A 72,089-nucleotide genomic window follows, 5' to 3' on the forward strand; every position below is an offset into this window, starting at 1 on the left:
TCACTTAGCATAACACTCTCTAGTTCCATCCACATTGCTACAAAAGTCCATATTTCATTCTTTCTCATTGCCGCGTAGTATTCCATTATGTATATAAACCATAATTTCTTTATCCATTCATCAGTTGATGGACATTTAGGCTCTTTCCATAATTTGTCTAGGGCCTTAGTTCTTAACCCTAGTTGTGTATTAGAATCACCTGAAGACCTTTTTCAATATCCCCCTACTTGGGTCCCAGACCTAGTGCTTCTGATTTAATTGGTGGCAGGAGGAGGACTGGGTAGACATCAGAACAGAATGTCCTACAGTGATTCTAACCAGTGTTCTAGCTAGTATAGCCTACAGCTGGTGATCATAAGTCTCTTTTCATGAAAAATATTAAGGTCAACATTGGTTCTTTGCCATTGAAGGGGTTCAGAACAAGCCTCCTCAAAATGTGCGCCTTTGACATATGGATTATTTTGAGTTGAAATCAGTCAAGACCTAAAAGTCTCAGGAAGAGCTTTTACCTCCCCTTTAACCCTTAACCACATAAAAGAATTTAGGTAGAGGGCCTGGTCCAGGAAAAAGAGCTGTCACCAGAGATCACTACAGGCGTGGTAAGCTGGGGAAATGCTCAGCAGGATCTGGGTATCAAATTCCTCTCTGCGTCCCATTGTCTCTGTATGGTGTAGCAAACATTTGTTACCAAACATTTGTTCTCCCATCTTCCTGTGAATTGTCTTCGTCTCTTTTGAAGTCTCAGATCCCTTCTTAGCTCAGGATGGCATATAAGTCTCAACTGCCTGACTGCCTGTGGGTCTCATATTCTTATGGGGCTGCCATACATACATAATTAAATTAGTTTCTCCTGTTAATCTGTCTTACACTAATTTAATTAACAGACCAGCCAAAAGAACCTAGAAGGGTAGAAAAAAATTTTTTTTTCTTCCTCTGTGCCATCCTGAGTAAGGGCACTTTCTATACCTGAAACCCCTCCCTGTCTCCCGAAAGCTAAATAGAGTCTATCATTGTAATTGCAGACTAGTAAAAAAAAAAATGCCCATATTCAAATCAGAAAGAGAAAGATTCCCAGACCTATTCGCGCAGATCTTGCTTTTGGATTCATTATCCTTCGCCACTGTTCCTTGTCTTCACAGGATTGTTACTGTATTTCATTTTGGGGAAATGGAGCATATTCCAAGCAGAGGAAATGGTGCAATAAGTGTAGTCTTCAGCAAAATGTCATAAGTGACTTCTTTTAATTCATGAAGCAGGTCATGAATAATAGTAGGAAGATGTGAGAATCTGATTCTATTTCTCTCTAGGTAATTTTAGTAATCATATCATGTAGCTTCTTTGTCAAAAGAAAACAGGCAGAATTATCATTATAACTAGAACAGGTACATTTTGATGGATAGCTATCATAGTAAAAAAAACCCCCACACACAGTGTTTAAATCACAAAGGTTATAAATAAAGTAAGGGCTATACTGGAGGTTGACATAAAAAGGAACTCTAGTTTATCCTTTTGTAAAGTAAAAAAGGAAATTGGCTCCTATTTTTTCAAATATACATTTTAGTAGATTGTTGGTCTACAAAGAAAGATATTCGTTTACTTAGCCTCAATAATTTCACATAACGTTTTAAGCAAAAGAGCACTTAGAAATACAATAGCACTCACTTATTTGTTTATATGTGAGAAGACAAATGCCATGAGAGATTCCATTACCTTTTTCACACTGTAGTTAGAGGCAAGTGCAGAATAGGAATTGAAAGTGTCCTAACTTCTAGCCAGTGTTCTTCCCTCTCCTCCACCCCACTTAGTCTTTGAAAGGATAAAAGGACTTAAGTGTAAGAATTTGAACATTTAGATTCATACCATGAAAGCACGTTTTTTAAAGGTATGATTGATTTTTCAGGTGCAAAAGATCACTAATGCATGAGCATTTAAATATCAAAATTGGATGTAATAATACTTTTCATTGAAGACTTAAAATGGCCTGTGCTTTTAATGTTAATACTTTTCAAATATCTACTAATAGGTAAGCCAATTAATGCAGAATGAATACTTAGCACCATCATTTAAATAATGTACATGTTGGATGCACTTATTATCAGTCTTTTCCCCTTCATTCTCAAACTGCCTAAGAGGTTTGCATCTGGTAATTTGTCCTAGTCACATGTTGCTTTTATAATGCAGTGTATAAACAGAGCAGTAGGATTTAAAGCCAAGTTCATCTCAAAAAGTAAATTCTAGGGGCGCCTGGGTGGCTTAGTTGGTTAAGTGGCTGACTTCACTCAGGTCATGATCTCATAGTTTGTGAGTTCGAGCCCTACATTGGGCTCTATGCTGACAGCTCAGAGCCTGGAGCCTGCTTCAGATTCTGTATCTCCCTCTCTCTTTGCCCCTCCCGCCCCCCTCTCATTCTCTTTCTGTCTCTGTCTCTCTCTCTCTCTAAAAAATAAATACCCATTAAAAAAGTTTTGTTTTTTTTTTAAAGAAAATCTATGGTCAAAAGAAACTGTAAGTTTGTTTTTTTTTGTTTTTTTTTTTTGTTTTTTTATTTTTATTTTTATTTTTTTTATTTTTTAATATATGAAATTTACTGTCAAATTGGTTTCCATACAACACCCAGTGCTCATCCCAAAAAGTGCCCTCCTCAATACCCATCACCCACCCTGCCCTCCCTCCCACCCCCCATCAACCCTCAGTTTGTTCTCAGTTTTTAACAGTCTCTAATGCTTTGGCTCTCTCCCACTCTAACCTCTTTTTTTTTTTTTTTTTTCCTTCCCCTCCCCCATGGGTTTCTGTTATGTTTCTCAGGATCCACATAAGAGTGAAACCATATGGTATCTGTCTTTCTCTGTATGGCTTATTTCACTTAGCATCACACTCTCCAGTTCCATCCATGTTGCTACAAAAGGCCATATTTCATTTTTTCTCATTGCCACGTAGTATTCCATTGTGTATATAAACCACAATTTCTTTATCCATTCATCAGTTGATGGACATTTAGGCTCTTTCCATAATTTGGCTATTGTTGAGAGTGCCGCTATAAACATTGGGGTACAGGTGCCCCTATGCATCAGTACTCCTGTATCCCTTGGATAAATTCCTAGCAGTGCTATTGCTGGGTCATAGGGTAGGTCTATTTTTAATTTTCTGAGGAACCTCCACACTGCTTTCCAGAGCGGCTGCACCAATTTGCATTCCCACCAACAGTGCAAGAGGGTTCCTGTTTCTCCACATCCTCTCCAGCATCTATAGTCTCCTGATTTCTTCATTTTGGCCACTCTGACTGGCGTGAGGTGGTATCTGAGTGTGGTTTTGATTTGTATTTCCCTGATAAGGAGCGACGTTGAACATCTTTTCATGTGCCTGTTGGCCATCCGGATGTCTTCTTTAGAGAAGTGTCTATTCATGTTTTCTGCCCATTTCTTCACTGGGTTATTTGTTTTTCCGGTGTGGAGTTTGATGAGCTCTTTATAGATTTTGGATACTAGCCCTTTGTCCGATGTATCATTTGCAAATATCTTTTCCCATTCCGTTGCTTGCCTTTTAGTTTTGTTGGTTGAAGAAACTGTAAGTTTGATGAAGACAAACAGAGGCTTGGCAAATTACCTAAGCTCTCTTCTCATATACTAATTTATAAAATATGACTTACAGTAACTACTTCATTGGGTGTATTGTTCGGATTTTATTAGGTACTTCTTAAAAGCCCAGAATGTGGTACACAAGAGGCTATATTCTTATGACATATTAGATTTCTCCTCTTTCTCATTCCCTTTTTAAAAGATAATTTGGGTAAAGGTTCAATATTTACATTTTAAAGATCCTTTCAAATTATCAAGGGAAAATTTTGTAGGTAATTGCTTTTGATATGTTTTTTGGAGAAAAAGAAACATAGTATCTTGACTAGTCTGGTAGAATAGGATTAAAAAATTATTGATGCAAATAATTATATTACAGTAAGTGTTTTAAATTCTACATGAAGTTTTATCAATAATCACTTAATCCTGACATTCTACATTTATATAAGTAAAACCTTGTTTGAAATAAAACCTGTCAAGGAAAAGTAAAGTGCTTTCTCATAGAAGTTGGACATTTGTGATAAATTGGATAAGAAAATTGAGTCTGATTCAGAATACTAGTTGTGAGAAGTTGGGAGACATTATGGATTCCTGAGGACCAAATGTTGTCACAAAAACAGGCCAAGACTCAAAAAGAAGGCAATGTACCCAGAAATATATTTAGTCTTTAGACAATTAATTATCCAATAAAAAGATAGAAAAATAATCACCTCGCTGGTCTTACTAGACTAATTTTTTGACCTTTGCACACTTGCAGATTTAACATTTCCCCCCATTATTTGTGACAAGCACATTTAGCTAGTGAGTAAACCTAACTACCTGCCCAGCAACTGAAATCCCACATAGCTTTTTGGTTCTGTATGCATAATTTTATTGCTATCATGCTTATGTTGTGATTGTAAAACAAACTTAAAAATTCATTTTTAAAAAACTACACTCAAAAGAAATACAACTGACATTGATGTTAGGAGTAAAAATAAAACGAAGAGTGCTAACAAACCGCTAGCCACACAATATGCCTAATAGCAAATATTCACTAATACAGAGATTTGCAAAGATATCCCTTGTTTATATATATATTCTGGGGTGGGCACTCCCCCCATCCATGCTTTGAATCCTCCATGGAGTAGAAGGAGACCTAGTCTCCTCCCTACTCAAAGTTCTTAAGGAGGGTGTCCATGGGGAGAAAAATCTTTTAGTTATCATCCAACATCTCTAAACAAGTAGAGCAAGCAAATGTAGGCAGATTGGTGGGAACAAAATAAAGAGCCAGCCAGAGTCTTAGAAACAAACCCCCACCCCTGGGCCACAACCCAGGTGCAAGAGATTCTGCATGGATGGGAAGGAGGCCACAGCCCCCAAGAATGTCAGCCAGAGGACAATGGATGATGTCTGCATCTTTGTTGGGGCTTGCTGGGCTGTGGAGAATATGTACTGGTATGGGTGGGGGCACATGTCCCTAGGGCAGAGCTGGGATACTTGCCCCAGATGGTTCTGATCTCTCCCTGAATAGGAGGGGATGGATGGGGCAGCACCTTCCCCAGTGCCTCTCCCCACCCCAAATTTCCTCTCCTTAAAAACTATGTGGGGAGATAGAGGGACAGTTGTGTGTGCTTCCCCCCACCCCACACACACACCCTTTTTGCCTTCAACACTGGCATATTACTGACACAAAGACTTTTTTCTTTCATTTGAAAATTTTTCCTGCAAGCTTCACAAAAAGCACTTCTTGGCTCTGCTCTCTCTGGAAAGCCTTGAGCCACCCAGGGACACTCAGTCCTTGTGGGGCTGAAAGGATCCAACAGTGTGGGCAGGCACTATTCCCTTAGGATCTAACCCCTTCCCTCTTCAGAGAAGAGGGGATCCACAGGGAGACCTTGCCCCCATAAAGTGATGAAGGAACACTTACTGACTACTATGGGGCCTGCACTCAAGATCTGGGCCCAGATGAATGCCAGCTAGATGTAGTGGTTTTCAGACAATGGAAGGGGCAGCACTGAACCTCTTTGTGGCTTCAGGTCATCAGTGGGGCAGACCCTCACCCAGGCCCATCTCTCCACAGGTGGCCAAGAACCTGAGTCATGTCTCTACACAGCCAGCTTCCCAGTGTCTTTGCCACTGAAGCCACCAATGCCACAGACCCCAGAGCAGGAGCTTATCTTGGGGAAACAACCCCTGTCTCCAGCAACAGCCATTTCCATTTATGGTGGGGGGCACTCCCTACTGGCTGAGCCTCCCCCAAGAAAGAGAATGGGTCCATATCTGTGCTTCTAGGTACAGTAGACCCCTCCCAGCCTCTGCTGAGCTGGTGGGTGGGAGGCTCAGATCCCAAACCTCTTCAGTGCTAGCCACTCAGATGCAAAGACCCCTCCTTTCCTTTTGGTTTTGGATGCAAAAAGGATATTTTGAAAAGAAAAAAAAAAAAAAACCACGTAATTTAAGAGGAAAGGGACAAGTTTCCAAAGATTTTCTGGGGGTCACTGTAGGCAAAGAGATGGGAGGAAGAACCAAGCTGTCTTTGGCCATGACCAGTGTCTCCTTCTGAAAAGGGGGCTGCTCTTTGTGAGGTTTTCAGCATCCTGATACCAGGCAAGGAGTCAGGGTAGAGCCCCACTCTGGGTCAGATTCCCCCCACAAGGCTGATGTATTTAATCCAACACTATGGGATGCAGTGGTAGGCAGGCTTCATGATTATGGTTTGCATCCCCAAGGCAGCTGCTCCAGGGATTGGCAAAGCTCTTAGTACTTTCTGGTCTTTTATGCTATAAAAATAAAGCCCTGCCCACCATCTACTGCCCTTTCCCTACTTCATCAGTGTTGACTTCAGGGTCTCTGGGCTCAGGGCAAGCCAGGAAGCTGCATGCCTGGCTGCCTGTGGGGTGGAAACACTGCAGAGCAGCCCCTGCAGGCCCCAGGCAGGAAGCTTTCAGTCCTCTGAGAGATGTAGATCCGCCAACTTGTCTTTGGGCCCCTGGGCCAGATACCATAGCTCTCTGGGGTCCAGTCACACCTCTGTATCTGGGCTTCCATCCTCTGAGAAGCTGACTTCTCAGCAGCTACTGCTGCCATCCTCCTGCTACCTCCTCCACCACTCCTGCTGAGCTCTCAGAAACCCAGCTGTCCCTCCCTCTCTGGAAAGTCCCTGGTATTGTCCTCTTTGCCACTTTCCAGGTCAAAGAGTTCCTCGAATTCCCCCCTGTCCTCCACCTTCTTCTGTTTATTTCTGGGAAGTTCAAGTCTTCCAGCCGCTATTTGTCATCCTCTTGAGCAGCATGTGGCACTGCTTGCAGGGGTTTGGGCGGGGGTGGGGGGAAGGTCAGATAGTAGAGCATTGAGCTGCTGACATGCTGGAAGACAACGGCTGCTACCGTCGCCTTTGCCACACAGGCCACCAGCTGTATGACTGAGCGCTGGTAAGCCCTTGCTGTCCAGTTGAAGCTTTCCCCCAGGGAGGCGGGACAGCTGCGGCACCCTGCCACTGTCCTTTGGAGCCCTTCAAAACAGTAGCTTCTGGGGGCACCCAAATTCTCTGATGTAGGAGGTGATCAGAGCATTGAACACGGCACTGTCGGGGACCAGGAATTTCCTGGCCTGAGCACCTTACTGGTCTCTTTGGGTGCTCAGAACGTCTGCATAACTTCGTGGAACAGCTTTGGAGTAAGGTGTAGCTTTGCCAACTGCTGCCATCTCTCGAACATGGCGTGGGTCACCGAGGGCAGAACCAGTCATCTTCCCCTTCTGTCCTCTGGGGACTCTGTCCTTGTCCTCCTCATCCTTCTCCTCAGTGACTTCTCCCAGCCTGTTTGGCAGGGAATGAAACTACTCCTCATCATCCTCAGAGCTGCCCAGGTGGCTGAGGTGAAACCGGCTGTGGTCATTCTCCTGCAGGAACTTGTAGAACTCAGGATCTTTGCCCTTCAGCCAAGACACCTGGTACTTGAGCTCAGAGGCACTTTTTTATATTTATTTTCTTATGTTTATTTATTTTTGAGAGAGACTAAGCCTGAGTGGAGAAGGGACAGAGAGAGGAGACACACAATCCGGAGCAGGCTCCAGGTTCTAAGCTGTCAGCACAGAGCCCAATGTGGGGCTTAAACTCACGAACTGTGAGATTATGACCTGAGCCGAAGTCTGTCCTTTAACCGACTGAGCCACCCAGGTGCCCCTCAGAGGCTACCGTGCTCCGAACAGTTCAGTGCCGCCTGGATCTGCCCTGTAGGGGCTCATTTCTCTCCCCACTTGGCTGGGGCGTTCTGGCATCCTGGGTCCTCCCACAGCCCCGCCCACCGCCTTCTGCGACTGCGCTGAGCCGATGGGCCCCGCCTGCCTGCAGCGCGCGCCGCACTTCCGGCGGGTCCGCCCACTTCCCGTGCAGAAGGAAGGGTGAGGGAGCCAGGGTGGTAGAGAATGTCGTGAGATACAGACTCTAGAGCAAAGTTATTCAAGGTCGTGGGCTGGAGGAGGCCTTTTGGCTCGGACCTGAGCAGAAGCTTTGTAGGTTTGTAAGACTCTAATTCTTAGATACATACAAGCAACTAGTTCCTAGGTAATTTTGGTTAGGTTACAAATCAGTTGTAGTCTCCTCCGTTTTGAAATGCAGTTTCTGCTTTGCCTTGAGAAACAGGACATTTGGTGTCTTGACAAACATTCAGAGACCTTACTTTCTTATTACCAAATTTTAGGAATTATTTGCACATATCTTGTCCTTTATATTTACTACAAATAAAATGTTTATACATTTTCTCTTTGCCTATTGCTTATTTGAAAAAAAAAAAATTCCAGTTATAGCAGAGGCTTACCCTGTCTCACAAGTGTCAGGCACTGAATCATTAATTTAAAATAACTATTTTGAAAGCAGAACAAAGTAGTTACCCATCTTTTTCTCCCTCCTGAACTCTGGTTGGCCAGGGCTTTTTCTGTCTCTGTTTTTATTATCTGTTTCTTTCTTATTTATTATTAATGATTAAATAATAAAGGCTTTTGGGACAATTTGTTTCATTTTTTATGTTGTTGTTGGAAGTAAAGAATGTAAAAAATCAAAATTACATAAGCCTCAGTTTTACCTCAATTCCTAATGTAGTTTTTATAGTAAAGGGAATATAATCATGTATATTTTAAACATAGTTTTCATAGTTCATGGCATATGATCAGGTATATTTTTATGAATGCTATGTGGGGTTTTAAATGTACCTACTCATAGATATTTTATAATATTTTTATCATTTCAGCAGAGCAATATGCTGCTATTCTACAGAACACTATGCCAGTTTCCTTCACTGAAGGGGTTTTCTGGAAATTAAGGTAGACTGACTTTGTTTTGTCTACTGTGTTATATCCCATTGCTAATAAAATATCCAAATTATCAGAGGTAAGAGTTATGGATGCTACTTTTAGTCAGGTGATTACAGAAATTAAGAAAATACAAGAAAGTCAGGAATAAAAGAAACAAGAAAGATCTATTAGCAACCTCTTTTGATATCTTACTTTAATTCTTTTTATTCTTTTTTTAAAAATGGTATACCTAATCATTCTCTTTTTGGACAAAATGGTTGTTTATAGTTTTCAGATGTTGGAGTATAATATTTAAAAATTAAAAGTATTTTGAAGGAATATCTTCTAAATCTATCATAACCCCCTTTGCCCTCTTGTACAGAAAATAGAAAGCACTGTTTTACCTTTTGTTGCTAAGTCTGTATCATCACCTAAAATGAATTACTATCTGCAGCAATGCCCTCAGTAGTCATTGAGATATGTAGACTTGCTTAACTTTTGCACAAAGGGGCAATCCTGTTTCTGAGTATGTTTACGTGGATGTGTTTGAGTTTTAACGTAGAAATATTGTATGTGTATTCCATAGATTTCTCCTGAAATATACCATTTGGTCCCTCCAACATACATCAAAATATTAATTTCTGGTCCTTCAGCTAGTAGGGATATGGGGTTATTATCCATAAATTGATATTTTCAATCTCTAAAATCTTTTTATACATGAAAAAATAGTTTTTTATCTAGAACTGTTTTGCCTAATAAGTACATAATTGGTAGTGTTTTCTGTCTGTGCACAAATGTATCACTCATGTCTTCAGATAATGCAGGTCATTATTCTTCTTGGTGCCAAACTTAATCAGATAACCTGAGCTTTGTTTTTTAGAGATAAAATATTACATTAGCTATAGGACGTTAACAAGAAAAACAATGCAGCTGTAGACTGGAATGCCTCTGATAACTCAGTTTTTGAATGTATTATGCTAATACTGCCAAGCAGATGTTACAGCTTTGTGGCCGTTTTATATGAGCTGCTGGAGGAAACACTGAGGATGGTTTTTAAATCAATAAAGCATATGATAGTAATGATGAGGAGAGAATATCCATTCCATTCTGGTAACTTTTAAATGATATTCCCACTGGCAATGGCTGGGGGTATCTGTTAGGAAGGTATTTTTACTTTTAAGTTAACCAACAAAGATTCTTTCTGATCCAACAAGGAGCTGGGTATGATATTTTATTCTTTGAAAAACTCCAGGGGCACTGATATGGAGGTTTGAGCATTTCACAAATTATTACACACGTTTGGTAAAACCAATTCTCACTTAGTTTAGTGTTAAGAAGGAAAGTATTGCTCTGGGCACATCTAATGACCTTCCCACTGTAGACAAGGCTGGCTACTCTGTGCACAGGATATAATTGGATAAAAGGATTCAGACTCTTGAACCCCCTCATTATAACCTTGTTTTATAGATCCTAAGACTCTAGCCGCTTCAACAAAGTGTCAGGTTTTCTCAGTTAGGTGACTGATAGTGTAAAATCACTCCATACATTTCATGGGTTTTTTTGGTTTGTTTGTTTCTTATTGTTGTAGTTATTTGCCCTGTGATTTCACAAAAGACATTTAAATTTTTCCATGTGACATTGATTTCATAGTAATGGTAGTGACTTAGCTGTCTTTATGTGCTATACATTTCTCAAGCAGTTACTGTGTGACTAGATAGTATGATAATTGATGAGAGAGTGAGAAATTGAAGACAGTTTTCAAATTTCTTGCATTGTCATCTTGAAATGCTGCATATGGTAAAATATCAATTTAGGCAGGAGGAAACATGAAATTAAAAAATTACCATTTGGCACCACAATAATAATTGTTTAGACAAGAGTTATCAATAGCTACTCAATTGACAGGATGGAAGGTTTATAAGAAACAGAGTATCTTCAATACTTTCCCACACGATACACCTTAATTGCAAACACAAAAACTGTCTCATGGGGAAACCGACCAGCTACCAATGTAACCAGGTGATCAAAATTACCTATACCAATAATAGGATAAATAGGTATCATGTGCCTCCTGAACCAAAAGCATGTCTACTCTGGTGTCCTGGCCAAAAATGTATAACTTGAATTATGCGATGACATCAGAGAAACTTTAATTTATTCTGTAAATAAAGTACCTGCACTCTTCAAAAATGTCAAAAGACATGATAAAAAAAAAAAAAAGAAAGACCAATGAACTGTTTTAAAGACCAATGAGGAATGACGACTAAATGCAGCATGTGACCCTGTCTCGGATCCTGGATCAGAAATTTGTTTCTTTTGCTGTAAGGAACATTAGTAGGACCATTGAAATCTGAATAAGGAATGTAAATTAGATAGTAGTGCTGTTTTAATGTCAGTTTCCTGAATTGAATCATTGTATTGTGGTTATGTATGAGAATTTTGTGACTTCTGGGAATACTGAATACACTGAAGTATTTAAGGGGTAAAAGAGTATCATGTCTACAACTTATTTTTCCAGTGATTCAGATGATATGTGTGTATGTATGCACAAAGAAATAGGGGGCATGATGATACAAATGTCGACATTTTCATAGCTGTTATCTTTGTCCTTGCAACTCAAAGTGTGCGCCGTGGACCAGCAATATTGATACTATCTGGGCAGTAGTCAGACATGCAGAAGTTTTGCCCCTACTCAAGTCCTACTGTTTGAAAATCTGCATTTTAATAAGATCATCAGGTGATTGGTATATCACGAACTTTTGAGAAGCACTACTCTATATCATCTTCGTTATATGTATAATAAAGCTTGAGTCACAGAAGTGAGGTAGAACAGGAGTCTTAATATGCTTGGATATACCATCCTTGGAATATGTTTAAATGAGGGGTTTTACTATTATTATTATCCACTCATACAATATGTTAAAAATCGAAGGACCAAAAAACCCTTTAGAATCAGTATTTTTATCCTTTCCTTATCTCAAACTAGAATTCTCTACTGAAATCTGTAAGTCGGTTGTATAATCAGTGTAGAAAGTTATGATCAGTATTATTTTAAGTGAAATATGAAATGGAATAGAAAATAGGAAAGTTCATCACACAAGTTAGATAAATGTTGTGGTTACGTTGAAGAGGTAGAATGGCTCTCAAATTTGGTTCAGATGTGGACACACGATGCCACACATGCACCAAGAAAGTGAAAAACTTACTACGTGACAGGCTTTCTGTGGAGAGCAGAGCAGCTCCCATGCAGGTAAAAAATGACTTGAGAAGCTCACAAAAGGAGAATGTTTTTTAATTTTTTATTTAATTTTTTATTTTAGAGAGAGAGCATGTGAGCAGGAGAGAGGGGTGGAGGGGGTGGGGGAGAGAGAGAGAGGGAGAATCTCAAGCAGGCTCCATGCCCAGTGCAGATCCCCACATGGGGCTTGATCCCACTACCCTGGGATGATGACCTGAGCCAAAATCAAAAGTTGGATGCTCAACCAACTGAGCTGCCCAGGCTCTCGCCCCATGTTTGAGGTTTTATGGTGGTTAGGGTGTGGAGATGTGGAAAAGATTCCCACAAGTAGCCAGAGCCTTGAGTGGTTTGGAAATTCCATACCTCTCTCTACCTCTCTTGGCTCTAAAGGAGGGAGCTTTCTTGTTTGCCCAGGTTTGAGGTAAGAGATAAAGGGGGAATGATGAGATATGAAAGCTGCCAGCTGTCAAGCATCAAAACTAGAATCACTCTCTTATTACAGTAAGCAGTACTTAATGAAACCTTTTTTTCAGTGTTAGGTGTGCAAGAATGCATGGACTATATTCTGCAAAAAATATTATTTTCTGGTCAAAAAAGTTTGAAAGTTGGAAAGCCAGAAACCTAAAAGTTACTGAACAGGTTACATTAAATTGTAGATCAACTAAAGAATGTACGTTCATAGATTCTCTCCCACCCCCAAGCTCATCACCAAGTTAAGTGCAGAAATGAATTTTAACTGTCTTACCCAGGCTCTTACTGTTTCCATATTCTTTTATTTCAGGGAATTTAAGAACTGGGATATTTAAAGCCCATTTTTTAAACACTCTTACTGCCTGCTAAGCCATTTGCTTCACCTGGACTACATTACTGAAGTTATTTCTTTTAATTTAACTTTGACATTTAGACCTTGTGCTCTAATCCCATCGTAGTTTGGCTTTCCAAACTATCTTATGGTGTAAAAACTTGAATCTCTCAGTCGTTCTGTTAATCTTTTGCATAGCATCTTACTTGGATACTTTATTCTTTTCTATTGTTCTGCATATTTTGGGGGTAGATTTTTTGAACTTTCAAAATCCACAAAAATAGGAATTCAAAATAACTTTATTTGTTTAACCAGCTGAAGTACTCCTATTTAGTTTACCCTGGTAGTGGTAAAATTTCCATAAAATACTTTATTGTCAAACAGAGTTTAATAAAAAAATATTTTATTTTGGTTAGCCTACAAATATATTTAGAATTTGTTTTACCCCATGACTCCTCCTGCTGACCCCTCTTCCCACCTCTTACTCAGATTATAGCATTACATGATGTTCTATGCATTAGGGTGCACTGGCTTTTACCTGATTATCTCCTTTAACCCAGAGTAACAGCTATGAGTTATGGTCACATGGCTACGATTTCCAGAGATATTCTAATATTCTGACATAAGAATTATTTAAATTAATTAATGTCTATTCTTGAGCTAAGTATACTTTTGAAATGTGTACAATTTTCGCTTTTTCTTTTTTTTTTTTGCCATTTAAGTAATGCAATGAGATTATGCCAACCGTACAAACATATATATATATATATATATATATGTATTTATATAGACACACACACAGCCATATCCTTTTGATAGATAGATGGAAAATGTTGACTAAAATGATATCACTTTTCACTGTTAATTGAACTGTGATCTCACTGTATAATAAGCTTCCATTTTCAAAAAGTATGCAGTGTGAGGTGGTTTTGGACACTGCATTTTAGATTAGAATGTGACTGAATATATAGTCTGTTGCCTTAAAAAGCACAATTACCACCCTTTAAAAGAACAACATAAGTTGCTGCATAATCTAACACATGAGTGTCTTGTGAAGAAACAGTGTCTCAGGTGCATGATTTGGGTGTGATATTAAGAGACAGGGAGAGCAAAGACACATTTCTGTTTTGTTCCCCCACCCTTGGTTCTTCTAAAGTTTTTTATTAATAAATGGAGCATTTTCCTTTTCATGCTCTCTTTTCTATGCTTTTTCTCTTATTGTCACTTTTGCCTGTTAAATTTATTTTTATATTTTCTCTTTCTCTTGCTTCTTTTCCCTATCATTCTTTAATTGCTATAAAATCAAAAGATAATGCATGGTCTTGTGCAATAATGTTAATTAGATAGGGAAAATAAGGGTGGCCCTTTTTTTTTCACCTGAAAATCTCAATGTAAAGCAGTATTTTCTCAATTTTCAAAAATGTCTAAGATTTGTCTGAACTTATAAATGGAGTTAAAGAAAGTTCTTAGTTTTGCTCATAGCAGAGCAATAAAAATAAATTAACTAGCTTTGGTAGTCTGTATGCCATATAGTCTTCAGTTTACTAGAATAAGATCACCTTTGAAAAAACACCTTACTGACAAAAGGGAAAAGTTTCGTCTATTACTATTGGTTTATCCTTCACAATTTCTGTCACATGGCATTCCAGTGTACCATGTGCCTTAAATTCCAGAAGGAACATGTTTCATTAAAATACATGGTTCATTTTCAAGGTTTCATTTTTATTAATCTTGATTACCACACACCAGACATTTAGACTTGTTGCTGCATAATTGGCTAAACCTTTGATTTCCAAAATGTTTGAGAAATACAGGCTATTAATATGGACTAATCAAATAATGTATGTGAAACTAATCAGTATACAATTGCTGTTTAAGGTAATTTGCTGTCTTAAATTGTAAGTCGAAGATCAAGGACAAAACAACAAATGATGAAAAATTGATTTTAATTGGTAGTTTAGTTGTGAAGCAAGTTACATTTTATATGAAAGAAAATATATTAACATATTAATGTGGTGTTTGCACATTTCGTTTTTTATGTAAGTCATCAATTAAAATGTTGACTAGGAAAGAGTATTAAAGTATTCCATGGATGACTTTCTTCTATACTCACATAATTAATAACTAACGTTTTTTATTAATACTATTCAATTAAATATCTCCTACCACTGTTTTTCAGCTCATAAATCAAGCCTAATCTGAAAATTTATGATACCAATGAAATTACCAAATGCCTGCTAATCTTATGATATAACTATAACTGTTTTTATTTGCAAATATTTGTGTTTAGATCAGTATGTATGAACACATTTGTTTTTGTGAGAGTAAACCACTTTGGTCCTTTATTCTCATTATTTTATTGCCTAAATATTAATCAAAATATTTGCCCAGAGGTTCATTTTTTTTTAATCATGATATTTACTAATCTTAATTCTTTTGGCCACTTTCCATTCACCATCATGTTTCAATGACCATCCAGCCCAGCACTGTGAGATTGCCTCAACATGTCTCTCTTCAGCCCTCTGGGATAATTTTTAACAGAACAGTAAGTTGAAAGAGACCAGGTATCAGTTTAGAGTACTTCCAACATGGAAGTTTTCAAAATAAATAATTGAACTGTATTATGCAACCCTGAAATTATTTTTATGTTACTGAAATGAAGAAGGGTGGGGTTAGAAAGAAGATTATTACTTTGGAGACAACTATACTCTGAGACCTATAGGGTAAAGGTAGGAATAATCAAGCCTGGTGAATAGACCTTTAACAAAACTATTGAGAAAGTTTAATAATGTAATCTACAGTATTGAATAGTGGGTATCTGTCTGGCTTCCTCCTGAAAAGTAGAAGGATTATACATGATTTAGGCAGTGGCTGGTAGATGAGTTGAACAAAAGGTGTATGTACTTCTAGAGTTCATTGGAACAAAAGATATATGAGTACCAGAATGAGTGGTGGGCTACAAGGAGGTGAGGGTTGGCCTGGTAGCATTTTAATCTGAAGGGGTCTGTAGAGGAAAGAGTGGACTAGCAAAAAACAAGATGAAGTGAGGAATGGAAGTGAGAGGAAATGCATCTGAGTATTTCATGGGTAGTGCAGTAGACATTCTCAGTGAGACCTCCAAAAAGCCCATAAAACATGCCTTATAAGAGCAAGTTTTAAACACCAGCAATGCCTAGGGACTGCAAAGCTATCTAAATACAGCACCAGTCTAATAAGAATTTTCCTGTTCCCTCTTACTGTCTTTCGTCTCTAAACTCAAACCTGAGGGAGATCAGAATCCTCTTTTGCAAGTGGACACATGAATAAAAAAAGAAAAAAACCGTAATACCACCGTGCCTACCCTACCTTTGCTGGCCTCTTGCTTGCAGGATGTCATAGCTAGGGAGATTTAATTTTATAATATAAGCGTTTTTTCATTATATGGGTCTTAGAATTATAATTTCTGAATTGAGTTAGTATATTTATTGACTTAAAGTGACCATTTAGTTTTCATTACCTATAAGTAGTCAGAAAAGTCAGTGAACTGAGTTTTTGTGTATATGCAAGGAAATATTTAGGCCACTGAATTGATTTTTAAACTTTTTATGGAAAATTTCAAATATATAATAGTGCAATGAACTATCATACACCTGTCATCAATTAAAATAGTTATCAACTCATGACCAGCTTGTTGCATTTATGCTGCCACCTTTCAATTTATTGAAGCACATCTCAGATATCCTGTTACTCACTAGTTCATTTTAAAGAGAAAAAGGGGAGACAAAGTTACTTTAAGATTACACTTCAAGTGGGGCGCCTGGGTGGCTCAGTTGGTTAAGCATCCGACTTCAGCTCAGGTCATGATCTCACAGTTCATGAGTTACAGCCCCGCATCGGGCTCTGTGCTGACAGCTCAGAGCCTGGAGCCTGCTTCAGATTCTGTGTCTCCCTCTCTCTCTGCCCCTTCCCCGCTCATGCTCTGTCTCTCTCTGTCTCAAAAATGAATAAAAACATTAAAAAAAATTTAAAAAAAAGATTACACTTCAAGAGTCTTTTGTGAAACAAAAGATATATGAGTGTTTCTGTGTGCCATGTCAGGGACAGGGCTGGCCTGGGTTTTAAATCATGCCCAGAGAAGGCTAGATTTATCAGACCCAAGAATGTTGAATTAATTTAAAGTGATTTGAGACTTTTGTCTCCTAACCCATTTTGGGCTTCTGGGCAGTAATTCATTCTTTCTCTTAGAATTTATTGTGAAATATTTTATTCATAAATGGGAATGTTTTAATATCTTTATGAGGTATAGATAATAATACAGTCTAAGTAATTGAATTATCAATACTAGGGAAACTCTCTGTATACTCCTCCCTGACTCTGGTCCTTTGCTTCTCCTCTGTGGTAATCATAATCCCCACTTTTGTATTTATCATGCAATTGTTCTTTTAAAGAATTGGTTCTTGTGTGTCTGTGTGGATCCTTAAAATATGCATTACTTAGTTTTGCCTGATTTTTAACTTTCGTATGAAAAGTATTGTTGATGATGGACATTTGGAATATTCCTAGTTTTCCAGACATTATAAACAATGATGGTATGAGCATTCTTTTATATGACTCCTTGGGCATCTGGGCAAGAATTTCTCTAGGGTATATACGTAGGAATGAACTTGCTGGGCCATTAGGCTCATATCATCAACTTCACTGGGTGAATTTAAATGTATCTATAAAGTGGTTTCCCAATTTACATTCTTGCTAGCTCTGTGTAATAGTTGCCAGTGCACCACATCCAAAAGCAACCCATGAAATATACAAAACGTTTAAAGGTTTGTCATTCTGATTAATCTGAAATGGGAATTTGATATTGTTTTGATTTGCATTACCCATAGCCAAATAAGTTTGAGCATTTGTTCATATTTTTATATGTCATGTGTGCCTCTCTCATCTGAAATGCATGGTCTTGTTTTTTGCCTAATTTTTAATTTGATTGAATTTTCCCCCTCATTTGTAAGAATGATTAATTTAATCTGTATATAACCCACTTGCCAGTCTTATATGTTAACAATTTGTGGCTTTTAATTATATTTTTAAATTGGTGCCTTTAATGAATACAAGGCTTTACATGTATACATTTTTTCTTTATAAGCTATACTTTTTTGTATCTTATTTAGTAAGTTCTTTTCTACCTTAATGTCATGACATCTTCTCCCTATTTACTTCCTGAAGCTTTTAAGTTTTGTTTTCACATTTTCAGATTTTTGTCATCTGGACTTGATTTTTGCATAGTGTGCAGTAGTATCCAAAATTACCTTTTGTCAAATAGATACCCTGTTGTCCAACCATTCTTCATTGTTGAACAGTCCATTCTTTCCCCAGTTGATCTTCAGAGGCAATTTGGATTTATACTAAGATAGCAAAAACAAACAAACAGAACAAAACTGGGGAGTCTGTTTCTGGACTCTTAATATTGTTCCAGTAGCTATTTTCCTATCCATGCACAATGCTACTCTTTAGTTATTATTTGATTTTATAATTTTTGGTAGGGTAAAGGTAATATCCTTTTACATTCTTGTTATGAAAAATACTCTCTTTTTGAGACTTTAGAATTACCTTGTGTTGGATTTTGATTGGAACAGAAAGGAGTATATAAATTAATATTGAGAGAAGGGTCAAATTCATAACATTATTTGTTCTTCATGGGTATATTTAGTTGAACCATGTGAAATTGCTTGTATTTGACCATTTTTGATTGACCAAAATAGCAGTTTCATCTAGTTGAATGTAATAGTTCATCTCTCAGTTTATTTGTGCTTCTTTAATTTCATTCATTAAAATTTTATTTTCTTTATGAATTCACATACATTATTAAATTTAACCCTAGGTACATATTTTTATTTTAATCTATTGTGAAATACATCCCTTTTTAATATTACATTTGTTTTCCTAGTATAAAGAAGTGCAGATAATTTACTTAAATTCATTTTTTATCTATTAACTTTAATTTCCTTAACTAGATCCTTCAATATGATATTTGTATGAGCAGTGATTGGCAATATCTTTGTCTCTTTCAGTTCTTGATTTTAAAGATTTTGAACATTTCACTATTAAAGTATGTTTGCTTGAGGCCTTTGGTCAATAAATTTAAAAGGTTTACGAATGATCTTTTTAAATTCTGATTCACAAATACAATTTAATTTATCACAAATGAAGGTTGAATATTGTCAACATATTTTTCTGCATTTATTGATAGGAACTTGTGGATTTTCTCCATTTAACTAACGGGTTATAGTACAATATATTGGTAGGCTTTTGTGGAGAAATATATGTATATATTTTTCTAGTATTTTTTATTTTTTATATTTAAAAAAATTATATACATGCCAAATAAAAGAGAATAAATATGTAAGTATGGTACACAATAATAGCTATAAAACTAACACCTATTTGCTTTATCCAGATCAAGCAGTAGAAAACTATTAATAGCTCAAAGGCTAACCAAAAATGAATACTACCCAAGATTTTGTGTTAAAAAAAAATTTACTTGTATCATTCTTCTGGCAAGCAGTTGTGCCATTGTGCCATCTACTCTGGAGAGAGGCACTATCTCTGTATTCCCAACTCGTTTGCTGAACTAACATTGTGGATGATTTGGAACAAAAGCTCAAGCAAGATGTGCAGCAGCATAAAGACTCATAGAGAATTGTCTCTCTGTAACCCTGGACTTGAAACTGGTGTGGTGACTTCGTGGGATTTGGAGTTGGCTATGTTAGGGAGAGCTGATGTGCCTTCTCTGCAAAAGAAGGGAGTTAACCGATATTTGGAGACCAGAGAGGCAGAGTGTAACAGAGACCATAGATGCTCAGTAATACCCGTTCTTTCTCTTCATCCTTTCTTTACCACTGAACCACATTTTGGAGACGCCTGGCAACTATGTGGAGCTGTGTGATTAATTCTCATCAATGGACTGTGGGCTGAAATAATGTGTGTCGAAACTTGCTAATGTTTTTAAGAAGGGATATATACCTTTCACATTTTTTTTTCTTTTGTGTGACAGCTAGATGCAAAGAATCCAGTACCTTAGAAAATGACAGAGTTGTACAATGAATAGAGTCTAGGTTCCTGAGTGACTGAACAGAGCAGAGTCTCCCTTCTGACTTTCATTAGGCTGTCCATAAATCATAATTTTTTTTCTTGTGAAACCTCTGAAATGTTGAAGTTGTTTGTTACAGCAGTTGGCCTTCCTGACTGATACAAACATCATAATAATTTATAGCTACATTTTATTGGGTACTTATCATGTGATAGATACCATATATTACTGGATTTAACTCTTTCACAAGCTCGTGATACAGATTTATTAATCCCCTCTGAGAGATTAATTTCCTTCTTCAAAGTTGTCACATAGAAACTAAGTTGGGGAGTTAGGGTTTCACGCTAGTTAGTACTGGACCCACAATTCTGTTCTTAACCTGTTCTCTATTATGCCTGCAGTTAATTCCTTGGTGAAAAAAAAAAAAAAAAAAAAAAAAAAAAAGAAAGGCAGCTATCTGTAGTCTTGGATAAATCCATCAACCCAAACTATGAATATCTCAAATTGTACCTCTCATTTTTGGTTAGTAGAGTAATAGTTCATAATTACAACACAGCTGAAAGGAAATATGAAACATCTGCATAAACTAACAGTTTTATGAATGATGCATGTGACATCGTGGCTAACTCAATATTGTTCTAAGTTTATAGAGATATGAAGCCCTAACCATTTGCATGGAAAACCACTTCCAACATTTTAACTTTTAATGTTTCTATACATAATATATGAATGTGCTTATATGTGTATATTTTACCTGTGCTGTTAACAATTATTTGAAATTACATTTTTCAGTTTTTGAAACAATTTCAATGTTATACAAATTAGTATTTTTAAATATTTTAAATGTATTTTTAAAAAGTGCTTTGTTGATCTGAGACCCTATCAAGTCCTAATTTCTTATGTACTTCCTACTAACCATAAATGCATTGTGACCATCCCTTTTTCTTTTTCTCTTCTAAGCACACTTACATGCACACACCGCACATACACACACACAATTATTTCTTTGGCTGTGTACATCTATATATTGAAAACCTCAAGTCCTATCAGTATCTTCAGTTCGAATCTTAACACCACATAGTTTATTCTGCTTTTCTCCCTTTCCAAATTTGCTAGTTACTTTTTTTTTTTTTTTTTTTTAGTGAAAAACAAAGCTTTCATGTCCTTCTCAGATACACTTATTGTTGTGTCCCATCTTCTTCTTCTGCATGGATGCTTTGCTCACCCTGCTCAGGCTCGAGCGCCTGGTGTTCTGACAACCTGTACCAGGACATCCCTTTGTGTGAGTTCTCTTCTCATTCCACTTCAGCTCTGATACCTCACACATGACCACCCCTACTCAATGCATGGATGTTTTCCTTACCCTGTTCTAGTTGTAACATCCTACCCCAGGCTGTCCCTTATTGGGGACATCCTCTTTGCCCACTAGGGCATATGCAGTTCTCCCTATGAGACACGTTTTAAAGCATACAAAGTATACCTGTGAAAGATATTGGAGGTTGGTTATATAAATATCACCTCTTTTTTAAACATTCATCTATCAATGGAAACTTGTATTGCTTCCATATTTTGGCTACTATAAATATTGCTGCAGTAAACATAGGGGTACATGTATCTTTTCCAAATTGTGTTTTCATATTCTTTGAGTACATACCTAGGAGTGCAATTACTGGATCCTATGGTAGTTCTATTTTTAATTTATTAAGGAACCTGTTTTCCACAGTGGTGTACCAACTTGCATTCCCACTAACAGTGTACTAGGGCTCTTTTTTTTCCTGCAGTCTCACCAATGCTTGTTGTTTTTTGTGTTTTTGATCTTACCTGTTCTGACAGTTGTGAGGTGATAATCTCATTATGGTTTGATTTGCATTTCCCTGATGATGAATGATGTTGAGCATCTTTTCATGTGTCTGTTGGCCATCTGTATGTCTTTGGACAAATGTCTGTTCATGTCTTTCACCTGTTTTTTAATTGGATTATTTGTTTTTTGGGTGTTGAATTCTGTAAATTCTCCATATATTTTTGGATATTAACCCCTAATTGGATATATCATTTGCAAATATCTTCTCCTGTTCCGTAGGTTGTCTTTTAGTTTTGTGGATTGTTGGCCATGCAGAAGGCTTTTATTTTGATGTAGTCCCAATAGTTTAATTTTGCTTTTGTTCCCCTTGACTCAGGAGATAAATCTAGAAAAATGTTGCTATGGCCGAAATCAGAGAAATTATTGCCTATGCTCTCTTCTAGGATTTTATGGATTCAGGTCTCACATTTAGGTTCTTAATCCATTTTGAGTTTTGGGGGGTTTGTGGTCCAGTTTCATTTCTTCATATATAGCTGTCCAGTTTTCCCAACACCTTTCACTGAAGTGATTGTCTTTTTTCCATTGCATATTCATCCTCCTTTGTCAAAGATTAATTGACCAGGTAACTGTGGGTTTATTTCTGAGCTCTCCAGTATATTCCATTGATCTATGCGTGGTGGTTTTGTGTGTGTGTGTGTGCCAGTTGCATACTATTCTGATTACTACAACTTTGTAATATATCCTGAAATCAGGGATTGTGATAACTTTAGTTATGTTCTTTTTTAAGATTGATTTGGCTACTCAGGATCTTTTGTGGTTCCACAGAAATTTTAGGATTATTCTAGTTTTGTGAAAAATGCTATTAGTATTTAGATAGAGGTTGCATTAAAACTATAGATTGCTTTGGGTAGTATGGACATTTAACAGTATTTGTTCTTCCAGTCTGTGAGCATGGAATATCTTACCATTTGTGTCATCTTCAATTTCTTTCATCAGTGTTTTATTGTTTTAAGAGTAAAGGTGTTTCACCTCCTTGGTTAAGTTTATTCCTAGGTATTTTATTATTTTTGGTACAATTGTAAGTGGAATTGTATTCTTAATTTCTCTTTCTGCTACTTCATTATTAGTGTCTAGAAATACAATGGTTTTGTCTGTATTGATTTTTGTATCCTGCACTGAATTCATTTATCAGTTATAATAGTTTTTTGGTGGAGTCTTTAGGATTTTCTATGTATAGCATCATGCATCTGCAAATAGTGAAAGTTTTACTTCTTCCTTATCACCTTGGATGGCTTTTATTCCTTTTTCTTGTTTGATCGCTGTGGATAGCACTTCAGTACAGTATTGGGTAAAAGGAGTAAGAGTGGATGTCCTTGTCTCGTTCCTTATCTTAGGGGAAAAGCTCTCAGTTTTTCCCCATTGAGGATGATGTTAGCTCTGGGTTTTTCATAGATGGTCTTCGTCATGTTGAGGTACCCTCTAAACCTACTTTGTTGAGGGTTTTATCATGAGTGGATGTTGTACATTATCAAATGCTTTTTCTACATCTGTTTTTTTAACGTTTATTTTTTTGAGAGAGAGCACATGTACGTGTGTGTGTGAGGGCCAGAGAGAGAAAGGGAGAGGGAATCCCCAGAAAATGTGGGGCTCAGTCTCACGAACCTTGAGATGATCATCTGAGCTGAAATCAAGAGTTGGACGCTCAACTGACTGAGCCACCTAGGCACCTCTCTACATCTATTGAAATGATCATATGATTTTTATCCTTTCTCTTGTTGATGTGATAAATCATGTTGATGTATTTGTGAATATTGAAGCACCCTTGCATCCAGGAATAAATCCCACTTGATCATGGCAAATAGTTTTTTTAATGTATTATAAGATTCAGTTTGCTAACATTTCTTGAGGATTTTTACATCCATGTTCATCAGAGATATTGGCCTATAGTTTTTGTTTGTTTGTTTTTTGAGGTCTTTATTTGGTTTTGGTATCAGGGTAAATCTGGCCTCACAGAATGAATTTGGAAGTTTTATTTCCTCTTCTATGTTTTGGAATAGTTTAAGAACAATAGGTATTAACTCTTTTTAAAATGTTTTTAGAATTCAGCTGTGAAACTATCTGGTCCTGCTTTTGTTTGTTGAGAGACTTTTGGTTAATGATTTAGTGTCATTGCTGGTAATCAGTCTGTTCAAATTTTCTCTTTCTTCCTGATTCAGTTTTTGGAGGTTATATATTTCTAGGAATTTATCCATTCATTCTAAGTTGTCCAATTTTTTTGGCATCTTATTTTTCATAATATTCTCTTATAATTCTTGTATTTCTGTGGTATTGATTATTATTTGTCCTCTTTCACTTTTTGTTTTGTTTGAGTCCTTTCTCCCCTCTCTCTCCCTCTCTCTCTCTCTCTCTCTCTCTCTCTCTCTTTTATGAGTCTGTCTAAAGGATTATCACTTTCATTCACTTTTCAAAGGAAGAGCTCCTAGTTTTGTTATCTTTTCTATTGATTTTTTAGGTACTGTTTTGTTTATTTCTGCTCTAATCTTTATTATTTCTTTCCTTTTACTGGCTTAGGGTTTTGTTTGTTCTTCTTTTTCCAGTTCCTTTAGGTATAAGGCTAGATTGTTTATTTGAGGTTGTTCTTGCTTCTTGAGTAGGCTTGTATTGCTGTGAACTTCCCTCTTACAACAGCTTTTGTTGCACCCAAATGATTTTGGACTTTTGCGTTTTCATTTTCATTTATCTCATTTTTTTTAAATTTCTTCTTCAATTTCTTGGTTGAGCCATTCATTGTTTAGTAATATGTTACTTAAATGCTATGCATTTGTGTTTCCTTCAGATATTTTCTTGGGGTTGCTTTCTAGTTTCATAGCATTGTGGTTGGAAAAGATACATGGTATGACTTCAGTCAGTGTGAATTTGTTGAGACTTGTTTTGTGGTCTCATGTGATATATTCTGGAAAATGTTCCATGTACACTCAAAAAGAATGTATATACTGCTGTTTTAGGATGGGATGTACTGAATATATCTGTTAGATCCTTTTGATCAGTTGTGTTGTTCAAAACCACTGTTTCCTTATTGAAATTCTGTTTGGATGATCAGTCTCTTGATGTAAGTTGGGTGCTAAAGTCTCCCACTATTATTGTATTACTATCAATTACTTCCTTTATGTTTGTTATTAGCTGCTTTACGTATTTGGATGTTTCCACGTTGGGTGCATAAATATTTAGAATTGTCATATCTTCTTGGATTGTTCCCTTTATGATTATGTAGTGTCCTTCTTTGTCTCTTGTTCCAGTCTTTGTTTTAAAGTCTTTTTTGTGTGATGTAAATATTGCTACCCTGGCTTTCTTTTCACTTCCATTTACATGATACATGCTTTTCTATCCCTTCACTTTTAGTCTGCATGTGTCTTTAGGTCTGAAATGAATTGTGTATAGTCAGGATATAGATGAGTGTTGCTTTTTGTACCCATTCTGTCACCCTATCTCTTTTAATTGGAGCATGTAGAGCATTTATATTCAAAGTAGTTATTGATGGGTGTGTATTTATTGCCATTTTGTAATTTGTATTATGTTTGTTTTTGTAGTTCTTCTCTATTCCTTTTTTCTCTTGCTCTCTTCTCTCATGGTTTGCTGGATTTAATGATATACTTAGTTTCCTTTCTCTTGATTTTTTGCGTATCTATTACCAGTTTTTAGTTTGTGATTACCATTAGGTTGTATATAACATCTTCTGCATAGAGCAGTCTATATAAATAGATGGTAACTTAAGTTTGAACCCATTCTTTACTCCTCTCCCTAGTCTATATTTTAGGTATATGTTGTCATACTTTACATCCTTTTATTTTGTGAATCCCTTGACCAATTTTTATAGATATTCTTAATTTAATTGATTTGTGCTGCCTCCTTTTCTTCTACTTATGGTCTTCCTTTCTACTCCAAGAGTCCCCTTTAGCATTTCTTGTAGGGCTGGTTTAGTGGACATGAGTTCCTTTGACATTTTTGGCTGGGAAACGGTATTTCTCCTTCTATTCTGAGTGATAGCCTTGCTGGATAGAGTAGTCTTGGCTGCAGGTATTTTTCTTTTTTCTTTCTTTTTTTTTAACGTTTGTTTATTTTGAGAGAGAGAGAGAGAGAGAGAGAGAGAGTGCACGACTGTAGGGGAGGAGCAGAGAGAGAGAGAGAGAGAGAGAGAGAGAGAGAGAATCCCAAGAGAATTAGGCTCAGCATGGAGCCTAATCCAGAGCTCAGTCTCATGACTGTGAGGCCATGGCTTGAGCTGAAATCAAGAATCAGAAGCTTAACTCAGCCACCCAGGAGGCTTAGTTGCAGGTTTTTTCTGTCTTTGAATCACTTTGAATATATTATGCCGCTCCCTTCCAGCCTTCAAAGTTTCAGCTGAAAAATCAACTGATGGTTTTATGGGGTTTCTTGTGTATGTAACTGTTTTCTTTTCACTTGCTGCTTGTAAAATTCTCTTTTTCACTACTTTTTTCCATTTAATTACTATGTGTCTCAATGTGGACCTGCTTGGGTTGATTTTGTTGAGGGCTCTCTGTGCCTTCTGGATATGTATTTCTGTTTCCTTCTCCAAATTTGGGAAGTTTTCAGCTATTATTTTTAAAGTAAGTTTTCTACTCCCTTTTCTCTCTCTTCTTCTGGGATCCCTATAGTATGGATAACTTACTCATAATGGTGTTACTGATTTCTCTGTCTATTTTCATTTTATGTATTTTTTTTTTCCTTTCACTGTTCAGCTTGATTGTTTTCCATCACTCTGTTCTCTAGGTTGTTCTTCTGCTTGCTCTAGACTACTATTTATTTCATCTAGTATGTTTTAAGTTTCAGTTACTGAGTTCTTAATCTCTGATTGGTTCTTTTTGATGTTTTCTATGTCTTTTTCAACGTTGTTTTTTTTTTTTTTTTTTTTTTTTTTTTATTTATTTTTGGGACAGAGAGAGACAGAGCATGAACGGGGGAGGGGCAGAGAGAGAGGGAGACACAGAATCGGAAACAGGCTCCAGGCTCCGAGCCATCAGCCCAGAGCCTGATGCGGGGCTCAAACTCACGGACCGCGAGATCGTGACCTGGCTGAAGTCGGACGCTTAACCGACTGCGCCACCCAGGCGCCCCTCTATGTCTTTTTTAAGACATAGATCTCACTGAAATTCTCCACTCTTTTCTCAAGTCTGATGACTATTTTTATGACCATTACTTTAAATTCACTATTAGGCATATTACTTATCTCCTTTTTATTTAGTTCTCTTGCTGTGATTTTGTTCTTTTCTTTCATTTGGGGCATATTTCTCTCTCTCATCGTTTTGTCTAACTCTCTGTTTATGTTTCTGTGTGTAAGGAATGTCAGCTACACCTTCTGTTCTTGCAAGTAGTAGCCTTATGAAGAAGAGGTCCCATAATGTCTTGCACTGCAGTGTCCCCTGTTTGCCAGAACTTGGTGCTTCAAGGGTGTCTCCTAGTGTGTTGCATGCTCCATACTGTTGTGGATAAACCATATTTTCCTTCATTTCAGTCATCTGTAGAGGCTCCCTGTGTATTATAGGCAGGATTTTGTCCCTCTGTTGTTAGTGGGCCAGTCTGGGGCCACCTTTGGCTTGAGTTTAGTTAGACCAGGTATTTGCAAGAGATGTTGTAGTACAAAACAACAGGGCCCACTCCTTGTGTTGTTCACTGAGAAGCTTTTCTTGGTGGACAGCCTAGAATCAGAACAGATGTCTGTCCCCAGCCCACTGCTAGGGCCAGAGTCAGACAGATGTGTATGGTTATCTTCCCCTCGCCCCAGGACAGGAGTCACTTTGTATTGGTGTCAGGCTGGTGCCACCGCTTTGGATGGGTTCTGTACAAGGGTGTATTGGAAGGAACAGGCTTACAGGAGAATGTAGGGGTATGGCACATGGTGTTTGCAAGGTTATGTACATCTACTGGGAGAGGGGACCTGGAGCTAAGACTGGAGGGGGCAGATCTGCAGAAGTGTAAAGGGTCCAGATGTGGTCTTAGCATGCTAGATAGAGAGTGTTGCACTGCACTGGTTCCTGAACGTGTCTGAGTCTAGGCTGGGAGGCAGAGGAGGGCAATGGTGCCCACCAGCTCTTTTGTTTGGGGAAGTCTCCCAAGGTTCTCAGCCCCTCTAACACACATTCTCAGATTAGTAAACAAATCTATATATACTCCAGTCAGTTTTCAAACTGCTGCTGTATCTCATTGGGGCTGTTTTTTGTGTTGTCTCTTGAAGGATGTGGACACATTTTCCTGTCACTCTTCTGGCTCTCCCAGAGCTGAGCCTACTACTGATTTTTAAAGTTCCAGGTATTAAGCCCCGCTAATTGTAAGAACTCATGAAATTATATCCCTCTGGTTTTCAAAGACAGATATTATGGGGATTCCTTTTCCCCATGTGTTCCCTATGCCTGGGTTCTTGGTGTGAGAGTCTGGTCCTCTCCCCTCTCTATGGCCCTAGTGTCCCTCCTTGTTGTGGACATTTTTGTGGGTCTCTTTAGCTCCTGTGTCTCTGCCCTTGCTACCCTCTTCAGTGTGAGGTATTCTCTACATGTACCTGTAGAGAATCTGTTCTGCCAGTCTTCAGGTCATTTTCTGGACTATTTACACTGATGTGAGTGTTTTCTACTTGTATCCATGGAGCAGGATGAGCTTAGGATCCTTCTACTTCTCCATCTTCTCTGGAAGTCCCCAAATTACAATTTTTGGAGTCTGCATTCAATTCTGTGCTTGTGTCATGAATTTTAAATAGAAATTTTTAGTCTTGGATGTCTTAACATTCTTAATTTTTTTTACTTGATACTATAATAATTTTTGTGACCTCAGCTTATTTTCTTAAAGAAAATCGCTACAAGTAAAATTACTAGATTGCAGCATGTAAAATTCTTGAACCTTTATAATGTGACAAGAAAAAAAGCTCTTTCGTTGTTCTAATCCCCATTTCCTTAATTACCAACAATTTTGCATGTTTTATTATTTCCCATTTTTCCCTGTGAATTGTTTTTTCATGTTAACTGACACCGTTTTTTTATAGTGCTTTCCTGATTATTTTTAAAAAGTTGTTTATATTAAGCAGTGTAATACTTTGTCATTCTTATTGCAAATATGGTTAGTAGTTTTTCATTTAGGTTTTATGGTATATTCTTAATGTACCATAATTTAAAAAACTTTTAATATTATTGAATAGTTGCTGTGGTATACTTAGAAAATTATATCTCAGTGATAATTTAATTGTTTATAGTTTTCTTCTATGACTATTATTGTTTCACCCTTCATATTTAACTCTTTAATATATTCATCAAAGATTTATTTTGTGTGGTTTGTGGTGAAGATTTTAATTATTTCTCTTCTAAATGTAGCATAATTTTTCTAACATATAAGTTGAATAATTTCCTTTTATGTAAGTATTAACATATATTAATATCCATTTCAGGACATTTTATTTCATTCTGTCTGCTTCTCAGATCTTAGACCAGTACCACAGTGTTAAACTGTTTGTATGTTTAAATAGTCAGTAGACCAAAAAAAATTCCTTTTATGCCTTATCCTATTCAACACTGTCCAAGTTATTTTTGAGTGTTTTTGCAGATGGTCTTAGAATCATCTTTCTCGTTTTTCCCTGAGACTTTAAAGTGTGCTTAACCTATTATAATTTATCACTCATCCAAATCTATGATGTATCTCTCCTTTTATTAAGTCCTGTCTCTTGACAAACTTTTCATCTTTCCTTTTTATACTTGTTCCTAGATGTTGTACATATTTTGTTGTCATTATTTATGGGTTCCCTTTTTTTTCTTATAATTTCTACTGTCTTTGTATTATTTAGGGAAATTACTGATTTTTATGCATTTATCTTATGTCAAGCTATTTTACTGCAGTTGTTTACACTGTAAATATTATGTCATATTTTTCTTGGCATAAAAAAAACCTCCTATGTATCTTCACTCAGATAAACTGTATTCAAATAAATTTATCAGTAAATTATGAAAGCTAAACTTTCATAACACACTGTCCTCTGGGGTGACAGATTTACTTAGCAATATTTTGTTAGAAAACATAACCTCTATCTGGGTTTTGGGAAATTAGACTTACTCCAAAAACCCATGTGCACAAGAGGAGATATAAGTGGCTATTTAAATATATATATTTTTACTAATATATAGCCAGAATATGACATAATTTATTTTAATTATATGTATAGTTTTAATATGTTTTCTAACTATATTTTTTCTTACTTTTGATTTGTATGCAGATCATTGCTGAGTCCTGTTTCTAATAGTAATGAATGGTATTTCAAAGTCATTCTGTATTATACTGATACACAACCATTATGAATTATTAAGTGCTTTAGGAAACCCCAGTCCTTAACTCCAGGAAAAGTTCATACAGATGTAACAGGAATCCCTATAGTACATCTTTAACAAGGAATTTTATAAAGATGTTTAATGTCTGAACCTAGAATGAAAAAAAATATTTTTGTAGACATTAATTTGAAAATCAGTCAATATAGTTGGAAGCTCTGTTTGCCATTCAGCGAGATTCACTAAAGATGAATCCATCCTGTTGTGTTCTCATTTCTACTGACTTTCTTGTTTGCTTCACCACTCTTTCCCAGTCCAAAAATAGCAAGCGGTGAAGCATTACCAAGAATTATTTAGTTTTTTTTGTGATTTCAAGGGAAAATAAGTCATGTTGTTTTTTTTTTTCTTTTAAAATAATTGCTGTCATAGGGAGTGATTTTGTTTGGGCCTTGTCTAAATATTCCAAGCCTCATAACCTGGTAGGTCTATTAATTCCATGGGTACTAACCATTTCTTGAGTATTTATGCCACCTCAGGATAGGAAATCCTAATGGTTCCACTGGCATTTTCATGAAGAGAAACGTCTGTATCTATATACTTTGATTATATCTGTTCAGTAAACTTTTCATTAGTCCATATTTTGCTTCCTTAGATGTGTAAAGAAGGTCACTAATTATCTTGGAACATTAGGCTGGGTAGAAAACCTGGTGAAAATTTCTGTGGGAAGTATCATTTTTCAGAATGTTTCCAAGGATGTGGGAAGGGCTGGGATTGTAATTTACCTGTTTAATAGCTACCTGGAGTAAGCTGATATGCAGTACTCATTCCCCAGATATTCTTCTATTCACCTTCAGCAAGATGTTAAATGCTTTTAAATAGCTATTCTGTACTGTTTTATTGGTGTTAACAGAACTGTTATGGCTGTTACTGGCCATCTTTATAGCCCTTTGCTGCTTCACTTCCACAGCATGCATGTCTGGCTACCAAAAATGTCATTGATCATTGTTTTAAGCATCATCCTTAGATGATAAAATTGGTGATACCATTGAATGACAGATTCAAAAGTATCATAAAAAGTCTCTCCAACAGATGGCAAATATACCACTGTTTACATTTTTTAAATGAATGCTACAGATGGTAAGAAATTATTCCTCCATGTTTAATAGGAAAATTCCGCAGCATTTCTACAAAGGCACTTTTCTTTTTACTGCAAGGAAATATATTCAGTAATTTAGCTACCAACCACTCTTTTGACTTCCAAATTGTATATTGGAAGCATATGGAAAAGATGTCTAAAGAGCCAGTATTCATTTTTCTTTATGTGTCTTTAAATTTATTGAGTTGTAAAAATAAATGGGAATGAGAAAGGTGTGTGGATGTGTTCATTTTTAGGGAAAAGAATCATAATTCCTAAATGCATTTTTAGGTAATTTACTCATTCAATTACGACATGTTTCATGATTAAAATGTCTTGGCTATAAAGGAGACTTCTAAATGTCACATTTTAACAATTTTAAAGAATATCATTTTTTAATGTACTGATAATCTATATTGTATACTAATTTTCTGCTTATATTGTGAAATGATACAACAATGTTTTGAGTGACAGGAATAATTTAATAAGCGTTAGACAATAAGAATTTAAGTTTTCTATTTGATTATAAATATGATCATAGTTTTAGTAGCAGAGTAGTAGAGATTACTACACATTAAACAGTTGTTCACACCTTAAAGTATTTTGTTCTTTTCTCTTAGTAGTGTATACATACTCTGTAGTACTGATGAGGAAATCAGCCCCTTCATAATTAAACTATTTTATGCCACATATTTTAAAAAACAAAAATTTAATTCTGACATCAGAATCCCTTTGTAGAATGTTAGTATCATTCTCACCTTTTTTCTTTTGAACAGTTATTATGACTGTCTTGTTTTGCTTTTTTTTTTTTTAATGTTTATTTATTTTTGAAGGAGTGAGAGACCGAGCACGAGTAGGGGAGGGGCAGAGAGGGAGAGGGAGACACAGAATCTGAAGCAGGCTCCAGGCTCTGAGCTGTCAGCATAGAGCCTAATGCGGGGCTATAACTCATGAACCGTGAGATCATGACCTGAGCTGAAGTTGGAGGGTTAACCTACTGAGCTACCAGGCGCCCCATTTTATTTTTCAAATGTACATTTAACTTAAAAAAATTTTTTTTGGTTTGAAAACATACATGATCAGATTTTCTACTTCAGATAGCCTCTTGAAATATTTCCCACTTGTGAGTATAAGGTTTGTCCCTGAAGGGCTGATAGTAGAGGTAGTCTCTGGTTGTGTCACATATAAAAGATATCTTATTATATTTATGTGTTAAGAGTCGAGGTACCATCCTCCTTGCCTTCTGGTTGTTGTTTGTTCCCATCATTTCTTTTTTATATAGACCTTTAATAAACATAAAAGGCGTTGTTAAAATCAAATTCTGTAATTTTTTAAAAAATCCAAATAATATTGAAATGAATGAGAGATGGACTCAAAAACTAATGTTTATAAGGTCAACATTTAACATTTCATGGCACATGTGTTTTGGGACAAGATAGTGTCCAGTGGCCTTCCAAAAAGGCAGGATATAGACATTGCCTCAGTGTATCAAAGCCAAGGCCATTTAAGACATAACTGTTAAAAATTCTTTTGTAGTTTTGATTTCTGTTTTTTAAACAGTGGTTCTCAAACATTATATCATAATCACTTGGAAGGGTGGGTAAAACAGATTACCAAGTCCCAGACCCAGAGTTTCAGAGCCAACAAGTCTGGGGTGGGGCCATACAATTTGCATTTCTAACAAATTCCTAGTTGATTTTGATACTGCTGGTCTGGAGACCGTACTTTGAGAAATACTACTTTAGCATTAAGACAAAGGGAAAAAGTTCTAACATTCTAAATTCTGTTTTGCTATTACCTGTGTAATCTTGGAAATGGCATTTACTGTTGCAGGTTTACTGGTTTATTGTTCTTCAAATGAGAGCTTTCATTTAGGTGATCACTCATTTTCTTGCCTTTCACCCCAAAATCTGTGAATACAAATCAAGAGCCACAAAAGAGCATTTAGTGCCTTTATAGTTAGGGTGGTTCAAAGGTCTTACAAAAGACAGAGCTCTGAGAGAAAATACGTTTTAAGTTACACTGGAATCTGCGCTTCATCCTGCTTCCTCTGAAAAGGTGACTACAATTAAGGATAACTGAACTTATCGTGGGTATCATTTTGTTATGTATAAAAATATCGTATCACTGTGATATTCACCTGAACCTGATAGGATATTGTATGTCAGTTACACTCTGCACTTGAAATATACACACAACAAAGAGAACTAAAAATGTTTTCTAATGTGTGTGTGTTTCTAAGTTTAATCTTGTCTTTATCGTATTACAGAATTATTGTGGAGGTCTCCACAACAATGTTGTCAGAGATTTCTTGGTCTCAGTGTGCTTTTTGGGCTCAATGTCATAGAGAAGTCAGTTCCTTAGTACTGTATATTGATTTAAAACTCAGAGGCTTCTAGAACATCTTCCGAAGCCCCCATGTGGTAAATTTTTCAATAATTACTATTTTCTGTTAATTGTAATGGTGGCTTTTCCCATCCCTCTGTTTCAGAGACTTATAAACCTCTGAATTAGAATGGCTGGGGCTTGGAAATATACCAGTGTTCTCTCCATGATTAATGTGACTGGGTTCTACTTAGGGTGAACTTACCTAGGTCTACTTAACCTTTCTTGAATTACATTACTGTATTTCAGTTACTGCTGAGACCATTGATGAAAACAGACTGGAAAGATTATTGACTATTCAGAATCTGTGTAGGGCATGAGGGCTTTCTTGTTTTGACAGAGCAACTGAGTGTTAGGAAAATGGTTTTCAAATTTGTACCATTGGCAGTCTCCAAAATTTTACCAAAAGGGCTATTAAAGTATTAATAGGTTTAAAGAAATCAGATATCATATTCTTAAAATTTATTTGTAGTCTGTTCTTTTATAAAATTGGTCTGCCTGAAAACTTGTCTAGCCTACAGGTTCTCCTTTCCCATCTCCCCCTTTAATAGTGATCCTTAAAAAAAGGATCATCAAAAAAGGCTCAAAACTCACATCAGTGCCTAGCCTGATGTGTACATATGTCCAGAATGGCAAATAAAGGAATGTTTCCACAATTGCTTCAAGCACGTCATCCACAATCATATATTTTGCTATTTTACATAAAGTGCTAATAATACTTGTGATGAAGAGTTAATCTAAAAGATACATAGAACCTTGTGGTTATAGGAACTCAAATTTTAAAAATAAATATCTGAGGAGGAGAATGATAGGATGGGTAATATAAACCTTAAAGTATAAATAATTATTACATTAGGATAAATCAGTATTGCAGAACTGGAATGAGAATGAAAGTTCAGAGACAAAATTAATGGTATAAAATGTCCTACTATTAAAAAAATATAGCTTGCATGTTTCTGAAGGAATGGCATTTATACCAGTTTATTATGGTATTTATGTTTCATAGGTATCAGTGCTTAAATAATGCTGTAGTTTCACCTATCTGTACTTAAAATTTAAATTTTAGACACCACTTTAAAATTTGTGACTAGAATATTTTTAACAATTCTTTTTAACAATAATGTCTGCACACCTGTGTTTTATTATTGAATAAAGTATAAAATTGACAACTCTAATAATAATAGTAATAATTCAGATACTGATAACCTAGTCTAGAAAGAATTTCTTAAATAAATTGAACTGAAATTGTCATATAATGAAGTAGGTTTTTTTTTTTAATCTCCTCTTTAGAGATGAGGAAACTGACCTTTGGGGTAACATAGGCAAAAGTGACTTGGTCAAAGTGAAAATAGTGTGAAAGGTGCAGCCAGGAAAGGATTTGATCCAGTGATTTCAATATCTTTCTACCTAATTTCTACCTGCATGTAAAAAGTGAATGTAGACAATAACATACCAAGTTCATTTTGTTTGTACATTATCGTTGGGTCTGAAAAACTTTGTAGAAGAATTTGTTCAGTTCTCACCAAAATAGTCCCAATTTATAATTCTTTAACAATATATCAATTGTAATATCATGTGTTTTCTTCTAGAACCTTAATATCTTTCTATTCTGAACTGTTCTTCTTTTGTAATTAGTGTAGGTCACTCTCCCAGCTTTAGTTAAAATATTAGTGAAGCACCAGTGGATTCAATGTCATCAAATCCAGTGGAGTTAAATTACCACTTCTGAGTGATAATTGTCAAGAGCAAATTATCTCTGAATTCATTAGGGAGATTAACATTTGTAATTACCTTTATTTAAAAAAAAAGGAGTCTAAATTAATTCAACCAAGAAACTTGATAAAATATTTTTATTTGACAAAAATGTTGCTAATGGCTGTAATTAAGAAAATGAGTGCCTGAACTGCCAAGAATATTATTTTGCACCTATCTTACATGAACATTTCATTTCTTTCTGTTAAAAGGTGTTAGACTCAGCCTTTATTTTGATAATCATATATTTTCAAGTCTAAGATCAACTTTGGCAACCAAAAACTTTGCCAGTCATTTCGACTTGAAAATAAAATCTTGAGCATTCCAAGTGCTAACTACCATCCTACGTTTTTCCCTCAAATATTTATTATAGTATATTATCAACTGTTAATCTAATATTTGTTGGAGAAAGGAATATAACCTACCCTGAGTTTCATTATACGAACTCACTCACTGGTTTAATGTAATCTAACTCATTAGTTTCAGTACTTCAAATATATACCCCTTCTGAGTACCTAAAAATGTATTTGGGTCCCAAGGTGGTTAGAGTTAAGTCCTTAAGGGGGAAAACAGTTCTTTAGTTCCCATATATGTGGCACACAATGTGAAGTTCTCTTATAATTGGAAAATGTCTCAAGAAGCCTTCCTCTATCTCACCAAAAACACATGTTTAAAATTTGCTATGTATCTACTGGTGAGGGAACAGAATTTTCAAAACATCATTATTAATTTCCCCATGCTATCTAATCTGTGGTGAGCAACCTTGACTCAAACTGAAGTACAGCATTATAATGAGGCTTAAGTTTAACTATGTCATGTACAACTGATTAGTGATGGAAGCTTGCATTTTTGAAAGATACATTTTTATTTGGGTCCTCTTTTAAATACAGAACAGTGTATTAGTTGTAGAAACTGAAGAATATCTATTTTTAAAGTTACTTAGCTGTTTTAAGCCAGTTACATGTTATCTCTAAAAGGTTGGGATAGTGGTAATGATAGCACATGTTCATAAAAAAGAAATGATAAAAATTGAAGAAAGGTTTAACTTATGTGAAAGCTTAGGTTAACGCTTGTCGTTTCTGAGTGAACCTGATGACAGACATGGATTACAAGAATGAGTGAAGGGAAACTTTCTCCAGAATGTGTATAGGGAATTATTCTCTACTTATTAATCAGAGTAATGTTCATTACATTTCTAAGCCTTGGAAGAGTAGGAATTCATAATAGATCCAGTCACACTTTTACATAATTATGAAGTCAGAGGGTGCCAAAATGAAGGCATTTTTTAAAAGTTCATAATGGAATAAAATCCACTTTCTAAATATTGGATAACCCTATTTGAATATCGAAATAGTCTTTTCTAAGTTATTAGAATAAAAGTATTTCTTAATCAAACTTTACTTGGTAAAATGTTTTTATAAGACAGGTTCTTATGTTTTATACAAATACACTTCATCTAAAGCTCATAGCATTGCTAGTAAAGTCAATTACTTTTTTCTCGGTCACACTTTATTTGGCAGGAAGTCTATTGTTGCTGCAACATTTAGGTTTTACAAGCAGTTGTGTTTTATAGGAAGCAGTAGTAGTATTTTTTAAAGAGAAGCTATATAATGCATTTTACAGTCTCTGAGGTGAAGATTTATTATATTCAGTGGTGCCAAGAATAGATAGCATGGACTGGCAATATACAAACATGTCCATGGTCATGATACAGCAGTCCAGCACTGACATACAAAATGTCTCCTATTTCAGCCCCTGACATCTCAATGGAGATTGGCAGCTCAATCTTGTGCTAACTTGTCCAAACATGCGGCAGAATTCTAAAATATGAATCTCTGTGTGCAAGTAAAAACTCTAAATATGTTTAGTAATTTATGACTTTTCCCCCATAGAAATTACCTAATATTTTAAGTTTAAATATATAAATAAAGTTTATTCTCAAAATGATTTTAATTTTCAGACTTTTTTTAAACCAGCTGGGTACCATGTGTAAAATATTTATTTGAATGTTATTTAAAATCATTTTAGAATTTGTTATCTAAATTTGATCAGCTTACAGGAAAACTTTGAGCTTTAAGAGTAACTCACCTCTCTTGTTAGAAGTAATTTTGTCAAAGGGCAAAACATGGTTAAGTTTCCAGACAGAGATATTAATGTTTGCAATGAACACACATTTGAGAATCATGAAGAATAATTTTAAGTATTTTAATAAGTAATTTGTTTGCTTAATTGTAGAGTAAAACAGCTTTAGTAGTAATCAGACATATTAAACAGAGCAGATTGACTTGTTTCTTATTGTCTTTGCTTAGAGAAATGAATGTAATTATTTGTGATTTTAATAAAGTTTTTGGTTTAGAGTATGTCAGTTCTACCCCACTGTATTACAATGTAATATGAACATGAAGATATAAAGTCACTCATTTGATCATAATTGATACTATAAATTATTGGTTGTACTAGTGACCCCATTAATCAAAGAAAACGTAGTAAAAATGTAGAAGAGTACCCCATGAGTCTTTAACAAATAATGTCATAGGATCCTATGAAAACATATATTCCAGGATATTGTCCATTATTCTGCTTAAATGAGTTATGCTACTTTTATAGAAGGGATAATGAATGGATGAATAAATGAATAAATTGAATGGAATAAAAATAAACTAGCAGATAAGCTTACAACTTGATTAAGCTACAGCATTTTGAACTTCTATTATAGCTTTCATGTTTTCTTTTCCCTTAGACACTTAGTGATTCCCAGCATAGATTCCTAATATCCACATCAAAAATAGCGTCATTCCACATAGCTAACACCTATAATCTAATTTCATATGAAAGTTTGCTTCAAATAAATGAACTTTTGAATTAATAACATTCTGGCATATTAACTGCTGAGTTGTGCATTTAAGGTACATTTTTAATGCAACTTTTATTGACTAACCTATCACAATATACCGTTTTATTTACATTTCAGAATTATAAACTATATTGACTAAAAAACAATGAAAGGTGAAGTAATGTATTAGGTTTTACTGTTTCCTAGGAACAATAACAAATGACTATTATTAATCCTAGAAATCTGTCGTTTTGAATTTCTAATTTCTCTTCTCCCTTCCATTGCTTTTTAGGTTCCTATTAAATATCTAGCACAGACACAACATACCCATTACTGTCACCTTCAATGGAAATTTTTTTTTTCTCAAAAAGAACATATGTAATCCTATATCACATTATGTTGTATTTTGTTACTCAGAATAGTGTTACATGCAGAGCATTTGCCTGCCTAGCAATATGTCAGATTTTTTAAGTGTGATATGACAAATCTTTCAAAGCTTTACCAGTTCTGGGTACTGTAAGGATAGTGTAGCATTGTTTGTAGATAAACCATGTGAAAGGAAATGACACACTTTAGAATTTTTTTAAACGAGGTCATGCCTATAAACTCTTTAGTTTCACATCAGGAATGAGGAAAATGGTTAAAATATTCTAATATTAAAAAAAATAACAGGTGCCCAATGATTCTCATATTAACTAAATTGAAATAGCTTAAAAGAGATGAAGACTTTTTCAAAGCTTTAAGATTTCAGAGCAAATTTAATGAACAATATTTTATAAATGAACTACAAATAATAATGGTAGGAAATTTGAAAGAAAATGTGAGAATAGAGAGATTTGACAAAATACTAGAGGCAGTTAAGGAAGCCTATTAACATAGGGAAAGCAGTACCAAACTACTTTCTTTTTTTTTTTTTTTTTTTTTTTTTTATTATTTATTTTTGGGACAGAGAGAGACAGAGCATGAACGGGGGAGGGGCAGAGAGAGAAGGAGACACAGAATCGGAAAGAGGCTCCAGGCTCCGAGCTGTCAGCCCAGAGCCTGACGCGGGGCTCGAACTCACGGACCGCGAGATCGTGACCTGGCTGAAGTCGGACGCTTAACCGACTGCGCCACCCAGGCGCCCCCCAAACTACTTTCTTGACATCATATTAAAAACAAAAGAGGAAAGAAAAGGAGGCAATTTTTTTTTTTTTTGGAATTAGTCAATTTTGAGTGAAAACAGCTAAGGTAAATAGAAGAGTCAGTAGAGGCCTTTGATATAAAATTGAAGTATATTGATGGTAGAAAGTGAAAGAGAAGACAGATTTCAAATAGAATCAAATAAATCAAATAGAACGTGAAGAGTGAAATACATTTATGTATGTGTTTAATTGGTAATAGAAATTCAGTGAATAGTTTTACTCAGTATATTAAACTCAAGTGAAGAAAGTATAAATTCATTCAAAGACAAATACAAATAATTAATCAGCATGCAGGCAGTTATGCACACAAGGAATCATTAATTTACATAGAAGGATAAGTTTCAACATAGATATGATTGGAGTTTCAGAAAGATTTGATTTTTATATTGAATTTCATATATTGTTGGTGAATCTGAAAATTGATAACCATATTGGAAACAATTTGTCATTCATTATAAATTTAAACATGAGTATCATTGGTTTCCAGCAATCCAACTCTTAGGTGTATAACCTACAGGAATCATTTCACATGCATTAGGGGACCTACAGAAACATATTCATTACAAAAGCAATAGCAAAAAACAACCCAAATCTTCATCAGTATTATAAATAATAAATGATATGTTTAAGCAATAAAATATTATATAGTATTGGAAATGAATGACTATAGCTAAATAAGATAAAAAGAATGAATTTCAAAAACACGTTAAGCAAAAAGGAAAGCCTTGGAAAAACACATTATTCCATTCATAGAAATTAGGTATAGGCAGCATTAAATAATATATTATTTCTACATATTTATGTAACAAATCTATAGAAAGCAAGGAAATTACCATAACATTTAAGATAGGAATAATATTTAGAAGAGAAGAGATGTCATGAAGTGGAGGGAGCATCCAGTGGCTTGGGATTTGGATGATACAGTGTCTAAGGAAAATGAATGTAGACACAAACTTCTAATCAGAATAGTAGGAAATGGAATGTGGGATCATATGAAAAGATTCATGACCAAGTAGATTTTATACCAGGAATTCAAGGTTGATTTAACATCTGAAACTCAATATAATTTATCACATTAACAGGATAGGGAGAAAATAGTACATAGTCACCTTAAGAAGTAGAGATGATTTTCCCCCAAAGGCAAAGATACCTGCTCACATCATACTATTCAACCTTGTATTAGATGTCCTAGGTAGTTCAATAAGGCTGGATAAGTACTATGTATTATAAATTATGGGTATTTCACTTTTGGTAATGGAGCATCTGATTAATTGACCTTGATAAACACTGTCAAAAAATATGAACAGCCACTTAAACACATATCTTAAGGAATGAAAGTGAATTTCAAACAGTATGGTGATGTGAGATTTACATAATACTTCAGTTGAACATTTTAAAGACTGGCACCTTACCTTCCATTTGTTTCAGTGTTTATTGTTGGATCCATTGGAAATAATACATATTTCCTGCTGGTTCTCTTCAACCAGAGAAATAGAACCACTAGGAAATATGTATTAAGAGATATATTTTAAAGCATAGCTTCATGTTGTTGTAGGGACTGGCTAGGCAAATATTAAATCCAAGTCACAGGCCATGAGAAAGATCAGACTGAAACTCTGGCACAAAATGAAGCATCCAGTCCAGGCAGAATTTCTCCTTTCTAGGGAAACCTCAGTTCTTAAGAACATTCCACTAATTTAATCGAGCCCATCCAGATATCTAGGATAATCTCCCTTACTTCAAGCTGGAGTTTAACCACATCTATGTAATACCTTCACAGAAACAATGAGGTTGATGTGTGATTAAATGACTGGATACTGTGGCCTAACCAAGTAGAAACACAAAATTGACATTCATGATCTAACCCTGGTCAATTTGGCACCCGTACAAAAATCTCCTTAAAATATATTAATCTCTAAATAAAGATAATGATACCATACTTCTGCCTTAGATGATATGGCTGTCTCGCATACAACTAAAGACATGCTAATCCTTTCTCCATAGGAGGATAATGTTCAGTCTTCTTCTTTGGTATTCAGGAACTTCAGTTCTATGGTATAAAATTAGCTGCTATTCATGTATCTTATGTTAAATAATAAGGGAAAAAGGGAAGAAAATAAAATACTGTGTTAATATATATAACTAGATGTATTCATAACAAAAGAAGGAATAAATATTCAAAATGTATTAGGGTTCTCCAGACAAGAGAGCGGGAGGGTTGGTGGAGCAGAGAGGGAAAGACTGGGAGAGGGAAAGAGAGATTGGGATTTATTTTAGGAATTGGCTCACATGATTGTGGTGGCTTGGTGAGTCCCAAATCTGATGCAGTGGGCTGGCAGATGAGAGATTCAGGAAAGAGTTGAAGTTCTACTTCAAAAGTAGTCTGCTGGCTGCATTACTTGCTTGGGGAAGGTCATTTTTTGTTCTGTTAAGGCCTTCAACTGATTGGATGAGGCTGATCCATGTTGCAGAGTTTATCTGCTTTATTCAGAATCCACCAATTTAAATATTAATCTCATCCAAAAATCATCTGCACAGAAATATCTAAAATAATGCCTGATGAAATATCTGGGCCTCAACTGGCTCAGCCAAGTTGACATATGAAATTAACCATTTCACATAGCTCTTCTCAGTTTTGCAGCTGGTCATTTGATATAGCTGGTATTTTATAGCCACCTTCTTCTACCCCTGACTCCATATCCCCTTTACCCTGAGCAGCAACCTCAGCTGGTTGTAGTTCTTTGCCTGGTAGGTGACTCACATCTAATGGTCTTGAAGGTTCTGGACCATTAGAAGTCTAGCCTGAATTGTGGTGGTGTAGTTTTTCATTGATTTTAATCATAGGACATGGTACCACTTTAAGTCACCTTATGGGATATCTTGTATTCCTGACATACTCTTCCTTACTTCCACTGTATGAGAGCAACACATTTTCCCCTTGGTAGTATCAATTGTCCCAGCCAATTTAGTAATTTAACACTCTTCTTTGCCTGTTGATTCAGAGGCATGCAGAAGCCCAAAGTGGCTGAATGACAGTCTCAACTTCCAATTTAGTGGTCATGGTTGTGTTTCCTGATGATAGCAATACTTGCTTTGGAACTAAGACCTCTAGACCATCAGGTCCTAAATTGGTAGGAAAGGAAAAGAAAATTTTGGTAGTAGATCACTTGGGCTAAAAAAAATCTATGGAGCCACTCCCATTTCCACCACTTCAAAGGGAAGAAAGGCAGTTCATAGGAGGATGAGAAAGAGTAAATATCTGATACACAAATATTTGCTGGCCCACACAGAAACAATATGACATTGAGAGGAATTTTAACAAACAGACTGCTAAATTCCTCCCTGTCTACCACCCCTATTTCATTTTATAATGTGGTTATCTTTGGTGACAGTTCCATTTCTGGAGCAGGTCCTTTATCTAAATTGTTTTAGGCAGTTAGAGAGAAGGTCAAAGTTTCTTCCTGAGTCTTTTGGGCCTTGATTGTTTTCAGCTCAAAATATTCACATGCCAAAGTGGTACATCTTGGGGGAATTTGTTTTGAACCCCCCCCCCCCCCCCACACACACACACACACATTATTGAAACTTAAATCCTTTTTAATGACTGAAGTTTTTATGTTCTTGGCTCTGATGACTGTTTTTTTTGTTTTTTTTTGTTTTTTTTGTTTTTTTTTTTTGCTTATCTCACACAGAGTACAAGAGTTACAGCATGTTACAAAAATGTTCCAACTGACTAGAACCCACTGAAGCCCCATATTATTCCTGCATATGTAAATCGTAGTAAATGTGAGGTGAGACAGTGATGAGACAGACATACAAATACAATTTGCCACTTTTCAAGGAATTTTCAAGAAGACTGGTTCTCAGGAGATTCAAATTCCATGTAAATATTTCAGCCATTTTCTCACATGAACTAACATTTTTATGCCTCTTAGAATTACTTCAGGAAGAGGTAACACCAAAATTGATATTCAGCTTTGTTTTCCTGTATCTCTTTGAAGCTCACTGGATACCTAGAAAGGGGAAAGGAAACAAATGGAACACAAGACTCAGTAATAGATGATCCACAGGTCATACATGCAGACAAGCTTGTGTGACTTCAGGAGGGGCCCTGACATCAAAATATATCTGTGGTGTTGCATTTGCTTTCACCAGTGAGGAGTTTTTAAGGGGACAGGTGGGAAGATGGATATCACTTTCATAGTGATAGTGATATTTTTAAAAAAATCTTTTGGTTTCAACTGAATTTTTTTTTGCTAGTATTTGTTTAAATGATTTTCCTTTGATTGTCCTTGATACTCCCCTATGAAAGTACATAGTGAATAACCTTTTTAAAAAATAATTTATTGATGTCTGTTAATACCAGTCTGTAGCTTTGTGTGACAAGCCCTGTCAAAATGACATAAAGTGGACATAGTGATCCGCCTATGCTGTAGCAACTCATGATAGAGGCTTATTTTGTCATTTGATCTTTATATCTGATGGGTCCCTGCTGAACCTGAATGAGTGACTGAAAGTGACAGTAAGAGCAAGTCAGTGCCTTGCATCTCAATGGTAGGTTGAACAGCACCTCAATTGAGGAGTCTTTGTGCTGGTGTGAATCTTGATGCAGTGTTGGCATAAGCCTGCCACAACATGTGCTTGCCTCTCTTGGATATGGTTTTCAAATTCCTGATTTATCACTTTGACATTTGAGAGAGCAAAGGAAAAAAATAAAAAGCACAATTCAGTGACAACTAACAACTTTCTCTTCCCTCAAAGATTTTCTAGGTTTGCCTGAGGAGAGTTGAATCTCTATTTGATTGTTAATTAGAACTGCTATATGAACACTCCAAAATCAAAACAAGCATAATCTGGTTTGTGTCATATTTGTGACAATAGGGCAAAATCATCAGTTTACTGCAATTAATGAATAACCGCCTCAAGGACTGTGGAAGTGATTGGTCTCAAAGAAGATTTTAAATGTATTATAATGCCAGATTTTTTTTTTTAAATTTCATACTACAGAATAGTAATAAATTTACATATGCAGACAAATAAAACTCAGGCCGCCCTTAACAGCCCTACTTAACTAAAATTGGTTTAGACAAAATGCCACTTATTTAAAGTCAAGTATGGAAATTGTATCTGGTATTTGGTTTGCTGACATTAGATAAATACTTGTGTATTTTGGATGTTAATATGAAGAGCTCGTCACTCTTTTTAAAAAATTTCCTAGGTCTTTTGTTGAATAGACCATTATGGAAATGGTGTGTCTAAATTCACCCTTTAAACACAGACAACCATCAATGATAGTGCCCTATGAGAAGCCCCAAAAACCTCATAGGAGGTGACAAAAGTATATGAGAAGAGAATTAAAAAGTTATTGTATCACACTACTAGAGGCTGACTATACCCTTTAAAGTTGTCAATGATAATTCTGTCTTACCCACTTCTTAGTTTAGGAGTGGATGCATCTAGGTTTCTTCATTAATGGTTCATTAAACAGTAAATTTAATTACATATATTTGCCTTTTTTTCTGTTTTAGTAATTATATGTTTTTTTCATTTCTTATTTATTTTACTTCCTTACTTTCAAATAAATAAATGGTCAAGCATAAAAATGTTACCGTTTTAGTCATTCATTTATTACTAATAATCAGTGTGTATAAGGAAGCTTTATGAAGTTCTGTCCTTTGAGATGTACTATTTGTTAATCTCTCTGACTTACACTGAACTCAGTCACTCATTTTATAATTGCTCAGTATTTTAATTTAACATATATTGTGAATTGTTCTTCAGTGTTTCCATTTTGTTTTTAACTTTGTCCCTTTTATTAAACGTCTCTAATTGAGATAGTTATCATTTACTGAGACACTTTAAAATGCTCTATACCCCCAACTTCTCTTCATTCTTTTCACAGTCTTGGGAGGTAGATATCATTATTGGCTTTGTTTCATGGAGTAGGTACAGAGAGGTTAAGTTACTTGTTCAAGATTGCATAGCTAACTAACACAAAATTGTTCACTATTGTTCACAAGCTAAGAGGAATCATTGTTCACATTTGCCTACGCAGGAGCCTCTTAAAAACACTTACCTTAAATGAATGACTCTAATGGAAATAATTCAGGTGGGTACTTGAAAAAAATGTATAGTGTACATGGAACCTTTGAGAAAATATCCTATTATGATGGCAACTGCTTGTTTCACTTTTATCCTGGAAACATACAAAATTTATCTCTTTCTCTTCCCCAGTCCCTTGATTTACCAATATATTAACAGAAAAGAATGTTTCTTACTTCAGATATTTAATAACAAATAAAAATACTCAGATTTGAAACATCAATTTATGCTACTCATTAAGTTATTTGTAAAAGTGAAATAGATATGCATATGCAAGATGAAAGGGAAAAATTACTGAATTAAGGATTATGTATATTTCTGTTACCTGTTCTCACTTTCTATATCTCTTAAAGATCGTTTTCCTTATTTCTCACTCTAAATGCCACAACTCTAGAATCTGTAGGATGATGTGATGATCTTCATATCAGTATCTCATCTTCTCTTGGGCTGCATACTCTTATGGCTATAGAATCTCCAAATTAATATATCCAAATAGATTCCCGCCCTTCCTAACCATTCCTTCTTCTATTCCATTTTCACCTCTCTTCTCTGTCCTTGTCTTTTATCATCTTTCACCTTTGTTCTCCCTGTTGACTTCCTGCTTGTAGACACTCAGACCACCAGCCATCATTAATCACACTAACTACAAATTACTTGTCCAAACACCAAATACCATCATGTCACTCATCATCTCAGAACCAAGTCCAAACTCCTTAGCAATGAATATAGTTATTCTAGCTTGTCTTTTCTTAATTCTTTCATACTTATCAAGATTACACCCAAAGTATACTACCAGTTTGGTTGCATTGGATTAGTACATCTTTTAAAGTCATTTAGTAGTGTGTGTGTGTGTGTGTGTATTTTTTTTTTTTCCTTTTCATGAAGACTTCACAAATACTTGGTTGTAGAATACCTGATACAGATACCTTATATACTCTTTTTTGTGTTTGGAACCATAGGTTTTTATGAAAACTAGTTTCTTTTGAAATGTGGAACATGTTTATAAAAGAATTTAAAGTGCAAAAGGAAGAGTATATACAAAATAAGAATGGAAAGAGGGAGATTCATGAAATGTATTAGATTACAGGACATACTTTATTCAGCACACCTACAGTCTTTTGAAAACAACTGCAACTGCAAGTTCTAGTTCAAAATGAAAAATTGAGCAAAATTAGCTGTCCACATTTCCTAAAACCATGATAATAGTGTTTAATAAAAAAAAAACAAAAACAAAAGATGAAAAAAATCATATAAACTTCTTCAGGGTTCTTCCTTCCCCCAACATGACAGCAGCAGAGTGCAAGGTACTTCTGTGTGGCTCCATGAGCTGTTCTGAACCAGCAGGCAGGTTCTGGATAAGTACAAGTGGCATTTAAATCCACCAGCATCCAGATGGTCCAAGATAAGGTAGTCAGAGGTCTGAATCTCCTTGACACCAGTTTACAAAGAGATGCATAATGACCCAATGACGATTACAGTATATGCTAATAGTATATTTGAAATGTATAAAGAAATCTAGGCTTTTTAAGGCTGTCAGTAGAAAACATTTTATGATATGAATAACTGTGCCTCCTTTTACTTATGCTTTCAAGATTTTTGTATAGGCTCCTGTGTACGTGCACACATATATATCGTTGTTTATTGGTGGCTTATAAGAATTCCCCACACAAGCATTTATGTTAATAATTCAACTAAATAATTCTCATTTGATGAATCTGAACAAAGATCCCTTGAAGTTGATTTGATTAATACCCAAATTAATTATTATAATTAAAGAAAACATAGATAAGCACATTAATACAGTTGAAAGACAGTAAGAATCTGGAAGGTGATAAAACTTATTGTGGAATTTGTTTAAATTCAGTTTTTTAATCTTTCCTATTAAGATGAAATTCTTAAACTTCCCACATTTCACCATAGCAAAAAGAAAGGGAGAAAAGTGCTTCATGTCTCAAGTTCAAACCTTTGTTTATTTCATTATACATTGTCTTTATGTACTGGTGATAGAAGTCCTTAGCAGGTTCCTAATCCTCAGTGTCTTGCCTTATACACCATATTAGTGCTACATTGTGGGGACACTGAATTTTTATATGCTTGGGTCTGAAACAACTACAATGATAATTTTTCAATACTATTATCTCTCCACTGATAGAGAGGATAATCACATTTATATCCTCTTCCCTTATATGTTCAGTCTGTTCTAGACATGCATTTCTTTTTTCTACATGGCAAAATAATTGACTCCACAGCTGCATAGAGATAATAAAGGTATTTAGGAAAAAAAGGGTCATCCCTAATTCTTAAGGAAGTTGATTTTAGAAGATTTTAAGTTATGTGTTAATGTAGTTTGTTGAAATGATTGTTTTATATTCAAGGAAAAGTTCAGATCATTTTAGCAGTATTATACATTAAAATTGATTTTTTTGAGTTTCCCATTATTTATTTATTGCCAACATTTAGAAAAGAGTTTACTGCTTCATATTAAGAGATTATCTTTGGTTTTGTTTTATATTTTAGCCTCTGAACCGTCTTTAGCTCTGAACTATCCCTGATCTCAGATGAAAGAAACCACATGAAGGCAGTTTTGTCAATTTAGTGCTGGGATCAGTCCGCACCTTTTTATTTATTTTTTTAATATTTATTTAATTTTGAAAGAGAGAGAGCATGCACGCAAGAGAGAGCAGGGAGGGGCAGAGAGAGAAAGAGGGAGACAATCCAAAACTTGCTACAGGCTCTGAGCTGTCAGCACAGAGCCTGATATGGGCTCAAACCCATGAACAGGGAGATCATGACCTGAAGATGCGTAACTGACTGAGCCACATAGGTGACCCAGTCCACACCTTTTTAGAGAGTTGTATCTACCAGTAAGCAAAATCAATACATGAAAATTTTCATGTAATCAAAGGTTATTCTCTTTGCAGAATTATTTGCACTTTGGAAATTAATTTGTACAATTTCTTTGTGTATCCTGCCACACTACTGCATTTAAGGTATTATTCTATTGCAAACCAGTTTTTTTTCATACTTTCTCAGGAAATTATCCACTATAAATCCAACAAGTGGTTTATCTAAAAGTAGATTTTCATTCATTCATTCACACATAAGTATATTGATGAAACTCCAAGGGTATAATTTTGCAAACTTGATGGGTGCCCTGATAATTACATTTAATTTGCCACAGACCGCTAAAATTTGATTCTTAACTCTTTTTGACCACACTAAAATTGAGTGTTGTATCATAAAAGAGCACATCAATGGTGTCTTAAAAATTATTTTTGGCATTTTTTGCAGTTGAAACAATGAGAAGAAAGTAATTTGTATCTCTCTGAGGCTCATTTATGGTCCCATTCTCTTCATTCAGCTACTTTTTTTTTCTTTCTTGTCACTCTTTATGTTGTAATTTATAGTTATCAGTCATCAATTTAATAGATGTTTGTTGTGTTCCAGCTATGCATTATGCATTAATCTGGGGACTGGATTTACAATGATATGCCTGGATTTAAGGAATTACATAGTTGGCACATATGCAAGTAAAAGGTAATTATAATACAGTGTGATAAAAGCAATAATTACAGTATGAATGGAATGATACGGGAGACAAAAGAGGGATTGAGTAATTACTCTGGCTTGAGTTGTTTCAGTATGGAAAAGATGATGTTGAATTAGTTTTTTGCATATAAACAACTTACTGTTGTTCTTGCTTTTTGTTCATTTTTTCTTTAGGTTTTTCATTGTGGTAAAATGAGCATAACAAAACTTTACCATTGTAACAAAAATTTTAACCATTTTTAAGTATACTCTGAAATGGTATTAAATACATCCTAACATTGTGCAACCATCACCATCATCTGTCTTCATAATTCTTTGCAAACTCTATTCCCATTAAACGATAACCTGTCATTCTGCTTCGCCACCTACCATATCTTGGTAACCACCATTCTGCTGTCTGTCTCTGATTTTTGACTACCTGACTACCCTAAGTACCTCACATAAGTGGAATCATATATTTACTTTTTGTGACTGGCATATTTCACTTAGCATAATGTGCTCAGAATTCGTCCCTGTTATAGCATATGTCAGAATTTTCTTCCTTTTTAGGGCTGAAAAATATTCCATTGTGTGTGTATGTATGTGTGTGTGTATACATATCACATTTTGCTTATCCGTTTATCTGTCCATGCACAATTGTATTGCTGCCACATTTTAGCTATTGTGAATAATGCTGCTATGAACATGAGTATACAAATATCTCTTTTTGAGACCTTGTTTTCAAATCTTTTGGATATATATCCAAAAGTGGAATTGCTGGATCATATGGTAATTCTGTTTAATTTTTTGAGGGACACCATGATGTATTCCACAGCATCTGTACCATCCACCAACAATGCAAAAGCGTTCCAATATCTCCATATCCTTGCCAACACTTGTAATTTTCTGGGGTTTTTAATACTACCCATCCTAATGGGTATAAGGCAATATCTCATTGTAGTTTTAATTTTTTTTTTTAATGTTTATTTATTTTGAGAGAGAGTGCAAGAGAGTGAGTGGGGCGGTGGGCAGTGAGAGAGGGAGAGAGAATCCCAAGTAGGCTCTGCGATCACTGTAGAGCCTGACTTGGGCTTGATCTCATGACTGTGAGATCATGACCTGAGCTGAAATCAAGAGTAGGACACCTAACCAACTGAACCATTCAGGCACCCCGATTTGTGTTTAAATTTGATTTTTTGGTTAATTTTCCTTACACCAGTGTTTCTCAGAGTGTGTTCCAAGGTTTAAATGACCAAAATTAACCAGAATGTTTGTTAACAATGTAATTTCTTATGCTTCCAAACTTTTATTCAAGTTATGGTATTATATGAAAATTGTACACTTTTAAACTCTTCAGGTGATTTTTTAGCACAATAAATTTTGCCATAGAATCTAGTGAAAATTATTTTCTCTTTCATCAAGATTACTGTCATCTTTATAATCACATTGTTTATTATCATCATGTCTAAATTGTGTTAATGAGAACATATATTTAGATTTCACTGGTGTATTGCATACCCCAAACAGCATGGTTTTCTTAGAGATTAGTGAGCTACAGATTCTGGGATTGGTGGGTACTTTATAGATGAAAGTAGTCAGCCCCCATTTAATCTTCAGATTCTTCATGCAATATGCTACTAAGTCACCTAGTCTGTGCCGTGTCTTTGAACCTACTGGATGGTTCCTCTCTTTGGAATATATTTTAGCCCTCACTCTCTGCATATATTTGCCCATGATTTACATCCAGTCCAAGTGCCTCCTCTGTGAAGCCATCCATGGATGACTTTAGCAAGGCAGAGCTGATGTTTCCTCCTGTTGTATCATCACCGGACAAGGTTTGCCCTTGTACATACCTATATTGCAAATTTTGTTGCCAAGGCTGCCCTCAACTCCTTGAGGATAAAAACTATTCTAATTAGCTTTAATTTTTTGCCTAAGACAGTGCCTTATACCTAATATATAAAAATAGGTTCTTTAAAATTCATTTGAAGTGGAATTTTAAGAAATCTTAAAACAGTTAACCAAGCAGGCGTGATAATTTTGTCCACCCAAAGGGTTAAAGATTAAAAATTACGTAAATCTTCTCAGGTTGAAAAATATTAGAACTTGAATTTTGTGAATAAAACAGAAAAATCTGTAGTGATACAGAAAAGATGATATAACAAAAGTCTATGTAAGAAAAAATGTATTTTTTTCAGAATTCTTTTGCAGTGATAAGTTCTTTTAATAGGTAGAAAATAGGAATATAAAGATATGTTTAATTTTTCCCTTTGACATTTCATATAGAATTTTAGTTTTCAAATAAAATAAGGATAATTAAGTGTTGAAAAATAATCTGAAGATAAGATATTAATACAGGTATCTTGTAGTGTATAGGGTACAATTTCAAAACAAATGCTAAATTTATGGGTTTTTTTGTGTGTGAAAGTTTTTCAATTATATAATACTGATGGAATTTGTTTTTGAGATAACATTTTGGGACCCTTCCTAAGCAGGAAATTAGGAAGAGTAATTACGGAGTACAGTTTTCCTTGGAAAACTATATAGTTGATCTCATCGATGGCTGTTTTCTTTAAAAAACAGTCCAATCCTGGAGCCCACGGAGTCTCCCATAGATGATGCACACTAATTCCGCAAACAAACCAGAACTGCTTTAACATGTTTTCCCTCTTGGTCTCTCAGGTAATTAGCTGTAGGTAGAATCAATAGTTGTTTCCCTAATACAGAGTATACCATTGCAGTGATAATGAAGTAATCCTGTTCATTATATATTTACTAAACTACTCTTCCAATTTGGTGCATTAGTTCAAGGACCAGATAATCCAAAAATAATAATCTTCAATGAGAAACCATATAATCTATAATGCCCATTAAAGAGTGAAAATTTCATACATGGCCATAAATAATAAGGAATACATTTACTGAATATTAACATTCACAATACTAGTTGCATGTTCTAAAGATTTATGACAGTCTGATGGCAGGCACATGATTGCAGTAAAGCTAACAATTGACCATGTGCTTCAAAATAATGAGCCAAGCCTTTTCCAGAAAGCCTAGAGAAAACAGCGCTTGCCCAGAGAAAATAGGGCTGCCCAAGAGGCTGACAATGAGGAAGTGAAATGCTGGTGATGGCAGTAAGGTAATCTTCACCTGACTCATTATCCAGGTGCGAAAATCACTATGAAAAGTACCATTAAAAATCAATGCATATTGGCCTTTTACTCAAAAATCTTCCTCCTGAAAAACATCTGAAGGCTTTTCAACTTGACATTATAAAAAGAAAAGGAAAAGAAAGGAATTTTTTTTTTTTGAGTTAAAGAAAGTTCTCATAGGTGCCTTTATGTGAAAATTTAGGACTGCTTTGGGCCATCCCAGAAATGTTTGCATTTCAGAATATAAACTTTACCCTCAGAAGTGCTGATATACTCTTCTTTATTTTTTCCTTTGCTCACCCTCAGTAGTCCTGAACTTACACCTAGTACATGGGGCTTCTGGGGATGCTCCCAGTTTTTCTCCTCTGAGTATGATATATAGAAAAAAGAGAAAATAAAATTACTCAAATTTTGCCAATGTATTGAAAGGTTATGGGCTAAAATGATCTGTCAGACCATTCTTTAGACTTCAAAGGTCAAATTGAGAGGTTAGCAATTCTAAAGTTTTACTTCATTAACTATTTTTTTTCTGGCAAAGTGCTGGAAAATTTTGTTCCCTGGGGTTAATCTTCTGTCAGAGAACACAGCCAACCCCCTTTAATCGGCCAGAGTTGTACTGAATGTTCTTCCTTCATAGCCAGCAAGTGAGTGGTGGATGATTGCCAGTTTTGATCTATTAAACATTTTGATTGTCCTCCTGTCAGTTGTCTGCCTAAGATTGTGCAGCCATTCTATGCACTCAGAGGTGACTTTTTTGACAGATGGACAGGCAGAGGCTGAAGGTAGCCTGACAGCACCTGTGATTCTATTGTGTGTCAGAATCAACCTGCAGATTGGCACCAGGTGAAGGCAAATGTGGGCAACAACTCAACCGCTAGAGTGTCCTGATATCACTCTGCTTTGGTTCATTTGTTGTTTCATTTCGCTGGCTTTGGTTGTTTCTAATTTTGACCTTCTGTGACTGGAATGCAGAGAGGAGCTCTGTCTTTGGGGTCCTAAAATCTTAAAGGAACTGAACTCTGTGGGACGGTGGGAAGCCAGCCACATAGGCATTCAGGAGATATGTGTAAATCAGTTTACACAGTGTTTGGGTCCATCAGAGAGTTTTTTACTTAACTTAAATTACCTTATGAAACTTAAAACAGCCACTGACTACTAACCAAACATACCATGCTTGTAATAAGTATAACATTTATTTTTAAGATTATCATAAATAAAATAATTTTAAGAAAGGACTAGATGTAATCTGTTGGTTCTCATGCTGGGTAAAGGAATCTGGATGTTTGGAGTTAGGCACAATGCACATAGGCTCTGCTCCCACATCTGTGCCTGTCCCCTCTGCTCACCAGTCGCTTCCCAGAAAGAACTTCATTATAAATTCAGGCATTGTGTAAATTTCTGTCATGTTTTGAGATCTGAACAGAACACAGCCTCACCTACACGGGCTGGAATTTGCAAGGAGAAGCACAGCAGGAGCACAGGGTCCTCTGTCTCTCAGTGTCCTGCAGGAAAGCATGCTTGCCCTGCAGAAGAGCTAGCTGGACATATTGTGCTTCAGTATAGTTTTCACAGGATGTGGTAGTGAACCCACCTGTTACTCTGTCCAGATCTCCTCATACATGCCTTCCAAGTTAGTGCTCCCCATCTCCAGCTTCAAAGTGCTTTTGCTTCTGATGGCCCAAACCTGAGGCCTGTTTTTATCACAGCCCTCTGGCTACCAGAGTGGTTTTGCCAGAAGCACAAGGAGCAAACAAAGCACAACTGTCAGGTTGTAATTTCCCACTGCTCACCCAGGCCACCCTTAGCTAATGAACAACTATGAAAGTGTTCACACCCACGTCTTTTGTCTTTGTGCAGGGCACATGTGAGGAGTCTCGTAGACTCCCTGTTCCCTTGTGGGACCCCGATGAACCTACTATTCTCCAGTCTTTGTCTGGAATCACATCCTGGCTCATCTTCATCTTCCACACTTAGTTTCCCTCCTTTATGTGCTTCTCCAGGAGGACTTCTTTAGTAAATCCTTAATGCACGTCAGGATCTGATTCTAGACAACTTGACCAAAAATCTGGGTCACATATGAAAGCTGCCTTATTACACTTAACACATTTGTTTGATCAGTAGTCTATCTGGATTTGGTGTTAGTCATTTTCAGTTGTGAGATAGGAGCTGTTGGAGACTTGGGGAATGCATGAGAGGTTAGGTAGATGCATTAATTATCTGTTACTAGAACAAATTACTCCAAAGTTTGATAGTTTACATAATACACATTTATAATCTCACAGTTTCTTTGTGCCAGGAATTCTGACACAACTAAGCTGGGGCTTCTTCAGTATCTCTCATCTGTAATTAAGGTATTTGCCAGGTTGTAATTATCTCAGGATTTAACTAGGGTGGATCCACTTCCAAGTTCACTATGTGGTTGTTGACAGGATTTAGTCCATTGTGGGTTGATGGATTTATTTTCTTGCTAGCTGTTCTTGAGCCCTCAGCTCCTTGCCACAAGAGCCTCTTCATCATGGCAGCTTGCTTCAGCAAAGTGGAAAAGAAAACAAAACAAAACAGAAGGCAAGGGAGAATAAGAGAGACTTTGAGCAAGGGAGAGAGAGCACACTAGAAAGGGTGGAGTCACAGTCTTTTGTAACCTAATCATGGAAGTGATATTTCATTAGTTCTGTCACTCTCTTGGTTAGAAGCAAGTCCCTGTGTGTAGCCCACACTTAGAGGAAGGAGACTGCACAAGGGCATGCTTATAGGAAGTAGGAGTCACCTGTAGCTGCATCCTTCTAGGCAATCTGACAAAGCTGTCTGGGGTCATCTTTGCAGATTCTTGCTTGTCACTTCAGTTTCCTCTCATTAAAACTTTATACCTCAGTGATCATATTCACATCTAAATTCTATGGAGTTATTTTATATAAAGAAGAAGCACGTATTTACACATAAATATCCTTCAAATGTCAGCATAAGGGAGAAATACAATGGTCTCATCCTTGGAATACCTCAAAAAAAAAAAAAAATGGTTAAAATTCTGTCATGACAAATCACGCAGGTTAGAAACTCAAAAATCTCTGCTGGCACTCAGTTGGCATTTCTTTTGACACTTTCTGAAATGATGCTTAGATAATTTGCTCCTTTGCTCAATCTGGCTTGACAACTGGAAGGTATTTTATGCTGGTCTTCTATGAAAGGCCGTGTGTCCACTTCAGTGGCTCCAAAATGAATCAGCTCAACTCCCGGATATGAATGATTCATTGGATCTTATCTCCCTCATGCTGGCTGCCTTGGCTCTCAATTTGCTAATATAATGATTTCCTAAATACTGAGTCCAGATGTTCCCTTGGGATAAGCAAGGCAGAGGAATACAGGTATGTGAAAAGACAAAGTTTGTTTTGATTTTTTAATTTCAAATAATTGTGGTTATGGCTTATAGTCATACTGTGCTAAAGCCTTTAATGTAGTAGCACAGACAACCCCTTTTCTCTCCACCTGCATGAATATGTGCATAGATAGATAGATAGACAGAGAGATGCATTTATATCACTGCATTATATAGGTAATAAGTTCTGGTCAGCAGAGCTGCCAAGACAGCCATTATCTTGAAGTTGGTTGGCCTTACACTGTGTAAAATTTCAAAAAAGATTGAGAAGTCCCCGCCTCTACTAGTTAGTAAGAAAACCACCTGGCATTAAATAAAAAGTAGTGATCCTGTGCCGGATCGAGTAGATTTTTTATGCTTGCAAACTCTGGAGTGAGCTGTAACTACTGACAGGGGCCTATGACCTTGTTTTAATATCATGTTTGCATGAAGGTTATCTCTTTGGTTTCCAGAAATTTTTATTCAATGCATAATTGATTTTAAGATGAATCATCATTATATTTAATCATTATTAAAATATATGTGTGTGTGTGTGTGTATGTTTGTGTGTGTGTGTGTGTGTGTGTATGTTTGTGTGTGTTTATTTAAAAACCCTAATAGCTAAGGAAAAGGCTTGCTTTGTGCCAGAATGTTTAAAAAGCTCTAAAATCCCAGGGCACCATCAGCCAGACAGCCACTCAGATAGCTGAACAAAACGACGGAGCTATGCAATTCATATAAATACACACAGATGTGATGCTGGAAACCCATTATTTTTCTTGTGGGATGCTTTCTGTCTCAACAGCAATAAAATTTATACAATTGTTAAATCAAACAGATGTAGCTTACATTGTGTCTAAAGGCCACCAAATCTGGATTCTGTAAGAATTAGATAAGAGAGAAAGCTCTTGTGTCAAAACTGTAAACCCTACACTGGCTTCACAGCCCTTTATGCTACTATGAAGGGATAAATAGATGGTGAAAGTCAGATCTCTATCTACAGTTTAAACTTTCTAAAATGAAATGATGTGTTTGCTGAGCAAGAAACATGTAACTCCTCTTAACCCTGTTAAGAAACTCTCAGGACTATGGGCAGAGACAGAGATTTTGGTAGTTGGGACACTAAGATATTAGGTGAGCTGACCAAAGCCTTTCAAAGATCAGGATTATTTTCTAAAATTTAACAAAATCTGATGCAACAAAATATTTTGATCTCTTTTTAAAAAATAGTATAAATCCAGCATTTAAAATAAAGTTAAGCTTAAAAAGAAATTATCACCCATCATTTCAACACAAAGAAATACATTTTCACTTATAAATACTTGGGTATATACACATACATATATGTATACATTAAATCCTTTGGAAAACCAAAATCAGACCGTACATACTGTTTGTAAACTGCTTAAACTTGAAAATATGTCATGAATACATTTCAGATTATGGTAGAAATTGTTAGTTACCTACAGTCTAGTTACCTAACATTCACTCCTTATTTTTTGCTAAACAGGATTTAGTGTGAAGCAGCAATGTATTTGCAAAATTTAAGAGGCTGGATGGCAATTGGTTTAGTGTGAAGCAGCAATGTATTTGCAAAATTTAAGAGGCTGGATGGCAATTGGTTCAAAATTTAAGAGGCTGGATGGCAATTGGTTCAAAATTTAAGAGGCTGGATGGCAATTGGCAATTGGTTCAAGCTGTTTACAATGATCCTATTCCCTAACTTTCTGCTTCTTTAACATGTAGGTTGAACACATGGTCAGTTCAGACCAATAAGGTTTAAGAGAAGAGAGTTGGGGGGATTCCAGGAAACTTTGGATTTTCTGATTAAATAAGATAGATGCGATTATCTTGGTTCTTTCTCTTCCTCTCCCCCTATCTTTTGACTTGCCCCTAGACATGAGGGCTGATACTGTAGTGGCTTCCTTGGAAGTGTGAGAGAAAGGCAAAGAGGATCATGGTGATAGTATCCCTGAATCTAGACCAACACTGCCTTCCTCTAAATTCCTGTATTTTATTTATTAATAGAAAGATAAACATAAATTATTAAAGCTGCCGTGATTGAGTTTTCTGTATGCTAAATATCTCTTTCTAATATGCGTCAAAGATTTCATTAAACATAGGGTATATACTGCTGATGCTATGATTATAAAATATAGTTTATGTTGTTTGGAACAAGGCATTAAATATTAAATCTTATAGGGAAAACTTTATCCTACTTTCTGTTTTATTTTGATCACTCTGATCATTCTTACAATATAAAAAGAGGGTCATAATATGACTTAAATTTAACAATTTTACAAATTACCTTTTTTATAAAATGCATTAACAGGTTTATCCAGCTCAAAATTAATATTATTTTCGATATATTTATTTTTTAACATCACTCTTAATTATATTAAGCAATATTGGTTTCTACTTTTCATAAGATATTTAGTGGACTTAGGGAAATATATTAAGAAAATTATTAATTCAGGTGGCATATACATATGGCAAAAATCTTAAATGTGGACTAGCACATGATTAAAGTTGGGACACTATGTTCTACTATATCACTTTTAATGGTTGTGTATCATACTCTAAATTGTTATATTCAGGGGTAATATTTAGAGCATTTAACTCCTGGTATGTTGTGGATACCAACCATCAACCATCAAATGGCCATAAAGCAAGTAACAGAAATAGATGCCAATGTTAACAACTGGGGCGTTTGGAGTACCAGCTGCCTATCAGTCTCAAAGGCATCAACAGTGCATATAATCAGTTAACCTCTTAGTAAATATTTAAGTTGTGACCTGCCTAAATCTTTGCTAAATTTATTTGACAAATAAATGTTTGAATTGTTTCCTCAGGAAAAAGGATAAGTTAAATTTTGGGGAAATAAACAAATATTTTTAAGATTTTCATATCCTTTTTGCCTAATTATCCCCAGAATGCTTGTACCAATTATATTCTCACAAATACCATAGAAGAGTGGAATGTTTTATTCAATCTATCATGCTTTTTGTACCACTCAAAAAACAGAGATATAATAATAATAATAATAATAATATAATTCCAATAAACATACACCTTAAACACACCTACACACATACTTATTTAGGTTTGTTTTTTTTTTTAATACTCCCTATTCATAATACTGTTCATTTTGTTTTATTCATATAATACGTCTTAACAGTCTTCCAATTTAATATAATTGATCTAGCCAATAATTTCAAAATTTTCAGTCTGTTTTAAATTATAAAAATCATATGTGCACTTTCTAACAAATCAAATACTACTGAGATATAAAATGGTGATAATGTCACCACCCCTCTCCAAATATAGCTTGCTTGCATTTATCATTATTAGTGTAAGTATTCCATAATTTTCTCCATGTTTAAACACAAGGGTGCCAGCATAAAGGTATGTATATGTAGAGACTTTCATTACTACTCTCTTAGAAAAAATAGGTTTTACAAATGCACAGTGTAATTTTTTTTCTGTCTTGTATCATTTATATCCTTTCACGTCAATAGTAACCTATATAACTCATTTTTAATAGCTGGGCAATATTTCACTATGTTAATATTTTATAGTTAATTCAAACATTACCCTGTTGCCATACATGCATCTTGTTTCAAAATCTTTTACTACTACAATTTTTTTTTCTTTTTTTTTTTTGAGAGAGGGCACAGAGCAAGGGGCAGAGAGGGAGAGAGAGAGAGAGCGGGAGAGAGAGAAGTAACTCACACAAAGTGGGGCTCTTGCTCACCCAATGAGGGACTCATACTCAGAAATGATGAGCTCATGACCTGAGCTGAAGTCAGATGCTTAACCAAATGAGACACCTACGCTATGTTTTTTTTTTTTTTAAACCAATGTGTTTTTGTTTGTTTGTTTGTTTTTTAAGTTCCTGTAGACATACACTTTTCTACTTGTGTTTGATTGTTTTTTTCTCTACTATAGAAACCACCCCCACACCATATACAGCTACCAAAATAGGATTATTAAGTTAGGTTGTGTATATTTTTTAACTCAACAGTTGTGATAGAATATGTGAGATCACATTTCCCCACAGAATGTTCCAGTATACACATTTCCCCATTTAATACTGGATTTCATTAATCTCTTAACATTTTGCTAATCTGGTATGTTAAAAATGGCATTTTGCTGTGATTTATCTACCATGAGATTGAGAATACTACTTTAAAAAGTTTTATTTATCTGTTTTAAGAGAGAGTGAATGTGAGTGAAGGAGAGAGAGGGAGTCAGAGAGAGAGGGAGACAATCTGAAGCAGGCTCTGTGCTGACAGCAGCAAGCCCAATGTGGAGCTTGAACTCACAAACTGTGAGGTCATGACCTGAGCTGAAGTCAGATGTGCAACCTACTGAGCACACAGATGCCCCACTAACTTTTTTTTTTTTTTAAGTTTATTTATTTTGAGAGAGAGAGAATCCCAAGCAGGTTCCACACTGTCAGTGCAGAGCGTGATGTGGAGCTGGAACTCAGAAACCGTGAGATCATGACTTGAGCTGAAACCAAGAGTTGGATGTTTACCCAGTGGAACCACCCAAGCACCTGCTACCTTTTTTTTTTTTTTTTAATAAATTTCAGTTATCTTGTGAAGTTTTATCCTGGTTTTTAATTTATAGAGCTTTTTATAAGTATGTATGTCTGAGGAATATTAACTTTTGTTTGCAGTAAATGCTTGCAATTATTTCCTAGCCTATTGTCTTTTAGCTTTTCTCAGTGTATATTTTCATTTTTATCTGCCAACATTTTTCATGCAGTAAAATAGGGATATTTTTCATGTGGATCCTTAAACAATAGAGATTTTATTTTTATGTAAAATGTGTTAAGTATTTAACTGTATTTTCTTTAAATTGCATAGCTAATTATTCTATCTCCATTTATTAAGCAAATTATCATTTTCTGACTTAAAATAACACCTTGTCAGTGGTGTGCTGCAGACACCAGTTATTTAATTTTCAGAGGTTTTACATGTTGATTATCATGACATTGGTACCTTAAAATTGACCATGATAGGAGTAGTCTTGTATTCTTTTCACTGATATCCTTGGACCCATCTCAATATTTTCATTCATTCATTCAGACTCAATACTTTGATTCATTTATTCAGTTTGCATAATGATATACAAATAATATACTTTTTATTTACAGTACATTTTCTCAGAATCTGGTATGATAAGATTCTTTTCTTCTTTTGTAAATATCTGCTGTCATTTTTCTCAAATATTTACAATGTATTTGAAAATAATTTTGACATGTTGTCACTCTCAAATTGTCCAAAAAAAGAAAATTTTTATTGTGATCAAAAGTGTCTTAAATCAATATATTCATTTGGTAATAATAGATCTTTTCATTTTATTAAATTCTTTTGCTCAGATTTTTTTTTCTCTTTATTTAGGGTATTGGCATTTAAATTTTTTTTTTAACGTTTACTTATTTTTGAGACAGAGACAGAGCATGAACGGGGAAGGGGCAGAGAGAGAGGGAGACACAGAATCGGAAGCAGGCTCCAGGCTCTGAGCCATCGGCCCAGAGCCCGACGCGGGGCTCGAACTCACGGGCTGTGAGATAGTGACCTGAGCTGAAGTCGGACGCTTAACCGACTGAGCCACCCAGGCGCCCCTAGGGTATTGGCATTTTAAAGAAACATTTTTTATATCTTTAGGCTCACTGTAATAGGTCTATTTTGTTAAATGCTTTAAATTGTGAAACAGAAAAGAGTCCATTCCTATTTTGAAACAGCAAAATGGGTGAAAGCCTTGAGGAAATAAGTCTCCTTTTTTTTTAATTTTATTTTTTTAAAATTTATATCCAAATTAGTTAGCATATAGTGCAATAATGATTTCAGGAGTAGATTCCTTAATGCCCTTTACCCATTTAGTCCATCCCCCCTCCCACAACACCTCCAGCAACCCTCAGTTTGTTCTCCATATTTATGAGTCTCTGTTTTGTCCCACTCCCTGTTTTTATATTATTTTTGTTTCCCTTCCTTTATGTTCATCTGTTTTGTCTCTTAAAGTCCTCATGTGAGTGAAGTCATATGATTTTTGTCTTTCTCTAACTAATTTCACTTAGCATAATACCCTCCAGTTCCATCCACGTTGTTGCACATGGCAAGATTTCATTCTTTTTGATTGCTGAGTAATACTCCATTGTATATGTATACCACATCTTCTTTGTCCATTCATCCATCAGTGGACATTTGGGCTCTTTCGATACTTTGGTTATTGTTGTTAGTGCTGCTGTAAACATGGGGGTGCATGTGTCCCTTTGAAACAGCACATCTGTATCCTGTGGATAAATGCCTAGTAGTACAACAGCTGGGTCGTAAGGTAGTTCTATTTTTAGTTTTTTGAGGAACCTCCATACTGCTTTCCAGAGTGGCTGCACCAGCTTGCATTGCCACCAACAATGCAAAAGAGATCCTCTTTGTCTGCATCCTTACCAATATCTCTTGTTGCCTGACTTAATGTTAGTCATTCTGACAGGTGTGAGGTGGTATCTCATTGTGGTTTTGATTTGTATTTCCCTGATGATGAGTGATGTGGAGCATTTTTTCATGTGTTGGTTGGCCATCTCAATGTCTTCCTTGGAGAAGTGTCTATTCATGTCTTTTGCCCATTTCTTCACTGGATTATTTGTGTTTTGGGTGTTGAGTTTGATAAGTTCTTTGTAGATTTTGGATGCTAACCCTTTATCTGATATGTCATTTGCAAATATCTTCTCCCATTCTGTTCGTTGCCTTAAAAGGCAGTTTTGCTGATTGTTTCCTTGGCTGTGCAGAAGCTTTTTATTTTGATGAGGTCCCATTAGTTCATTTTTGCTTTTGTTTCCCTTGCTTCTGGAGATGTGTTGAGTAAGAAGTTGCTGCAGCCAAGATCAAAGAGATTTTTGCTTGCTTTCTCCTCGAGGATTTTGATGGCTTCCCATTTTACAGTTAGGTCTTTCATCCATTTTGAGTTTATTTTTGTGCATGGTGTAAGAAAGTGGTCCAGGTTCATTCTTCTGCATGTCGCTGTCCAGTTTTCCCAGCACCACTTGCTGAAGAGACTGTCTTTATTCAATGGATATTCTTCCCTGCTTTGTCAAAGATGAGTTGGCCATATGTTTGTGGGTCCATTTCTGGGTTCTCTATTCTGTTCCACTGATCTGAGTGTCTGTTCTTGTGCCAGTACCACACTGTCTTGATGATTACAACTTTGTAGTATAGTAGCTTGAAGTCTGGAATTGTGAGGCCTCCTGCTTTGGTTTTCTTTTTCAAGATTGCTTTGGCTATTCGGGGCCTTTTCTGGTTCCATGAAAATTTTAGGATTATTTGTTCTAGCTCTGGGAAGAATGCTGCTGTTTGATCCCCTTTGATAGGGATTGCATTGAATATTTAGATTGCTTTGGGTAGTATCTACATTTTAACAATATTTGCTCTTCCTATCTAGGAGCATGGAATCTTTTTCCATTTCTCTGTGTCTTCTTCAATTTCTTTCATAAGCTTTCTATAATTTCCAGTGTATAGATTTTTCACCTCTTTGGTTAGATTTATTCCTAGGTATTTTATGTTTTTGGTGCAATGGTAAATGGGATCGATTCCTTGATTTCTCTTACTGCCGCTTCATTATTGGTGTATAGGAATGCAACCGATTTCTGTGCATTGATTTTATATCCTGCAACTTTGCTGAATTCATGAATCAATTCTAGCCGTTTTTTGGTGGAATCTTTTGAGTTTTCCACATAGAGTATCATGTCATCTGTGAAGAATGAAAGTTTGACCTCCTCCTGGCCGATTTGGATGCCTTTTATTTCTTTGTGTTGTCTGATTGCAGAGGCTAGGACTTCTAATACTATGTTGAATAACTGTGACGAGATTGGACATCCCTGTCTTGTTCCTGACATATGGTTCTTGTCCTTTCTTTTATTGATGTGATGAATCACATTAATTGTTTTGCATATATTGAACCAGCCCTGCATCCCTAGTATAAATCCCACTTGGTCGTGGTGAATAATTTTTTTAATGTATTGTTGGATCCAGTTGGCTAATATCTTGTTGAGGATTTTTGCATCCGTGTTCATCAGGGAAATTAGTCTATATTTCTCCTTTTTAGTGGTGTCTCTGGTTTTGGAATCAAGGTAATGCTGGGTTCATATTCAAGAGAATAGGTGTTAACTCTTAAATGTTTGGTAGAATTCACCTGGAAAGCCATCTGGCCCTGGACTCTTGTTTTTTGGCATATTTTTGATGACTAATTCTATTTCCTTACCGGTTATAGTTCAAATTTTCTATTTCTTCCTGTTTCAGTTTTGGTAGTGTATATGTTTCTAGGAATTTGTCCCTTTCTTCCAGATTACCCATTTTATTGGCATATAATTGCTCATAATATTCTCTTATTATAGTGTATAGTGTTTATTTTTGCTGTGTTGGTTGTGATCTCTCCTCTTTCATTCTTGATTTTATTTATTTGGGTCCTTTCCTTTTTCTTTTTGATCAAACTGCCTAGGGGTTTACCAATTTTGTTAATTCTTTCACAGAACCAGCTTCTGGTTTCATTGTTCTACTGTTTTTTTGGTTTTGATAGCATTTATTTCTGCTCTGATCTTTATTATTTCCTGTCTTCTGCTGGTTTTGGGTTTTATTTGCCATTCTTTTTCCAGCTCAAGGTTAGGTTGTGTATCTGAGATCTTTCTTCATTCTTTAGGAAGGCCTGGATTGCTGTATACTTTCCTCTTATGACCGCCTTTGCTGCATCCCAGTGGTTTTGGGTTGTGGTCTTATCATTTTCATTGACTTCCATATACTTTTTAATTTCCTCTTTGCTTGGTTAGCCCATTCATTCTTTAGTAGGATGTTCTTCAGTTTCCAAGTGTTTGTTACCTTTTCGAATTTTTTCTTGTGGTTGATTTTGAGGTTCATAGAGTTGTGGTCTGAAAATGTGCATGGTATGATCTCGATCTTTTTCTACTTACTTAGGGCTGATTTGTGTCCCAGTATATGGTCTATTCTGGAGAATGTTCCATGTGCACTGGAGAAGAATGTATATTCTGCTGCTTTAGGTTGAAATGTTCTGAATATATCTGTTAAGTTCATTTGGTCCAGTGTGTCATTCAAAGCCATTGTTTCCTTGTTGATTTTTTGATTAGATGATCTGTCCATTATTGTGAGTGGGGTGTTGAAGTCTCCTACTATTATGGTATTACTATTGATGAGTTAGTTTATGTTTGTGATTAATTGATTTATATATTTGTGTGTTTCCACATTTGGCGCATAAATGTTTACAATTGTTAGGTCTTCTTGGTGGATAGACCCCTTGATTATGATATAATGCCCTCCTGCATCTCTTGATACAGTCTTTATTTTAAAATCTAGATTGTCTGATATAAGTATGGCTACTCTGGCTTTCTTTTGTTGACCATTAGCATGATAGATGGTTCTCCATCCCCTTATTTTTAATCTGAAGGTGTCTTTAGGTCTAAAGTGGGTCTCTTGTAGACAGCATATAGATGGATCTTGTTTTCTTATCCTTTCTGTTACCCTATGTCTTTTGATCCGAGCATGGAGTCAGTCCATTGACGTTTAGAGTATGTACTGAAAGATAGGAATTCATTGCCATTTTGATGCCTGTAGAGTTGGAGTTTCTGGTGGTGTTCTCTGGTCCTTTCTAATCTTTGTTTATTTTGGTATTTATATATATATGTATATATATGTATATATACATATATATACACATATATATACATATATACATACACATATATATACATATATATGTGTATGTATATATGTATATATACACACACACACACACACACATATATGTATATATATATATATATATATATATATATTTTTTTTTTTTTTTTTTTTTTTTTCATCTTTTCTCCCCTCAGAAAGTCCCCCTTAAAATTTCTTGCAGGGCTGGTTTAGTGGTCAAAAACTCCTTTAATTTTTTTCTGGGAAACTTTTTATCTCTTCTTCTATTTTGAATGACAGCCTTGCTGGATAAAGAATTCTTGGCTGCATATTTTTCTGATTAAGCACACTGAATATAGACTGTCACTCCTTTCTGGCCTGCCAAGTTTCTGTGGATAGGTCTGCTGCAAACCTGATCTGTTTTCCCTTGTAGGTTAGGGACTTTTTTTTTCCTTGCTGCTTTCATGATTCTCTCCTTGCCTGAGTATTTTGTGAATTTGACTATGATATGCCTTGTTGATGGTAAGTTTTTTTGAATCTAATGGGGGTCCTTTTTGCTTCCTGGATTTTGATGTCTGTGTCTTTCTCCAGGTTAGGAAAGTTTTCCACTATGATTTGCTCACATAACCCTTCTACCCCTATTTCTCTCTCTTCCTCTTCTGGGACCCCTATGATTCTGATGTTGTTCCTTTTTAATGAGTCACTGATTTCTCTAATTCTTAAATCATGCTCTTTTGCCTTAATCTCCCTCTTTTTTTTCTGCTTCATTATTCTCTATAAATTTGTCCTCTATATCACTGATTCTCTGTTCTGCCTCATCTATCCTTGCCGCTGCTGCATCCATCCGTGAATGCAGCTCAATTATAGCATTTTTAATTTCATTCTGGCTATTTTTTACTTCTTTTATCTCTACAGAAAGGCATTCTAATCTGTGTTCGACTCCAGCTAGTATTCTTATTATTGTGATTCTACATTATGGTCCAGACTTCTTGCTTGTATCTGTGTTGGTTAAATGCCTGGCTGTTGTTTCTTCATGCTCTTTCTTTTGGGGTGAATTCCTTCATTTTGTCATTTTGAAGGGAGAAAAGGAATTAATGAGGTAGAAAAATTGAAATTAAAAAAACTAAATTCAAAAAATAAAAATTAAAAACACATACACAAAAATTGAATAGATGATGCTAGATCCTAGGTGTGTTTTGGTCTGGGTGTTGAAAATGGTTTGACAGAGGAAAAAAGGGGGGGGAGAAAAAGAAAAAAGAAAAAAAGGAAATCTTTTGAGAATTTGAAAAATGAATACACTGAAGTAGACTAAAATGAGATGGGGTAAAATAGAATTTGAAAAAATACACAGAAAAGTAAAGAATATAGTAGAAAAAAATTAAAAATATTTTAATAAAAATTAAAAATAAATGTGAATTTTTTCTCTATTTAAGAGAAAAGAAATGAAAAATAAAGATGAAAAAATTGTTTGAAAATTTGAAAAAGTGAATACACTGTAATAGACTAAAATAAAATGATGGAAGTAAAATAGAAGTTGAAAAAATTTACATAAAAGCAAAAATATAGTAATAAAAATTAAAAATATTTTTAATAAAAATTGAAAATAAAAATGAATTTTTTCTCTTTCTGTACTCAAGATAAAGAATTGTAAAAGAGAAAAAGAAAACAAGAAAATTGACTAGATGAACCTGCTAACAGATTGAAGTAGGACTGAAATTGCTTCATTTTCCCCTAGAAGTCTGTCTTTGTAGCTCTTTATAGTCCATAAACTATGCCAGCGGTGAGACTTATGTTCTTCAAGAGCCAAGTTGGCCCAGTTGGGTGGGGCTCAGTGTAACAGCTCCACTCTCCACTAGATGGTGCTGCTAGCCTACTGGGGTGGATTGTTGGGGGGCTCGTAGGTGCCTATGTGCATGTGAGGGAGTAATGAAAATGGCACCACCCAGCTAGCCAGTCTGTTCTCCCGGATCAGCAATTGTGCACCCGTCCTCTGTCTTCAACTCTCATCCATTCCCTGCTTTTTCACTTTTCGTGACCAGGCCCCATGCAGTACCTCTCTCCTGAGTTTTGTCTCAGATGCAGCTGCCTTCTCTGGCCCCTTTCTTCTGAACAACTACGGCTTTGACCCATTCTGCCCCTTCCGCCCCTCTGCGGGAGGGTCTCACTGAGCAATGGCCGAATGAGCAATGGCCAATTGCTGTCTGCACCCAGGAACGCTTGCTGGGACCTGCTGCTGCCAGTGCCCCGAGACTGCAGCCAGGTGCCAGCCGCCCCAGAAAAAGTTTGCTAGACAGTGTAGCAGCAGCATTACAGGGATTATGGAAAATCACAACCCACATCTGGCACCAGGCTTCACCCTTAACAACCTTGTTCCAGCACCAGCAAATGTGGCCGTTTTCTGGGGTCTGCTGGAACCAGGTGGCTTCAACAGTCTCTACCAAATGTCCTTCCAGCAGTGGAACCACTTTTCCTCGTGTGGCCCGAGAACCTCCCAGACCCCACTCTGTACCTGGGGATTTGCCCTTCCCACCAGAGTACCACCAGCTATCGAGCTACAGAGTTACAGCCTTTGCGCTCCCCTTGTTTACAGTCTTAATGGAATTTAAACCCTCTCCTTTCTCCTTTCTCCCTTTTTAGTTTAGTCCCTGCGGCTGTTTCCAATTGTCCACTTTCTCTCCAGCTGCTTTTGGGAAAGGGTGCTTTTTTCATATTCTCCCCCCCCCCCCCCCCCCCCGCCCCAGTCTCTGTCTTCTCTTTGCCCGCAAAAGTGGTTCCCTACCTTTTGTGGCTTCTCGCTCCCCATATTCACCTCTCTGTGCCACGTACCTGCTAAATTCTGTGGTTCAGGTTGTGCAGATTATTGTGTTAATCCTCCAATCAGTTTTCTAGGTGTGTAGCATGGTTTAGTGTTGGTCTGGCTGTATTTCATGGACGTGAGCCACACAAAAAACTTCCATGCTGTTCCACCATCTTGGCTCCTCCCATAAGTCTCCTTTTTTATGAGATAGTTCTCTAATGTAATAAATTCGTTGGAAGACAGTTGTGAAGTAGATTATCTGCTACCTGTCTGCCTACCTGTTTATTTAAATTCTGTCATTAATATGGCAAATACTGGGCACCTGGGTGGCTCAGTAGGTTAAGCATCCGACTTTGACTTAGGTCACAATGTCGTGGTCTGTGAGTTCGAGCCCCGAGTCGGGCTCTGGGCTGATGGCTTGGAGCCTGGAGCCTGCTTCTGATTCTGTGTCTCCCTCTCTCTCTGCCCCTCCCCCGTTCATGCTCTCTTTCTCTCTCTCTCTGTCTCTCTCTCTCTCTCAAAAATAAATAAACGTTAAAAAAAAATAAAAAAAAAAATATGGCAAATACTTGAACAAAATAATTGCCAATCTGGTACTTTTAAAGAAAGTGTGATGGTCTAAGCTGTCAGCCCTTATGGTAGGTCTCAGACATCCAGCTGACCCTTTGTTTCCTAGTTAACACAATGACTCTGTGCTATCAATAACATGAGACCGAAAACATCAGAGTTTTTCATTTTTGTTCGTTACAGTGTATGCAGGCAAGAGAAACTGATTTGGAGGAAATGGGGGGCATTTTTCTCATGCTTTTTAAAAGCTGCAAGGACAGAATTATACCTCTGATTTGTCCTTGAGAAATAAAGCTTAAATCTCTGTGCCTCAGTTTGCCATGAATATATAATGAAAATGACATAGAAATCCTAAAGGAAGGATAAAAGTGTGTGGGGAAAATGCATTTGACCTCTTTGGCACTAACTTTTTGATAAAATATTGTAGTGAGAGAGAAACTGGAAGTTTGGTATAAATTTGAATCATTAAAATTTAAGGAGAGGAAAGAAAGAAATATGGAAAGTACCTGTAGCTATATGCATAATGAGTGAAAGTAAACCCTTTGTTCTTTATATAGCAGATAATGCAAGTGCTAATAAAACCAGAATAGCTGGTGGTGGGCTTTATTTTCACAGATGGGGCTTGGTTATTATCTAGATTTAGTCATTTTCATTTGATGTCCACTGGAAATCAGGAGAAAAGAGCACAACTGACTGACAACTGAAAATAGTGGACACAAATAGTAGGTTTTAGTTGATAATAAAACATTTTTGAGAGCCTTTCCAAGTTTTTTGCTTGTTTTTAATAAAGATTTAATTTGTGTGTGTGTGTGTCTACCTTACAAAATTGAAATAAAACCTTTTGTTAATCTTAGCCTTAGAGTCTTTTTTTTTTTTTTTTTTTTTAGCCTTAGAGTCTTTTGAACTTAGTATTAGATTAATATTACACTGTTAACTTGCCTAAGGGATATTGGGGTCAGGTCTCGGTGAGGACTAGCCCTGGGGGGCTGAATTCTTATACCTAATGAATATGCAACACCAATTAGTCCATATTTCCTAGCATATTACCTCATAACATGTGGGCGAATTTATGAAGGTATATGTGCCTTTGTTGTAGAGAATTAATAGCTGTTTCTTTCATAAGAAACCAATGAGATTGTTATTACTTCTCTTATTTGTAATAGTAGTAATAGCAATATTATTAGTAGAAATAGCAAATTATATATTTCTCTAATCTTATCTAAAGAATATGCTGTTTTGCTTATTCAAAAATACTTTTTAAAAAATTTTTAAATTTTATTTAAATCCAAGTTAGTTAACATAGAGTGTAATAATGATTTCAGGAGTAGAATCATCACTTACATATAATACCCAGTAGTCATCCCAACAAGTACCCTCCTTAATGCCCATCATCCATTTAGCCCCCCCGCATCCAACACCCCTCCACCAACCCTCAGTTTGTTCTCTGTATTTAAGAGTCAGAAATTCTTAACTGGCTTCTAAGGAAGACCGGGCTGATGGTCTACAGGAATCTATGCCCAGAAGTTAAATTCTGTCATGAACTGACATATCTTTCAGGGTCAGACCGGGGGCTCTTTTGACCTATAAATATAGACTCTGCTGAGAGTACAGAGGGTCCCAATTTCTATCAGTTTTGCAGAATGTAGACACCCTTTTCTAAGCAGAGAGAGAGTACCAAGTAGACCGTATGTATGGGTTCTTTAGAGCCTAACTGGCTCGGTTCAAATCCAGATGCCACACTACCTTCTCTGGCTTCCCACTCTGCTTCTTCCCTGACATGATCTCCTACCTCTCCCTGAGGCTCACTGCAGGTCAGCAATGCTGACCTTCTCTTGATACTTTAATGTGCCAAGCCAATCTAATGAACTCCCATCCCAGGAACTTTGAACTTGCTATTTAATTTCCTGGAATGTTCTTTCCCTAGATATTCTTAGGACTCATGTTGTTGAGGTCTCTGTAGATGGCACCTTCTCTGGGAGGCTTTGTCTGAGCACCCTGGGTAAATATTACTCCATAATTTTCTGCCTTCTTACCCTTCACCTATTTTTGACACTTTATTAGAAAAGAAATAAATGATGAAGAGAGTTTTTAATTATTTGGATCTTTGTATTTTAATAATTACTGTTTAATAAATATTTGTTGAATGAGTCAGTAACAATATTCCATTCCCTCCTCCACACCCTCATCTTCCGGACTGAGACTGGAAAAACGAAGCTGAGAAAATGTAGCTTGTTTGAGTTGCCGATTACACAACTCCATAATCCTATATCTGTTCTTAGTTTACAAGTCCTGGTATCACTTGGCATTTTTGATAGTCCCTTCATGGTTAAAAACTTATTTCCTTGGTTGATTTCTATTGACACTATTTCTTTGACGACAAATATATACCCAGTCTATTTTATCAGCTTCTTTTCTTATATCTACCCTCCAAATGTTAGTATTCCACAGAGCTTCATTCTCCATAATGACTCTTCTGCTTTTCCTGAAAAATACTGGCCTGAATTTTAAATACCACATTTTGCTAATAGTGCCTAGTCTTGTCTTTATTTTCAGATATTCCATACAACTTCCCTGGATATCATTTCTACCTAGATGTTACACAAGCTGCTCAAATTCATTTGGCTTTATCTGAGATAGTTATATTCCCCACCAATCTGCTCTTTTTCAGGTGTTCTCTAACTCTTTAGGAAATGAAGACTCACATCCATCAAGTCTCTCTAGCCAGAAACCTGAAGGACAGGATAGATCACTTATCTTTAAAAAAGAGCAGAGGGAGAATGGAGAGGAGAAGAGAGAGACAGAGAAAAAAAATGAAAGAAAAAACACATGCAAAGAAAGGATAAACACACAGGGAATATAAACATAATAATGAAATGACCATCTGTATATTTATAACCCATGCAGAGGTATAGAATATTAACCTTATTCAGAAGCTTACCCAGAGGTAACCATTCTACTGAATATGTAAATCATTCTTTTGCTTTGGGTTGTAATCAACACCTGTCTACATCTCCCAAAGAGGAAGTTACTCACTTTATCTATGCTAATGTATAGAAATGTAGTCATACAACTATATACTCTTCACTGGCTTTATTTTTCCTTTAGATATTATGTTTTGTTTGTTTATTTTGAGCGAGAGAGAACATGAGCAGGGGAGGGACAGAGAGAGGAGAGAGAGAGAATCCCAAGCATCCTTCTTCCTGCTGTAACTCAGAGCCTCAAGCAGGGCTCAAACTCAAACTGTGAGATCCTGACCTGAACCAAAGTCAAGAGTTGGACACTTAACCAACTGAGTCACTACCCATGGCACTCCTCTATATTACATTTCTCAGACCCACACATATAAATACATATAGCTGTGGTTAATTCAATTTCACTGTTGTTTAATATACCATGGCAAGAATACACAGTAACTTACTTATCACTTATATTCATAATGGATATTTGAGTCATCCCCCATTTCTTTGTTTGTTCTGCTATTAAATGAATGATGTTGTTGGGGCACTTGGTTGGCTCAGTCAGTTAAGCGTCCGACTTTGGCTCAG

Source organism: Panthera onca, chromosome A2 (genome assembly GCF_046562875.1).
Source record: "Panthera onca isolate mPanOnc1 chromosome A2, mPanOnc1 haplotype 2, whole genome shotgun sequence".
NCBI classification, from domain to species: Eukaryota; Metazoa; Chordata; class Mammalia; order Carnivora; family Felidae; genus Panthera; species Panthera onca.